This window comes from Magnolia sinica, chromosome 2 (assembly GCF_029962835.1).
Source record: "Magnolia sinica isolate HGM2019 chromosome 2, MsV1, whole genome shotgun sequence".
NCBI lineage: Eukaryota > Viridiplantae > Streptophyta > Magnoliopsida > Magnoliales > Magnoliaceae > Magnolia > Magnolia sinica.
In genome coordinates this window covers 13,591,262-13,663,350 of record NC_080574.1, presented here as the reverse complement: position 1 = coordinate 13,663,350, position 72,089 = coordinate 13,591,262, and the positions used below count along the sequence as shown (strand labels likewise).

The following is a 72,089-nucleotide window of genomic DNA, read 5'->3' as shown; positions in this document are numbered from 1 at the left end:
TTCTCTCAACATGCCTGGGGACTTTAGTCATATGCATTGGTTCGGCACACTTTCAAGGGCCACCATGAAAAATGTGACATTGATTCAAGGAATTTTTCATCAACTAATTGTGGAAGAAGATTCCTCAAAAGACATTCTAACCACGCATTAGTTGATATCAGATGCATCTCCAACCAACATTATAAAAACTACAGCTTTACTATGCAGAGATGTTGCAAACAACCTAATGAGTGAGGTCGTGATTAAAGAAAAAGGAAGTGAACGCCGTTTAGATTGGGTCCAGGACCTGGGAGAGGATTAGTTGTTGCCCGAGAAACCAGTGTTACCCTAACTGCGTGAGGCCCAAATTGATGTATTTGTTGTATATCAACACCGTCCATCTTTTTTTCCATATTATTTTAGGACAAGATACCAAAATTTAAGAAGATTCAAATATCAGGTGAACCATTCCACTGAAAACAGTGATGAATGACCATTAAAAACTATTTGTAGGCCACAGAAGTTTTGGTACAGAAGGAAAACAACCGATCCGACTCGATTTTCCTAACAAAGTCAGACTCGGATTGGTCCAAGGCAGCACGTGTTAGGATCGGATCAAGTCAGATGACCCGGACTCAGTCTCGGATTGGACTGAGTTCGGGAGGCCATGCAGAACTCGGACCAGGTCAAGTTGGACCTAATCCGATTCGACTCAGTCCAATGTCTAGCTCTAGCAGGGAGAGTAAAAGTGAAGAGGATACAATACTCAATTGGTAGTATTAAAAGGAAATGTGGTTAGGAAAATTACTACAGCTAGAAAGCTCCCCAGGTCCACAGTGATGTTTACATGCCATCCAAATAGTTCACAGCTACTTTCTCACTGGGATGAACTGAAAACACAAATTTAAGCATGGTTCCAAACTTACGTGCCCCATGAATATTTCAATTGTGAACCTTCAATCCTCACATTTTCAACCCACTTGAGTATTGGATCCGGCTTATTCTTGGCACCATGTCCTAAAATGAGCTCAAAAAATGGATAAACAGTATGAATTTCTTACAAACATCACAGTGGGCCCGACTTAGGTTCCCAGTGCAGGAACTTCCTGCGCTAAGAAATACGCGTCCGCTGTGCTCACTTCCATCGGCCAAATAAAAAACTGTTGCTGTTCACATTTTGCCATTCGTAAAAATATTTACGAAGGATTAAATGATTGTGTTCACTTCCAGAAGCCATGTAATTCCAACCTTCTATGTTCCACTACGCCTGCTTTACCACTCTATGCGTGCCGTCAATGTCCCATAAAGACACTTGTAGCCTCGTACTGTCCTTCTGCGTATTGTTGGATCGGCTATAAAGATGCAGGTAAAATGGCGCTGTCACATGTCGGCTATTTATAGCTGTCTGATGTGACGGTGGCACCCATATAAGGATATCTCAGCCAGTCGTCTTGGCTCCTTTTTAATTAAAGATGGACGGGCGATGAAGTTCTCTTTTCTACTTTCCATCCGGATTTTGACCGTATTGACATCATTGTATAGTCGGATTTTAGAAAGATATTTTACCTTCCAAATATTCTAATGGTGTCATTCCCACGGGTTTTTATTATTATTATTTTTTTAAAGGCCAAATTATCCTTGTCATTGGTTTACTGGTTGTACATTTTATTTTTTTTTAAGTGAATAAGAAGTAATATATGTAGTATTTAATGCTAAGAAAATGACTTGTAAGGAAGCCTTTTTGGGCATGGGTAAGACCGAACTCATGGAGCTCACATTGATGTATGTCTATGATTCGTGCCTATTCTTTTTGCCGTGTCATTTTAGAAATATGGTCCAAATATCAGCTTGATCCAAAGCTTATGGGGGCCATATAATAGAAAATAATGATAATAATAGATTATACACATACATCAATGTTAGCCCCAAGAGTTAATTGGGCCTTGCCATGCCTAAAAAAGCTTCCATTCACATCACTTTCTCAACGTAACTTTTTGTTCACTCAAAAAATGTATAACTACGGAACTGAGGACAAGGGCACTTGTCAAGACTTGTTAGAAGGTTACCATTGGAATATTTGGAAGTTCAAATTTATTTGGAGAATTTAATCATACAACTAGCCAGTATGGCTCTTAGGAGTTTCAACACCTGGTCAAGGGTTGGAGCACCCATAGGTGCATGCTTAAATTCCACTAAGGCGTGAGTGTGCGGTGGTGTGTGCGTGCGGAGAAAAAGAAAAAAAAAACTACCAGTATGGTCAAAATCCCCAGTCCATCCATAGGAGACGAATTGAAATGTTAGATCGAATTTTCTAGACCTAGAGATTTTAAGAGAATGGTACATCAATTGCCAACCCATGGGTCCCACTTGACAGAACTGAAAATGCGACTATACTGTGCAAAACCTAAGGTAGGGTTCCTTTCGTTCGTCATTTCTCCCTATTGAAAATAAAGCCCTTTGATCTGTTCGCAAGCCACAGATCACGTTCGCATGTATCACGGGACACCCATGTCAGATTAGATTAAATGGACGCTCTGCATGGGGTGGCAGTAAAACGAACCGAAATCCTCTACAGCGCATGTTTTGAAAACCTCCGGTGAAAGAGTAGCCTCCACTGGGAAAAGGACCCAATGTAGAATTTGGTAAACGTAGATACGCTGATTGGCAGCTACGTTTCACCGCCGCTGTTAGATTCGTTGAGAGGAACTAAGGTGGCCACGTTAGGCTTTAAACCTGTATTTATTATTGTTGAAATAGAGCCACCTTCTGTAACTAGTAATGGTACTATAATCGATTACACATTAGATTTTTCGTTTCTTTTGAAAATTCAACTCATGAATCTCTCTCATTTCCTATTTAAATAGCTGCCTTCTTCAAGAAAAAATGAAACAAAGAAAATATTAGCACCCATGGCTTCAAATCAATCAACCAATCCATTCCTTGCAGAAGAAGAGTTCCAACCAGCAAGCCCTTCTTCAGAATACCTCAACAGCTCAATCCTCTCTCTCACCATTCTCGCCATCTTTGAATCGGAAATACCCATTGACGATTCTGCCACCATCACATTACTCAGGGACCAGTTCCTACCGATCAACACGCGCTTCTCTTCTATTCTTGTTAGGGATGACAAGGGTCGCCAGGGATGGAAGAGAGTCCATGTTAGGCTCGAAGATCATGTAAAAGTACCGTGCTTCCCAACAGGATTACCGCCCAATGCCTACGATGGTTACGTACAAGATTACTTATCAAAGATAGCATTGGACCAGCTTCCCAAGAACCGTCCGTTGTGGGAAATCCACATGATCAAGTACCCCACAAGCGATGCACCAGGGACCATAGTGTTCAAGCTGCACCATGCACTTGGAGATGGATTCTCTCTAATGGGTGCTTTGTTTTCTTGCCTTAAGAGAGCCGACAATCCATCTCTTCCTCTCACCTTCCCTTCTTATTCATCTAAGATGGGATCGGAGAGATCACGTGGGATGATCCTCCACATGTGCAACAAAATTTCCAACATTGTTGCCGGTTGTTGGTACACGGCTTCCGATTTCGTTTCAAGCGTTCTGCATAGTACTTTGTTGGAAGACGATCGGACGGTCATCCGCTCTGGAACGCCCCAAGTCGAGTTTGAGCCGATTTCCATCTCAACCGTTACCTTCTCCCTCGATCGTGTGCGCGAAATTAAGTCCAACATTGCAGGAGTAAGTTCTCTAACAAAACCAAACCCATCTTGTTGTGCCTATGTGGCAAGCATTTGTTTCCTTGTGGGACCTCAGAGATGATCTGATGATCAGAACTGTCCATAATCTTAGTGATATTTCAAATAATGATCCTGACCATTTATTTGTGGAGTTAATCAAGCTTCATAACGTGGCCTGTCTAGGGTGGTGCCTAGAACGTGAATGATTTCGATCTCTACACCATCACCAAATGTGGCCCAGTTTATTTTATGTCGGGCCCACCTCAATGGTTGTTCGAATAGAAAACCTCTTACTTCTTTTACTCTTGGCAACAGTGGCAAGTAAGAAGGGTAATAAAATAGAAGACTCTTGATGAAAAGTCCTCATATATCTCAACTCTTTAGTGCAAAACCTTATTTCCTGAAATTCCGACGGGCGCGGATTTCCTGCGAAAGCCTTTAGCCTTTCGCACGAAGTTCCTGCGCAGGAAACCTAGGTGGGGCCAACGTGATGTTTGTGAGAAATCCACCCTCATGTCCATCCGTTTTATGAGCCCATTTTAAGACTCGAGACCAAAAGCGATCAAGATACTGGACTCGAGTGGGCCAAACCAAAGGAAAAGGTGTGTAGGGAAATTCTTACAGCGGAAACCTCCCTGGGTCAACTGTTATGTTTACATGCTATACATACAGTTAATAACGTCACTCTTATTGGGATGAATACAAATATTATCCTGAATATTTAACTGTGTTGGACGTTGAATCAAATGTTTTAGGCCCACTTGAGTATTTGGATACAGCTCATTTTTTGCCCAGTGTTCTAAAATGAGCTCACAAAACAGATGGACAAGATGGATTTCTCGCAAACATCACAGTGGGATCCACCTAGGTTCCAAGAACGAGGACTCCATGAGGCCGACTGTGATCTATGTAATTTATCCACATGTCCATTGGTTTTGCCTGCTCCACTTAGAGCATGACTCAAAATTAGAGCATGTCCATAGCTCAAGTGTACACCACACCATAGGAAAGGGTAGGGATTAAACTCCTACCATTAAAAATTTCTTGGGATTAAATTCCTACTGTTAAAAATTCCTTATGGACCACATAAGTTTTGGATCAAGATGGTATTTATTTTTCTACTTTTACTCGAATCTTTGAGCCTCTCTTTTGTGTTGTTAACTTGAGCTTTGGATACGCTTAAATTTTAGTTTTATACTCTAAAATAAGCTGGAAATATAGGTGGATGGCGTAGATAAAATGCATACATCATGCTGGGCTCCACATATTCCAAACACCATGTAGCTACACGGCATGGGGTTACTACGCGGTTACTACGCAATCCGCATCTATGGCAAAAGCACCCGTACTCGTACGATTACGCGCGTACTACCCCCGCCTGTTCCGATCTCCGGACAGACTGGGCTCTGAGGGGCCACCGTGATGCGTAGATTTCATCCAGGCCTTTCATTCATTTTTCCATACCATTTTAAATTATTATCCCAAAAATAAGAAAAATCTAAAGCTCAAGTGGACCGCACAGCGGGATTAAATTCCTACTTTCAAAAATTTCTTATGGACCACATAAGTTTTGGATCAAGATAGTATTTATTTTTCTACTGTTATACATAGTACCTTTTCCCTATATATATATATATATATATATATATATATATATATATATATATATATATATATATATATGGAAAGGGTACTATGCGCTCGACCTCAAGAGTCCGTCCCATGAGGTCGAGCTGTGTGGGCCCCACTGTGATGCGTTTCGAAAATCTACCCTATCAGTTAGATGCACCATTCCATCGTTGGCCTAGGTCTCAAAAAGCAAGTTAATCCATGAATTTTGTGGGCCACACTACATACAGAAGTGGGGAGGGGCCGAGCACCATTTAAACATTCATAATCATTTTTTGGGCCCACCGAGATGTGGTTTGAAAATCCAGCCCATCCATTATGTGTGTCCCACTTGGATGAGGGTTCAGACCAAGTTTCAGCATTCAAAACTCAGGTGGGCCCCACCAAGTGCTTTTATATGTTTTAACGGTGTCTTCACATGATTTTAGATGGTATGGCCTACCTGAGTTCCATATACGGCTGATTTTTGGGATATCCCATAATTTAGAGAGTACCCATCAAATGCACGGTGTTGATGGTCGACACGCATCATGGTGGGGCCCACACAGCTTGACCTCACGGGAGCTTATAGTGAGGTCTAGCGCATAGTACCTTTTCCCCCATATATATATATATATATATATATATATATATATATATATATATATATATCTATATATATATATCAACATGTTGGATGGAAAATAAACAACACAGTGGGCCCAAGAAGGTTTCAATGGTGAGTGTCCTCAGCATTGCTGTTTCCTATGGTGTGGCCTACTTGAGACTTTGATCAGGCCTATTTTGGGGATAATAATCTAAAATAATATGTAAAAATGGATGGACGATGGGGATAAAATCCATACATAACTGTGACCCTCAGTGGCGCCCCAGCCCCCGCCTGTCCCAGCTTTGAACAGGCGGGGTAGTACCTAATCCGCGCCCGCGAAAGTATGAACGATGGAAAGAGATTAAAATTACATGCCCTACAATGAAGTATTTATTATATTCATACAGCTTATCCATTTGGCAAGATCATTTTAGAGCATGAGCCCAAAAATAAATCATATCCAAAGCTCACACTACGAATTAGCAGGGGATAATAATTTCCTCCGTTAAAGTATTCATAAGCCCCATTATGGTGTTTAAGACAGAAAATCAAATATCAGATTGATCCAATACTCATGTAACCCGTGAAGGTGAAGGTTTCAATAGTAGATGTTTAATCTTCTACTGGTTTCTTAAGCCCAACTTTTACCCTTATCCAAAACTTTGGTGGGCCATGGCAAAAGAGAGACAAGTCAAGAGAGGAATCTGTTTCCTTTTTCAATGGCCTAACAAAGTTTTGGATTACAGTAAAAGTCGAAAGCTAACCTGTGTACCAGTTCTCACCTGAATTTATGAGAACTTTTTCAAAACTCATCATGGACCCAAAATCTGAATTCCCCATGGTTGCAGCACTCCATGAAACCCCGACTTTCATACGTATCATTGGGGACATGGAGTATGTAACACTAATTACCTGAAGACCGTGCAATAAAAAGATGTGTGGACCACCATGACGTCACATCCAATTAAAACGTCCATTCATTGCGCCATCTCTGGTTGGTCGTAGTTGGTGCTCTGCTCAAGAGCATTTCTTTGCATGCGTAACTTAATAAGTAATCTCAAATCAGACCCACAACCAAGTTTACAAGAGCTTCGGCCAGTTTTGCTGGGCGGCGTTTCATGTCGAGTCAGCAAGATTTTGAACTATAGTTTTGCAAAGGACCTGAGCCCAGCCCCAGCATATCCTGAATAAAGCTCGCGCTGGATCAGGGCTGGACCTACTTTCCGTACCTGAGTCAGATACAAATTCCAAATCCGTGCAATTGATTATTGGGTAGAAAACTCAGGCCCAGATCCAACCTATGGGCCTCAAGGCTCACCTCAAACCAACCAAAGCAGGATGGAATTGGTCTGCCTGGGTCAGCCCAGTCCACTTGCCATCCATATACAACGGCTTTCTATGCATGATTGGATCATAAAGATGATGATGGTTGTTATATTAATACATAGATTTAATCTTGATACATGTTTTGAACAGACAGTGAATGATGTAGTGGTTGGGGTAATATTCCACGCAATCCAGTTATACAAGAAGAAGATGGTGGGTGACAGAAGCGATGGAGGAGAACGTATGACAGCATTGGTATTGCTGAACACGAGGATGATCAACGGTTACCAGAGCGTCAATGACATGTTAAGTCAGAAGACGTGGGGCAACCATTTCACCTTTCTGCCCATGCCTATCCCTTGTTGCAAGGATACAGGCAATGAAAATCCCTTGACATTCATCAACAAAGCCAAGAAAACCATCAAGAGAAAGAAAAACTCACTGGCCGTTTATCTCACTGGTAGACTACTAGACACGTTGAGAAGGATTCGAGGCCCCAAGGTTTGTCCACATTCCTGATATTTGTTAATCCAACACGTGGCCTCCCATCGGATGTCAATCATGTGGGTCCCATTGTTATTGTATCAACTGGCCCAAAATCTGGCAAGTCTATTCGTTGGGTGGACCATACTATATATATATATATATATATATATATATATATATATATATATATATATATATATATATATATATATATATATATATATATATGCTGAATAACTACTTAGAGTGGAGGGCTCCATCTGGATGACCGTTGGTGGGACGTGCCCTAGTTCAAAGGCCACCAACTGGGCATGATCATCACCATCATCTTCTGCATTTTCTCCATCAAATGTCAAGCTTTAATTTTTCTGTATGTCCTAACTATATAAGTCATGGGCTTCATTTGCATATATTTATATAGGTTGGAACGCATGCATCGTGATTCTATAATTTTTCTAACTAAAATGCCTATGATTTAGAAAATCATTTCCAATTAATTGTGTTCTTACTTGCACCAACATTATTTTATTTTATTTTTGTTGCTTTAGTTTTAGCAATTATAATTATGGAGATTAACATTCAAGTACTTAAAACTACAAGAATTATCAAAAAGATAATTAATTAGTAGATGTTAGAGATAATTAGTTATAATCTGCAAAACAAGGCCAGCTCCTCAAAAACTTATTTTGTTTTAGCAGTTACAGGTATTGAGAATATTAGTTGCAATTTTAAACGGATGCCATTTGCAAATCCAACTCCAAAGATAAAACCTCCTTCAAGTCATATAGAACCCTCTTTTTTTTCTTTTCTTTTTTTTTTTCTTATATGCCGAATAACTACTATTTTAGTATTGTTAAATAAACGGTTCCTTTTTTGTACATGGTCATAAAACATTCCGAACTTAACTTATACAGTCATAAAATATTTTATGCATATATCTTTCATTAGAGTTGCCAACTTAGGAGGAATATGAAGTACTAAATCTAACTGTTGAGCAGAGAGAAATTCTCATCTTACCTTCATAAATGTACTTCTATTAGATCGTTTGGATCATGTGGCCCTGTTGGAACCCACGTAACCAAGCAATTTAAATCTGGCCAAAATGAAAATCTCTCTCATCTGTACAAAGCCAAAAGCAGAGGTATTATATTGTATAATTAAGTCAAATTCAATGATTAACAATCCTCCTTTGATGATGAACTCTAATAAAAGTTAAGCACAAGGTATTTGACTATCATGAAACTCTGGTCAGAAATATGAAACATCTAACATCTTATTTCCTGAACTATGTGATTCGATTCAAGAGCTATTTAGAATGTGTCATTGTTCTCACGCTGCAGGCCGTTTCTCACTACACCCACTCAACCCTAAAGAACACAAGCATTACGATTTCTCACATGGTGGGCCCCCTGGAGAAACTGGCGATAGGAGGGCATCCGGTGAAGGGCCTCTACTTCACTGTGGTGGGTGTCCCTCAGGTAAATATGACTGTTTCCAGCTGCTTTTAGGCAACCTGCACCTAACTCAGGTTCGAGACCATGAACGTGGCACACATGCCAGCTCATTTGGGGGTCCTCTTTTGTAGCCCAATGGATGAACCATGGCATGAAAATCATGTCAATCTGATTATGTTAAATCATTAAATCTGGACCATAGCAACAATCTATAATGGTCACAAATTGATTGGGTTAAACCATCCAATTAATGTAATTTTTGGGCCAGGCTGGACCCACATTTGGGTCCATGATTTGAAACATGAGCATGCATGCAATGTGCATGGAGGGCTGGAAGGGCCTTGAGTCAGGCTATATATTAGGTGTCCCTTTCCACTTATTGTCCTGCCAACACCAACAATGGTATATGCATGACTTGGTAGGGTGTTATTGGACCGCAGGTTGCTGTTAAGAATGAGTCCGATTGAGGTGTCCTATCAAGCTTTTGAGAGTTCATGTTAATCTTGGGCTGGAATAATGGGCCCGTGTGAGGGTGCAGGGGTAAATTTTAAGCCCGCTTAATAAACCAGCTGGGCTCTGTCTTCATTCAAGAGCCTGAGCTCGCCTGATGGTGCACATCTAATGAACAGCCGAATCTTGCATAGGCATGGATGATGAGGCTCGTGCTCAGGCCATATATAATTATCACTGCCCAGCTCAGGCCTGTTTGTTTTGGGCCTACGATGGTCCCAACAACTCCTTGATCTAGTCGGTGCCAACCATGACTATAAATTATCAAGGAGATAAGGACAGTGCAGATGTGCCGTGATGATATCTAGGTCAGCAGGTTGCGTATCCTTCAGCTGACCACTGTGTTAAATACTTGTAGGAGCTTGCACAGTATCAGAATCGTCTTGCACAGGCAACACCCAAGCAGTACTGTGGATACCACCATGATGTTTGTGTGAAACCTACTCCAGCCATTAACTACACCAGCTCATTTTCATTGTACATAACAAAAATCAGCTTGATCTAAAACTTAGGTGGGCCACATGACGTGTTCACGAAAACATCCGTTAAACCTCTAAATTCACTCAGTATGTCCCACCTGAAGTTTGAATCAGGTAGATTTATTTTTTTCAAATCACATTAGCCTGATAAACGGGTAGGATAGCAGAAAAAACATGGTGGCCCTTGTTGTATGTCCACCTGAATTTTCGATGGGCCTAATATTTGGGCTCAGGTCTTAACATGAGGTGCTGCAGCTGATGGAAGGAGTAGATGCCACACACAAATAGTCATCTTATCAAGCACCATAATTCCAAAGTCAGACCTATCTGATCTACCTGATTCCAATATAAACGCTGGAGGCAGCCCTAATTTCACACATGTGTGCCTTCTTTCCGCATGTGAAGCAAGTTCACTTAATTCTAGTTGATGAAATTACTATGAACTGATTTTATTTGCATTACATGGCAGAGTTTGGTTCTGACGATAGTGAGTTACATGAGGAATTTGAGTGTTATGGTAGCAGCTGAAAAAGGATTTATAAACTCCCAACTGTTCGTGTCTTGCATGCAAGAAGCTTACCACAACATCTACAGGGAAGCTTGTGGCATTGAAATGACTGAATCGAAATGAACATGTATGTGTTGTAATAGAATAAGTAAAAGACAGGCAACTGTTGTACGAAGGTCAATAAAATAATTTATTTTCTGCTAATGCGTCCCAACAACCATGCTTTGAAAATCGAAAATCGTGCAGAATACCATGAAGATCCCCTCGAGTGAAAATTGGAACAATCAATCCACGCCGGTGGGCCACAACAGACATTGAGTGATGAGGTGCATCTTCACACCGGAGTGAGGTGGTTCATGATGTGGGGCGTATGAGGTATAAGGATGACCACATGGTGGGGCCCACTGTGGGACCCATGAGATGTGAGGTAGCCCACAGGAGGACTTGGTCGGGTTGCTTACAAGGGCCAAGACAAACAAATATCCCGATGCTTTCCAAACAGCTTTAGAGTTTTTGGTGCATTAGCCGATACTCTCTACATCAAGTGATATCTAGGAGACCAGTGTTTGAGTTTCTTCGCCGGTGTGGGTGGATGATGCAAATGCATTTCTACACTATCCTTGCATCAGTTTGTCATTTTGGTGAATCATATAGATGTTTTAAGATGGTTATTTTGTTAAATCATATAGATGCATGTTTTAAGATGGTGAGCATACTTAATTCTTTCTCAACTTGATCTAAACCGTCCATTTCTCTCCTACCATAGACCGGACGGTTAGGAATGTCAAATTGTCACAAATCTCACATGGTGGTCTGCCAATAACAGTATAGAATGAGAGGGACAGTCCATTTGTCATTCAGGGCCTATTTGGATACCACCAGATGAATTACTTTTTCTACTTTCAATAGTAGATAAGTAACTTATTACAGATAAATAAGTTTTGTTTATCATTAGTACTTATAAGCTACTTTTTTACTTAAAAGTACTTAATCACTTTAGTTACTTTTTTTAACTTTTTTTACTTTTCATAAGTAACTGAAGAGGGGCGTAGGAGAGACAAAAGATCAGAGGAGAAGCAAGTAGTTGTTTACCAAACATACTTATTTTCTTAATAAATAGAAACTAAGATAAGTTACTTGTGGCGTAACTTATCTTAAGCAACTTAAGATCCAAACGGTCCTTAAAAGCCGTGGGCACAATGCTAAGGTGACCATGGCAGTGAGGGATGCATTTGAATTGAGATTGTACAAATCAATAAAATTACAAATACTTCTAATGTGTTCATTATTGTTGTGTACGGATCTTCAGAGGCTTCTATGCGGCTGACAGATATCTGAAACAGAAATCATATGGAATCACTGTCACAGAATGCTGGATAACCATCATATTGCCTGTCTTTCAAGGCACTTGATAACTTCCTCAGTACACTTGCCAGTTGCAGGCAGACCCACTCCAGTTAGGACTCTTACGTCCTTTGCCAAATCCAGTATATATACCAAACCAAGGAACTTGTGTATTGCCAACCTGGTCGTGGAGACAATGGTCAGGAAAACGTTGCTAACAATACTGTTTTATGACCCTGACTAGACCTTCGTCCCTTTTTGTCGACGGTTTAGTCCTACCAGTCAGACTAGTTGTGGCCCACTCAGGCCATGGTATCATCTAATCTAAAACCTTTAAAATATAAGGAATTAAAGTCTTAGCAGAGTAGCTTGAGTGTTTAGTATATTAGTAGAGTCAGGGGTCACGGGTTTCTAGTGACTTGCCCAGTCTGGCTCAGGTTCTAAAAACCTGTTTTAGCATGGAGGAATTCTACTATGTTTCAAGCACCGATACATCTGCGCCATACACATGGCATAGTGATGAGGATGCTGATTTACTGTGGATGAGTGATGGCCCATCAAGGACATCGGAGTTTGACAGCCATCTGATCAGTGACTGCAAATGGACGAACTGGCCACACTCATTTAACAGGCAAACTGCGCAGAAATATAATACAATGGTCAGAATTGCCAATCACCACGATTTTTGGTTTGTGGCCCATCATACAAGCGGTCCTTATCACGATAAAAGTTTGCCATGTAGGTGGTGAGGACTGCACTTCACAGAATGCGGATGACAGTCTGATCGTACTAAAATTAGAGATGAATGGTCTTATAAAGTTGATATTTAAAATAATAGCCCGATTCAACCATTATTGAAGTCGAATGATTTGATTAGAATATACTAAAGATAAACGGTCAGATTGGACGGATCTGAAAGATTAATGATCTTATTAGTCATGAAATGATTATTAATGGTTCAATTGGACTAATATATATCGACGATGAACAACCTGAGTGTACTGAAAATGAAGATGGATGGCTTGATATTGAAATTCACCGGCCGATTGAATAAATGTCGATATTAAAGACAAACGATCAGATTGGACATGTTGAGATTGAAACATGTATCAACGATAAATAAGCCAATTAATCTAAACTTGCACATTAACTATCTAACTGGATTGTTCTGAATGCTCTGTTTGGGTTATTTTTGTAAAATCAAAGGCCTGATTGGAACAATATTATTGCCTAATTGTCCAATTCAAACGATAGTATTAATGAATGGTCAGATTGGATAGGATTAGAGATGAACAATTCTCGTTGTACAAAATTATATATCAGCAATTCAGCTTGAACAATATTGAAGATGAATGTTCTGATTGTGGTAATATTGGAGATGAATGGTTCAAAATCAGTAACCCGATTGAACGGATATTGAATGTGAATGGTTTAATTCAAATGGTATTAAAGATGAATGATTTGATTAAACCAATCTCAAAGATGAGCCGTCCGAATAGTTCAAAGTTGAAGATCAACAGTTTAGTTGGGCTGATATTGAGGCTCGATGGTATGACTAGATTGATATCAAAGAAGAATAGTTTGATTGGGCCAAAATTGGAGGTAAATAGATTAGCAATGAAGATCAACATGCCATTTGGATCCACATTGAAGATCAATGATTAAATTGGATTGAACTGTTGATCACTAATAACAATATAATCAGACCATCCATCTTTGATATTAGTATAATTTAATCATTCATATTGTGATCTTAGCTTTCAATCAATGCCTAATTAAGTGGACAATCTGGATCGTTTATGTCAGGTCTGATCATAGATCTAGAAGGCATATTGTGTGGGCCAGCTCTATATTATTCTGGTGCCTTGGAGGAATCACTTAGATCTGAATATACTGGATACTTGAATAATGGTCTACAAGACAAAATAGAAAGACCAAATCATTCATGACAAAAGGTGCTTTATGATGGATTTGACCATTCATCTTTTAGCCCCCACCCTTAATTCCATCTGCTGTTTTAGTCAATTAGGGCAGGCTCTCACAAATAAGGAAACTATTATAAGAATGGCCAAAACTAAATATATACACAAACAGACATTCTCTTTATATTAATCATATTGAAAAGAACTTAACTACATGAGAAAGGGACTTTTATATTCCATGTTCTTCTTAATTAGAATATCTACGGTGATACCTGCATCTATCAATGCTTAGTTAAAGGGATGGTCTGGATCTTTTATGATAAGTTCTAATTGTTGGTCTAGATTGCTTCGGTGGATCCTTGACTGTGGGGCCCACCATGATGTATGTGTGTTACATCTATGATGTCCATCCATTTTCACAGCTCATTTTAGGGCATGATCACAAAAATGATGCATATCCAAATCTCAAGTGGATCACATCACAGGAAACTGTGGTGATTGAATACCCACCGTTAACTTATTCTTATTTTTTATTTATAAATAAAATCTTTAAATATTTAATTTAAGTTTTTTATAATGTACCAAAATTTAATATTGTTACATGATGCGCTCAGAGAAGTGCCCCATGTTAAAAGTTGGGATGTGTATAATGCAAGGGCAAAAGACATTTTTGAATTTAAAAAAATAATAATCACTGCACACATTCTTGATTCCCTGTTAAGTTAGACTGCTATCATGGGAAACTTTCGACATAAAAAAGGTGAGCACTCTCCTTCTTTCACATTAACAAGCAGTACTAAATATAGAATAATTTTCAAATTCCAGGGCAAAAATTCACCGTTAACAAACAGGCCCTTGCTCTCTCCCGTGACGTTAGGGGACGCTGATGGCATCCTACCCCGCCAGTCTCCAGCTAGGAACAGGCAGCAGCTTTGAGTGGCGTCCATTTATTTTCCCCGTATCATTTTAGGGTACAGACCCAAATATGAAGCAGATACAAGGTTCAAGTGGACTACATAATAGAGATTAAACTCTTACTCTTGAAAACTTCTTCAGGGGCTGAAGAAGTTTTGGATGGAGCTGATAGTTGTGTTTTTTCTTCATAGAGGTTTATGTAACTTTATGAATAGGTGGGATGGCAAATAAACATCACGGTGGACCCTGGAAAAGTTTCACCGATGAGAATCATTATCACCACTTCTTCCTGTGGTCTGGTCCACTTGAGCATTGTATCTACCTCATTTTGGATTTAGATATTAAAATGATAGGAAAAAATTGATGAACGGTGTGGATAAGACCCATATATCATGGTAGCCACTCAAAGCTGCCACCCGTTTGCAGCTGGAAACGCGCGGGTAGGATGCAATCCGGAACGGCCATCAAGACAAGTGCATTAATGAAAAAAAAAGCGATATTCCATTCCACTTAATGCCAGCTAACCAAACAGGCCCGTAACATTTTGCACCTAGAATAGCTGAACAGAAAGGGCGTGTTTGGCCGGACCAATTACATGGGATTAGGTGGGATGGAATGGATTTTAAGGTAATGATGGTGGTGTCAGTGTTTGTCCCTTGATCCCATGGGTTTGGTATAGCCCATGGGATATACAGCAGCCTGTTTGGACCGTCCCAAATGGATGGATTTGCATCTACACTGCTTTTTGTGGTGTGCCCCACTCATTGTTTTATATTTGCCTTAAAACAGGTTTATGGCTAAACGTAGGCCGGTAAAAATGATGGACAGAGTGAATATCTCATTGATATCTTGGTGGGCCCCACATAGAGGTGAAAATTCACATCCTAGGATTGGCAAGATCCACGTTAGCTATGGGCCGTGTTTACAAGGGCGAGGTACATCCTGCCATCTCAAACAGGGGATGGGATGACCCTCCTAATCCCATCTAATACCATATCTAGCGCCCGGCCAAACACGGCCTTAGCTCACAAAGCGTGAATCCCGAAAGGAAAAACTGACTGATGACATCAGCTGAGAAAAACCAAAAGGCAAAAAATAAAAATATACACGTGTTTATGATACGCACATTTACGTATTTCCGCATTGGTAAACCAATCTTCTCTCCCCGGAATTACTACATGACACATCAACTGGATTTTTTAACATGTAAAACTTCTTGGGAAACATTATAATGTGGGTGTTAGATCCATACCGTCCATCCATTTTGGCCAATCATTTTTTATTTTTATTTTTTACATAAACCACAAAACAAGGATGTATGCAAAGTTCAAGTGGACCGCGATACGGAAGGAAGCGGGGATTGAACGACTACCATTGGAAACTTTCTAATATCCACCTGATGTTTACTTTCCATCTAACATGTTCATAAGATCACACGGACATCCATGAAGGGAAAACACACATGTCAACCCCATCTGAGCTTTGTTTGACACCAAGAAGTTTTCAACAGTAGATGTCTAATTCCCACTACTTCCCATAGTGTAGTTCACTTGAGCTTTGCATCTGCCTCTTTTTTGGAATTAAGCCCTAAAATGATCTAGAAAAATGGATCTACTATATGGATCTAACACATACATCATGGTGCCCCACCGAGGTTCCATGTGCCAAAACACTCCCCTTTTCTTTATGTGAGGAATTGGATTGGATGCTGCCAACTTAATTTTAGAGCATTCGTTTTTTGGGAGCGGATCGAGTGCTATGCCCACACAGCTCGACCTCATGGGGACTCCCCACCATGAGGTTGAGCTGTGTGGGCCCCATGAGGTCGAGCTGTGTGGGCCCCACCATGATGTATGTTAAACATCAATATCGTGCATTTGATGGGTTCCCTTTAAATTATGGGATATCCCAAAAATCAGCTGTATATGGAACTCAGGTGGGCCATACCATCTAAAATCATGTGAAGACATGCCTAAAACATATAAAAGCACTTGGTGGGGCCCACCTGAAATTTGGATGCGTCTAAAACTTGGTCTGACCCCTCATCCAAGTGGGACACACATGATGGATGGGCTGGATTTGTGAAAACACATCTCACTGGGCCCAAAAAATGATTATGAATGTTTTAATGGAGAGTAACCCCTCTCAACTTTTGTATGTGGTGTGGCCCACACAAGTACGGATTGACTTGATTTTTAAGCCCTAGGCCCACTATGGAATGGTGCATCTGACTGATGGGGTAGATGTTCGACATAGATCATGGTGGGGCCCACACAGCTCGAGCTCACAGGGAGTTCCCATGCGCTCGACCGTATAGAACCTTTTCCCAAATATATATATATATATATATATAGAGAGAGAGAGAGAGAGAGAGAGAGAGAGAGAGAGGGGGGGGGGGTGGTTTAGGGGGGATTGAACGCCTGCAATTGAAAACTTCTTAAGGCCACGAAAGGTTTGGATCAAGCTAATATTTGTGTTAAGAAAATTGGTGGCAACTGAACACCCACCTTTAAAAACTTAAACTTCCTATCGCCCCATCCAACTAGGTCACTTAGACCTGAACGAAAGTAAAACACAAATATTAGCTTCATCCAAAACTTTTGTGGCCCCAAAATGTTTTTAATGGTGGGCATTCAATTACCATTTTTTCATGTGGTGTGCTCCACATGAGATTTGGATCCAACTCATTTTTGGGCTCATGCCCTAAAATGATTTCAATAAACGGATAAACAACATGGATGAAATAGATACATTCACTATCCATATTTAGGGTAAGGACTCTATGGGACCCAATGTGGTGTGAGGAATGCAATACCCACTATGGTGTGAGGGATTTGTGGGACCCACCGTGGTATATGTGTTTTATCCATGCCATCCATTTATTTTGTCAACTCATTTTAGGATATGATCCCAAAATTGAAGGATATCCAAAGCTCAAGTGGACCACACCATAAAATGCAGTGGGGATTAAACGCCTATCATTGAAAACTTCTGGAGCTATAGAAGTTTTGGATCAAATTGATTTTTGTATTTTCCCTTCATCTTAGTCTTAGTGACTTATGAACAGGTTGGATGACAAATGAACATCATGGTAGGCCCCTAGCAAGGTTTGAAATGTGGGCATCATTGTCCCCACGGCTTTATGTGAGGTGGTCCACTTTGAGCTTTGGATTTTCTTCATTTTTTGGCTCATGCCCTAAAATGATCTTGCAAATAGACAGATGGTATAACACATATAATGGTGGAGTCCACATTAGTTTGCCATGTAAGCACGTCATTGCCACATTCTATACTACCTAATCCGAGTTTAGGGAGAGAGGTCGATCACTAAATGTGAAAATAAATATGTCTAAAGTCTATGTGTGCATTTTTATTTTTATTTTTATTCATCTAACTTCATCCTACGTCATGATCGATGACCTATACTAATAAGAGGAGGTTCCAAAATTTGTTGTGCCTTCAACACAAACTATCAGCACTCAAAACTTATTTTATATCCCACCTATCTCTAGTGGGTCATGTTGCTACCAATTCAAGCAAACAAGGCCACAAATGTGAACCAAAGCCTTTATTTGGTTCATGTATGGGTATGATGCACGGGCGTGCTAGAGTCTACTCGACTTAATGTTTGACTGAATCACTAGTGTTCACCTGCGTTGGGACTAACAGATTAGAGACAATACACATGATCCAATTATTCTCACAACCACCAATTGCACTCAATGTTAAGCCGATTTGTGAAAGGGTAGGGGTCAACCCTTCCAAATGGATTCTTTTTACCTTATGATAATAGACATGAGTCTATAAACTTAAGGACGTTTTCTTTCACCGGTACTTTTGGCTCAATATTTTACAAAATAACAAGAATGTACAGATAAATAAAATAATGCTAAACAATGCCAATTTTATTAATATTTAAATGTACATCCCATTATAATTAATAAAGTATTAATCAACCAAGAAATAGCCAAAAAAGAAAGATAAATACATGTCTATTGGAATAGACAATCGAGGTAGGTGGTCAGCACGATGTGACCGAATGAATATGATCAGCTAAATCAAAACTTAGTTGATCATAATTATATAACTTAAGGTTGTAAATATTTAAGTCACTCCTACGGCATTGGTAGTGGAAGCCGTTTTGCTCCTTGGGTTTACATGCCAGTCATACCGTTCATAATGACATTCTACGTATATGAACTGAAACACAAATATTAACATGATACAAAACTTCTATGGCCTCATGAATATTTCAACTATGGATGTTTAATCCTCACTTTTTCAGCCCACTTAAGTATTGGATCCGACTCATTCTTGAAATTGTCCTAAAATGAGCTAATAAAACGGATGAACAGTATGAATTTCTTACAAGCATCACAGTGGGCCCCACCTAGGTTCCCAACACAGGAACTTCCTGCGGAAGGCTTTCGTAGTAAATCCACGTCCGTTGTGCACACAAAATTTTACGGCCCTAAAAATGGTTCAATGATTCACATTGAATCCCCACTGTTTCCTCTCATGTGACCCACTTAAGTTTTACATACACATAATTTTTTATCTCATGTCCTAAAATGAGCTCTCGAATAATAGGGTGAATTTCTCACAAACATCTCGGTGGGCCCCACCCAGCATCCTTGCGTAGGAACTTCCTAGGGAAGCTTTTGCAAGAAATCATGCGTCCCTTTCCATAGGCCAAATAAAAAACTGTGGCTGTTCACATTTTGCCACGTGTATAAATATTTACAAAGGATTAAATGATTGTGTGCACTTTCTTCTAACGACATTATGCACTTGCAACTTTTATGTTCCACTACGCATGCTTTTATCACTGATCTATGTTGGGGTTTTGGCCTACAGAATCACATAGATATGGATCTAGGATAACAATCTAAGAGCACCAAGCAATCAAAAGAAACACAGAGATTTAACGTGGAAAACCCTTGAGGGAAAAACCTACAACACAAAGTGACAAAAAATTCCACTATGAAAGCATAGATTACAAAGATGACTTACCCGGCTTGAGCAATCCTCAAACCTCACCTTTTCTCCACCCCTTGAAACCCTAGAGCCTCTTTAGAAACCTTAGAACCCTTTTAGAAATACTTAAACCTCTTAGAATACCTCCTAGTCCTGTATACATGCCTATTTATAAGTTTACAAATAAGTAGAAGCGGAATAGGAAACAAATTTCACAGAATCTGCATTTCCGCAAATGAATCTGCGTAAGCCTTCAATAACATCGAACTAGGTTTGATGTCATTGAAAAATGACATAAACAGTCCAGCGACCTGGGCTGAAAATCGCGGAAAAACTTGATGGCACTGACCGGCTTCGATGTCATCGAACTGACTTTAATGACATCGAAGCTGGTTTGATGTCATCGAACCATGCTGACCGATAGATTTAAGACATCTGTTTACAATAATTTTCACCATGTCTTTAATATTCAGACGTGTAGCTTCTTGTCCTCTTCTCTTATCTCTGCCTCGCATCATAGCTTTATTAACATTTTTTGTGCACACTCAGTCCGCCTTTTACGCCATCGTCAAGCCCAAAGAAGTTGCATAGAACTTGAACTTCTCTGTACGAATAACCTTGGTGACCATGTCTGCTGGATTCACATTGGTGTGAATATTCTCCAGTATTACACCTCCTTCCTCAAGCACCTGTTGGATAAAATGGTAACGAACATCAATGTGTTTAGTACGAAAGTAATAAACAGAATTTTTAGTCAAATTGATAGCGCTCTCGTTATCACAGTTAACCAGCACGGCCTCCTATTGAAGTCTCAACTGATTTATCATGCATCTGAGTCAAACACATTCTTTAAAAGCTTCTGTCACTACCATATATTCTGCTTCGATCATGTAAAGAGTCACCACGGACTGAAGCTTCGACATCCAAGTGATTGATCCACCCACTAGTATAAACGAGTAACCTGAAGTCAACTTTTTGAAATCCAAACTGTTTGCGTAGTCTGAATCCATACACCCTACCAACTTTACCAATGTCTTTTCAAAAGTTAAGACGTAGTCTTTCGTACCTCGAATGTATCGAATTAGCCATTTCACCGCTTCCCAATGTTGTTTGCTAAGGTTTGACATATATTTACTCACAACACTAACTGCCTGTGAAATATCTAGTCTCGTATAGACCATGACATACATTAAACTGTCAATCGTATTCGAATAAGGCACATAAGACATAACCTGCTTTTTCTCATTTGATTTAGGACATTATTTTGAGGAAAGTTTGAAGTAAGCCACGTGGGGAACACTCACTGGCTTTGCCTAGTCCATCTCATACTTGATTAGCACATTTTCAAGGTAGTCTGCCTGTGATAACTAAAACATTCTCCTCTTCCTTTATGTATGAATATTTATGCCAAGAATCCTCTTTACAGCCCCCAGATCTTTCATCTCGAATGTCCTTTTTAACTGAGTCTTTAGTACATTGATTTCAGACATATAATGATTGACAATCAACATATCATCAACATACAATACTAGGATGATGAATTTGTCATCACTTAATGTCTTGTCATAGATAAAGTGATCGTATTCACTCCGAGTAAATTTCTGACTCACCATGAAAGAATCAAATTTTTTATACCACTACATAGGTGACTATTTTAGGCCGTACAACGACCTCATTAACCTGTAAAAATTTTTCTCTGCCCCTATAATTTCGTAGTCTTCTGGTTGTTTCATGTAAATCTACTCTTCCAACTCTCTGTATAGGAATGCAGCCTTGACATGCATCTGTTCCAGCTCGAGATCATATTGGACAACCAACGCCAACACAAATCTGATATACACCTGCTTAATCACTGGTGCGAATATCTCTGTGAAGTTGATTCCTTCTCTCTGAGCATAACCCTTCGCTACTAATCTAGCTTTGTATTTATCCTGTTTTCCTTTGAATAACTACTTGCATCCGATCGCTTTTCGACCCACTTGAAGCTCCACCAGCTCCCATGTGTGATTTTTGTGCAATAAATCTATATCATCCATAGCCGCCTTCTATTGTTCTGCATTAGGCTCACTGAGAGCTTCCTGAATAGTAGACGAGTCCCCCTCATCTATAACGAGGGCATATGCAATATTAGAGTTGTCTCTATATCTTGCCGGTAACTTGCGATCACGCAGTGGGTTCCTTCTTACAAGTGGCTGCTCCACCTGAACTTGTACCTCTATTTGTGCATTTGTCTATGCCTGAGTATCATATATGTTAATCTGGACGTCAATAATCGACCTTTCTGGTTCCTCTTGCTCCTCTTAATCATTCTTGCAGAATAAAGACATTTTATCGAATCTGACGTCACGGCTAGTGATGACCTTGCGTGTAACCTTGTCGAATAACCCTGTAACCTTTCACACCAACACCATAGCTAACAAAAATATACTTTTTAGCTCTATGTTCTAACTTATCTCTCTCAACTGACGTTACATGAGAGTAAGCTTCACAACCAAATATGCGCAAATATGAGTAATCCAGCTTATGGCCACTCCATACTTCCTCTGAGATTTTACATTCAATTTCCATAGACGATGACCGGTTCACCAAATAATAAGTCGTATTAATGACCTCTATCCATAGGTCCTTGCCCAACGTAGTATTATTTAACATACATTTATCCCTCTTCAAGATAGTCCGATTCATCCGTTTAGCCACACCATTTTGTTCGGGCGTGTGGTGCACTGTGTTGTGCCTAATGATCCCTTTATTCTTGTAATATTCATTAAACTCAGTGGAAGTGAATTCTTCACATCATCAGTCCTTAAAACCTTTATTTTTCGCGTTTACTGTTTTTCCACCATTGCTTTTCATTGTTTAAATATGGTGAAAACTTCAGATTTATGTTTCATGAAGTAAACCCAAATTTTCCTCAAGTAGTCGTCAATGAATGAAACAAACCATGACGACCCCCCAATGGAAACTTCTGGTAATAGCCTCCTTACGTTAGAGTATATATAATCAAGCACTCCCTTACATACATGTTTTTCAGTTTTAAAAGATAATCTAGATTGTTTACCATATATATAATGCTCGCATATATCTAAATCAGAATTTTTAAAAGCTGGAATCAAACAATGATTAGATAGTATCTTCATACCCCGCTTGCTCATGTGGCCTAAACGAGCATGCCACATACCTAGAGATTTGGAATCTGCAATAGTTGTTATCGCTCCACCTGCTGAAGTGCTTCCAATCAACCTATAGAGGTTTCTATACCTTTACACTCTCATAACCACGAGTGCCCCTTTTGAAACTTTAAGGACACTATCAATATTAATGAACTTGCACCTTATAGTATCGAGCACACTGAGAGAAATTAGACTTTTCTTCATATTATAAACGTGCCTGACATCAATCAAGGTACGCTCCATCTCATCAAACATCTTGATGCTCATTATAAGGACAACATTACAAGCATTGTCATTGCCCATAAAAACCTATCCACCATCACATTTCATGTAACTAGCAAACCAACTCCGATAAAGAGTCATGTGATATGATGCCCCTGTGTCAAGTATCTACTCATCTTTATAATTGTCGTGTAAGTGACCAATCAGAGAAACAAACAGAACATCACCACCACTTGTTACTTCATCAGATGTGACAACATTGGCCTCTTTGGAAGAAGCAGCTAAATTTTCTTTCTTCGCTTTAGGATTTTTACAATTTTTTTTCATGCGTCCAGATATTCCACAGTTCTAGCACTTTAATTTTCCTTTGCTAGTGCCCTTACCCTTGGATTTGGATCTAGGCATTGAAAATCCTGTACCTTGCTCAAAATCTTTTCCCCTCGTAATCAGTGCATCGGAAGATGTCCACATGTCACCGTTTAGCTTTCTTATGGCCTTCCCTTGAAGGGCTGAGATAACGGTGTCAACACTCAGGTTTTTATTTGCGGTGCACATTATGTCTTTGAATGACTCATACGATGCAGGAAGAGAATTCAATAATATACATGTTTGTTCCTCATCTTTGACTGCTTCCTCCATATTCAGCAATTTACACATCAATTTATTAAAGTTGCTGATGTGAGCCTCCAGATCTCCACCCTCTACCATCTTGAAGATAAAACATTGTAGCTTCAAGTGTAGGCGATTTTCAGAGGATTTCTTAGCATAAATATTCTCTAACTTTGTTCACAAACTAGCCACAATTTTTTTCTCGAAACATTATAGAAAACCTCATCCATGAGACATAAACGAATAGAAGTTAAAGCATTACTATCGAGGTTTTCCCATTCTTAATCTTTCATGGTAGATTTTCACTCCTTAAGAGCCTTAATCTCGCCTTGTTTGGTTAATAGGCTAATCATTTTAACCTTCCATAACTCAAAATTATTTTTGCCCGAGTATTTCTCAATATCAAACTTGTTGTTTCCCATTAATACTAATCCTGCAGATTCAAATCTGTGCCCCAACAATAGCTTTGATACTACTTGTTGAGATTTTGGCTTATGAAATCATACAAATATGGATCTAGGATAGCAATCCAATAGCACTAAGCAATCACAAGAAACACAGAGATTTAACGTGAAAAATCCTTGTAGAAAAAACCATGGCACAAAGTGACAAAAAATTCCACTATGAAAGCACGATTATAAAGATAAAAGACTTACCTAGCTTGAGCAATCCTCAAATCTCACATTTTCTCCACCCCTTGAAACTCTAAAACCTCTTTAGAAACTCTAGAACTCTTTTATAAATATTTAAATCTCTTAGAATACCTCCTAGTCTTGTATACATGCTTATTTATAGGTTTAGACATAAGTAGAAGCATAACAGGAAATAAATTCTGCAAAATCTGTATTTTCGCTAACGAATATGCGTAAGCCTCGAACAATGACATAAATAGTTCAACAATCTGGGCTGAAAATTACATAATAAAAAAAAAAAAACTCGGTGTCATGTACTGGCTTCGATGTCAACGAATGGGCTTTAATGACATCGAAGCTAGTTGGATGTAGTCCAATCATGCTGACTAATAAATTGAAGATATCTGTTTAGAACGATCTATTCATGCCATAAATGTGCCATAAAGGCTCTTAGCCCCATATTCTCCTTTTACCCGTTCATGCCTTGACATCGGCTAGCTACCTATCTGATGTGATGTGACGGTGGCACCAATATTCCTAGTGCGAATCATCCTGGCCATTTTTAGTTGAATACGGACGGTCCATGAAGTTCTCTTTTCAACTGTCCACTCCTAGGAGATGAATTGAAAAGTTAGATATTTATGGACCCGTAGATTTTAAAAGAATGGTATTTCCATTGCCAACCCATGGGTCCTGCTTGACCGCACTGAAAGCGCGACTACACCGTGCAAAACCTATGGTAGGTTCCTTTCGTTCGTCATTTCAAAAGTTCCATTATCCCGATTGAAAATACAGACCTTTGATCTGTTGCAAGCCACAGATAACGTTCTCATGTATCACAGGACACCCATTTTAGATTAGATTAAAGGGTCTCCCTGCACGCGGTAACAGTAAAACGAACCGATATCCTCTCCAACGCATGTTGTAAGCAGCATGGAAAACATTCATTTAAAAAGGTAGCCTCCACATTCAATGTGAGAGGACCCAATGTAGAATTTAGGCAACGTAGATATGTTGATTGGCAGCTACGTTTCACCGACGCTGAATCTTCGAGGACGCGGATTTCCTGCGAAAGCCTTTTGCAGGAAGTTACAGCGCTGGGAACTGAGGTGGGGCATTGCGATGTTTGTAAGAATCCTACCCGTTCATCCGTTTTGTGAGTTCATTTTATGACATGCTGCCAAAAATTAACCGTATCCAAATCCCAAGTGATCCGCCCTAAAGGAAAATGTGGTTACGAAAATCCCTACTGTTGAAACCTTCCTGGGTTCAACAGTAATGTTTAGATGCCATCCATACCGTTAATAACATCATCCCTATTGGGATGAACCAAAAATAAAAATATTAGCATGAATCAAAACTTCTGTAGCCTCACGAATATTTCAATTGTAGACGTTTAATTATCACGTTTTAGGCTCACTTGTGCTTTGGATACAGTTTATTTTTGGCAACATTTCCTAAAATGAACTCACAAAAGGGATGGACGGGGAAGATTTTCACAAACATCACAGTGGGTTCCCAGCGTAGGAACGTCCTGCGAAAGGCTCCGCGTCCATAGATTGATGAGAGGCAGTAAGGCGGCCACGTTAGGTTTTAAACTGGCATTTATTATCGTTGAAATTGAGCCAACTTCTGTAACTAGCATGATCGATGACACATTAGATTTTTCGTTTTTTTTGAAAAATTCAACGCATGAATCTTTCTCAGTTCTTATTTAAATAGCTGCCTTCTTCAAGAAAAAGGAAACAGAGAAAATATTAGCACCCATGGCTTCAAATCAAAAAACCAATGCATTCCTTGCAGAAGAAGAGTTCCAACCAGCAAGCCCTTCTTCAGAATACCTCAATAGCTCAGTCCTCTCTCTCACCATTCTCGCCGTCTTTGAATCGGAAATACCCATCGACGATTCTGCCACCATCACATTACTCAGGGACCAGTTCCTACCAATCAACACGCGCTTCTCTTCAATCCTCGTTAGGGATGAAAAAGGACGCCAGGTATGGAAAAGAGCCCATATTCATATCGAAGATCACGTAAAAGTCCCACACTTCCCAGCAGGATTACCTCCCGATTCCTATGATGGTTACTTACAAGATTACTTATCAAAGATAGCGTTGGAACAGCTTCCCAATAACCGTCCGTTGTGGGAAATCCACATAATCAAGTACCCCACAAGCGATGCACCAGGGACCATAGTGTTCAAGCTGCACCATGCACTTGGAGATGGATTCTCTCTAATGGGTGCTTTGTTTTCTTACCTTAAGAGAGCCGACGATCCATCTCTTCCTCTCACCTTCCCTTCTTCTTATTCATCTAAGACGGGTTCGGAGACATCACGTGGGTCGATCTTCCACATATGCAACAAAGTTTCCAACATTGTTGCTGGTTGTTGGTACACTGCTTCCGATTTCGTTTCGAGCGTACTGCATAGTACTTTGTTGGAAGATGATCGGACGGTCATCCGTTCTGGAACGCCCCAAGTCGAGTTTAAGCCGATTTCTATCTCGACCGTTACCTTCTCCCTCGATCGTGTGCGCGAAATTAAGTCCAGAATCGCAGGAGTAAGTTCTCTAACAAAAGCAAACCTATCTTGTTGTGCCTATGTGGCAACTTGGGACCGCCGGCATTTATTGCCTTGTGGGACCACATCGGAGATGATCTGATGATCGGAACTGTCCAAGATCTTAGTGATATTTCAAATAATGATCCTGACCATTTATTTACGGAGTTAATCCAAATCATCGATTGGGTATAAGCTTCCTAACATGGTCTGTTTAGGGTGGTGCCTAGAACGTGAATGGTTTCGATCTCTACACCATCACCAAATGTGACCCAGTTTATTTTATGTTGGGCCCACCTCAATAGCTCTGCAACAGTGAGAAGTAAAAAAGGGTAATAGAAAAGAAAACAGTGTACGAAAAGCCCTAATCTATCGCTATTACTCTCTCTCTCTCAACTCTTTAATGCGAAAGCCCGCGTCATTTCGATACCACCAAATGAGTTACTTTTTCTACTTACATCAGTAGATAAACAACTTATTAATCTGAGACAAGTTTGGTTTAGGATTAGTTATAAGTAACTTTTTTATTTAAAAGTACTTAATCACTTCAAATTATTTTTTTTTAGCTTTTGTATTTTTCATAAGTTGCCCAAGAGAGATAAGGGAGATGAAAAGGTAGAGAAGGTGATAAGTTATTTACCAAACATACTCATCTTCTTTGGAAGTAGAAATTAAGATAAGTTATTTGTGGCAGAAGTAATTCATCTTAAACAACTTACCATCCAAACGGGCCCTGAAATTCCAGGTACATAATGGCATAGCCCATCAATCGTATTCACACGGTCAGTCAGGTATGGGGTGGCAAAATTCCATGCTCACCAAAATTCCATATGCATCATGGTGACCCATAAGGACACCTATTCGATGGCGACACTCAACCGTTTTTTTTTTTTTTTTTTTTTTTTTTTTTTTTTTTTTTTTTTTTTTTTTAATTTATGGGGAGGGGTACTATTTCATTTCATCAAAAAAAAAAAAACAGAAACAGTACTATTTGTGTTTGGTCCACCTGTCTATCTGTCTTGCCAGCTCATTCAAGAGGATATGTCGAAATTAAAGCATTTCCAAAACGTGCTGTGATTAATGAAATTTGTGGCATCTGTCCACTTTCCTTTATTAAAAAAAAATAATAAATAAAATAAAATAAAATATCCAAAACTAAAGTGTACAAGGTTGTAGTAAATGGTGGGTATTAAATGCCTACAGTCGAAAATTTCATGGGCTACTAATGTTTTGGATCAAGCTGATATTTGTGTTTTGCCTTCATCCAAGTCTTTATAAACTTGTGAGTAAGTTAGATGACAAATAAATATAATTGTAAACCTTAAGAAAGGTCATTATTCCCAGTGTTTCCGGTGGTGTGGTCAACTTATGTTTTGGATATGCTTTGAGTTGGGGTTCGTGCCCTAAAAAGAACTAGAAAAATGGATGTGCCTATTAAATATATCTCTTGTAAAAGAGCATTTCTTTGCATAACTTGATAAGTCTTCCCGAGTCAGACCCACAACCGAGTTTCCAAGATATTCGGCCAGTTTTACTGGGCGGCGTTTCATGTCGAGTCAGCAAGATTTTGAACTATGGTTTTGCTAAGGACCTGAGCCCAGCCCTGGCATAACCTGAATAAAGCTCGCGCTGGATCAGGGCTGGGTCTACTTTCAGGACATTGGCTAGATACAAAGTCCAAGTCCATTCAATTAATTATTGGGCAGAAAAACTTAGGGCCAGGTCCAACCAAAGCAGGTTGGAATTGGTCTGGGTTGGGTCAGCCCAGCCCACTTGCCATTCATATGGAACGGCTTTCTGTGCATGATTGGATCATAAAGATAATGATGGTTGTTATAATACATGGATTTATTCTTGGTACTTGTTTTGAACAGACAGTGAATGATGTAGTGGTTGGGGTAATATTCTACGCAATCCAGTTATACAAGCAGAAGATGGTGGGCCACAGAAGTGATGGAGGAGAACGTATGACAGCATTGGTGTTGCTGAACACAAGGATGATCAACGGTTACCAGAGCGTCAATGATATGTTAAGTCAGAAGACATGGGGCAACCATTTCACCTTTCTGCCCATACCTATCCCTTGTTGCAAGGATACAGACAATGAAAATCCCTTGAAATTCATCAACAAAGCCAAGGAAACCATCAAGAGAAAGAAAAACTCACTGGCCGTTTATCTAACTGGTAGACTACTAGACACGTTGAGAAGCATTCGAGGCCCCAAGGTTTGTCTACATTCCTGATATTTGTTAATCCAACACGTGGCCTCCCATCGGATGTGAATCATGTGGGTCCCATTATTATTGTACCAACTGGCCCAAAATCTGACAAGTCTGCTAGTTGTGTGGGCCATACATTTAAGAAGAAGAAGAAAAAAAGAAGGGCTGAATAATTCCTTAGTGGTCCACGTATAGACCAGCCTGACTTTTGGTTGGTGATCTACTTATTGGGGCGCACGTGAAGCAAAGTGCTCCATCTGGATGACCGTTGGTGATACATGCCCATCAGGCAGTGAATACAAACTACCAATATGGTGGATCCTATCCGTGGATGGACCTGATCAGTTTGAAATCACAGCTGAAGAACGATTTTGTCCATCAGTGAGTCATCGAGCCGGAATATGTAGAATCATCTCTTTGCAGCACACGTGTATAGAGTGGTTATCAATCCAAACTGTCCACTCAGGTGGCTTTTGCATGGCTGGACCCTGGTTCAAAAACCACCAACTGGGCCATGATCATCACCATCATTTTCTGCATTTATCTCCATCAAATGTCCAATGTTAATTTATTTATTTTTTTTGCTTGTCCCAACTATATCAGCCGTGGGCTTCATTTGCGTGGTACTATAAATTTTCTAACTAAAATGCCCATGGTTTAGAAAATCATTTCCAGTTATATATATCACGTGATTACTTTCAGCAACATTATTTTATCGAGTTTCGGCCCATGACACGTACACTGAGTGTACTAATTTCATTCAATTATACAATTATTCATTTACCTACTAGCTCTACCGTAGATTTACATTCCATTCATACTCAACAACATCTCAAAAATAAGAAACGATCATTTATTCCAATAATTAATCATAAACATAACTAAGGATCCTTTCAATTGGGATCTTATGAAATGAAATAAACATGTCCAACAACTTGAAAGAATTAATTTACAATCTAAGAAAATTAAATATAATTAAAGTAAAAATATCATGACTAGTTTAAGGCTGCAACTTCTTATTTTGTCAAGTAGGGCCACGTGTCCCTTAAGTCCTTTCTGGCTTGACCACATATTCCTATTTTTAAGTCACCGGCCCACCCTCATTCACATCTGTACGGTTTTTCCATCAATAAAAAATATAAGCTGGCCAGGCTTAGTGATATAACCCAGCATGGTTCATAATCATATCAATTAAAATAATACAAAAAATACATGTACAATGATATAGATGCAAATGATATATGAATGCATCATATGGGATGATCATCCGTCCATTTAAGTTGGAGGTTGTTAACCTACATCCACTCGTTGTGTAGGCTTCCACCTTTCGGTAGGTTTGAGCATAGCACGCATCTAGTAACACTCTACCAAGATTGACATTTCTTCTATAAAGGGCCCCTAGGATCGACCATGCATTATGCAATGTAATGAATGAGGGATGATATGTAAATGCATATTTTTCATATTTGGCATAGTTGTCTCGATTAAAATATTCACATATAAATTTATCGTACAATTATCATATCAAAATATTCAAACCAGTAAATCAATCAAACAATCACAATGATTTATTTTAATTTTAATGAATTATGAGACAAGTTGGGTTACTCACCTTAATCTGATAGTGTAGAATCTACCGGGTAATTATATTGGTTTGAATTCAGAAATCCTATCAGTTATATCAACAACATTATTATTTATATGTTTTTATTACATGGTGGGGCCCACCTCTAATTAATATCTTAGGTGGCCAGATCCAAAATAATCAAATAATTAAAATTTATATTCTATTTTTTTTCTCATTTTTAAGATTATAAAATTGAATGATAATTACTTGATCGGGATGATCCATCGGATGGTCAGATTATTCAGATTCTTGAGGTATTATCATGTTTTGCTTCTACACATTAGATGGATGGTGTGGATCTAACCACACATACACCGATGGCCCATCTCGACCTTCTACGCCAAGTGATACCAACACTTGCGCAAAAATCTAAGATTCCTTTATTAAACACTTTTAGATCTGACTAATGTGGCCTATCTGATTGTTAGATTGATATAAAAATTATGACCCTTGTATATTTTGGCCTTAAGGATCATATGATCCATACAGATCTATCTTAGCACAATCAGATTCCATCCATTTGATTTATTCCTAAAATATTACTAATTAGACCGAAATCATAAAAATATTATTTTATTAAAATTGATTTTACACACTTATACAATGATGGTGTGGATGATCCACGCCATCCATTGTATAGATCAAGAAGAAATTAACAACATAATAAAAAGTTAAAAAGATTTAACGATACACATCCTTCCTTATCCTGAATTTGAATTTTTTTATGATATTTAGTAAAAAATTTATTATTACTACTTCAAGAATCGATCCCTAAACCTCTCTCTCAATTAAGAATTTGATAAGATAGGATGAGCACATCCTCCCTTATCTTGAATTTGATTTTTTTATGGCATTTGATAAAAAATTTATTATTATTATTCCAAAAATTGATCCCTAAGCCTCTCTCAACTAAAAATGTCTCTACCAACTCAATTATTGAATTATTTTTATTTTTTATTTAAAAATAAAATCTTTAAATATTTAATTTAGTTTTTTTATAATGTACCAAAATTTATGGTTGTTATATTCTACCCACCTTAAAATAAAATCTCTAATTATGAAAATTTACATTCGAATATATATATATATATATATATATATATATATATATATATATATATATATATATATATATATATATATATATATATATATATATATATATGCTCACTGCCGACTAGTTCTCACGTGTTCTGGTGAGAACTTTTTGAGAACTCATGATGTAAGCCCAAAATCTGAACTGTCCAATGGTCCACATGACGCAGCACCCCATGAAATCCTCTGGAACCCAAGTTTTACTTTGATCCAAAATTTTGGTGGGCCATGGAAAAAGAAAATAGTTTCCTTAATTTGTATCTCTCTTTGCTATGGCCCACTAGGTGTGATGAGTTCTCAAAAAGTTTTCATGAGTTCCGTGCAAAGCTGAGCATTCGCCATATATATATATATATATATATATAAAATTTTTAGCAGTTATTGGTTTTGAGAATAGTAATTATGATTTTAAAATGGACTCGTCTCACAAGATCAACCTCAGCTCAAATTGTATAAAAAAGAAATGTTTTGAGATACCGTGTCCTCTCTTTTAACTATATGCCAAATAATTAAATTCCTTTCCAATATTATTAAATATTTTTTATACCGTTATTAATTTTTTTGTGCTTTACTTTCATTAGAGTTGACTTTTAAAGGAAATCATTAAACATTAAATGTAATTATATATTGACCACATAAAATGATGCGCTTTTGCTTTTAACTCTGCAAAAAAGTGAGAAATTCTCTTCTTACGCCCGTGAAATCATGAAAAGATTATCCACGGTGTTTTGACGATTTAAATCTATCATTTAAAAGGTCTAGATCAAATGTCATGGATGGACTACTATTAAATATATTGGATCATGTAGCCATATTTGAACCTATATAACCAAACAATTTGAATCTAGCCTAAAATGAAAATCTCTCTCTATCTCTGCAAAGCAAAGGTAGAAGTATTATTTTATATGGTTTACGAATCGAATTTAATGATTAACAATCTCTCTTTAAAGATCAACTCTAATAAAAATGAAACATAAGATATTTGACAATGAGGTCTCAAGTCCAACTAATTGGACTACAAGCTATGGTCCACCTAGCTAATAACTTCCACCTTTTCATATGCGTGCGATCATCCAATACATCCAATACAGTAGCCTTATCATAAAGATCACCTTGTAGAAAAATAATAACAATAATAATAATAAAATTGTCTACTCATCAAGTGCATTGTACTTCTATTTTGTTATATATTAATGGTTAGAAATTATTTTATATAACGTGGCCCGTTGATAAATAGATAGGGATGATTTTTGCATTTGATGATCCTTATGGTGGGACCAACCTATTGCAAGAGTTACACGGCACATGCACTTAATAGGTTGGATGTTATCCACTGGTTGGACTATAATTTGTGGTACAACAAGTTGGACTTGAGACCTTCTCTTTGATTAAATGGAAAATGTTAAAAGTTATTTGACAATACTAAAAAGAAAGGGGAGTTATTGGCCTATGATAAATAAATAAATAAATAAGAGTGATAAATGTCAAAAAAAAAAAAAACCCAAGAAACTCTGATCAGAAATATCTAACTACAAAAGTGATTCAATTCAAGAGCTACTTAGAATGTGTAATTGTTCTCACGATGCAGGCTGTTTCTCGATACTCCCACTCGACCCTAAAGAACACAAGCATCGCAATTTCACATATGGTGGGCCCCAAGGAGAAGCTGGCGATAGGAGGGCATCCAATAAAGGGCCTCTACTTCACTGTGGTGGGCGCCCCTCAGGTAAATATGACTGTCTAAAGCTGCTCTCAGGCAACTTCCACTTAACTCAGGTTTGAGACTACCCACGTGGCACACATGCAACGCTGATATGGGATCCTCTTTTGTGAGTCCAATGGATGAACCATTGCATGAAAATCATATCAATCTAATGATGTTAAATCATTAAATCTGGACCATAGCAACCATCTACAATGGTTACAAATTGATTTTTTAGATCATGCAATTAATGTAAATTTCGGGCCACGCTGGACCCACATTGGGGTCCATGATTTGAAACATGAGCATGCATGCAATGTGCCTGGAGGGCTGAAAGGGGCCTTGAGTCAGGCTATAAGTTAGGTGTCCCTTTTCACTTATTGTCCAGCCAATACCAACGATGGTATATGCATGACTTGGTGAGGTATCATTGGAACGCAGGCTGCTGTTAGGGATGAACCTGATTGAACGGTCCTGTCGAGCTTTTCAGCCTAGCCCACTTCATCTTTATCTTAAGCTGAAATACTGGGCCTGAATATTTTCCAGGGCTAAAATTTCAGCCCGTTTAATAAACAGGCTGGGCTCTGACTTCATTTAAGAGCCTGACCTTGCCCAGAAGTTTAGGACTTCAAGGGCATTTTTTTCGTATATCATGCATGGTAATGCACACTTAATGACCAGCCAGATCTTCCCACAGACAGATGACCAGGCCTGGGCTGCATACTTATCACAGCCCGGCTCTGGACTGTTTGTTTTGGGCCTACCACGAGGCATTCCCAAATGGCTAAGTAGGGCCATTTCACCCCTGAATAGGTGAGTCGTGACTCAGCTCGAGACCGAATGAATCGATCCAACACCCTGAGTTTCAAAACCATGGTCATGGACCAATTAGTTAAAGAGTTGGGGAGTGGTGATCCCAAACCAAACCTGACCCATTGCTAGGCCTACCCATGTGAGGTGCAGGTAGCCTGGTTTTACCTTTTCCCAACATGATCTTTTAACACTACAACTACTTTAGGATCTGGTTGGTGCCCACCATGACTTTAAATTATCTAAGAGATAAGGATGGGTGAGATGTGCCGTGATGATAGATAGGTCAGCATGTTGCCTCTCCTTCAATTCAGATACCACGGATCCTTGCTCTTGCTCAGGTGGTACTCTCGGGAGTTTCAACACCCGGTCAAGGGTTCGAGTATCCATAGGTGGTGAAAGCCCACTACGGCGTGAGTGTGTGGGGGTATGTGTGCGTGTTAAAATAATAATAATAATATATAAATAAATAAAATCAGATACCACTGTGTGAAGTAGTTGTGGGAGCTAGCACTGGACCTGAATCGTCTGCAGCACCTTGTGAAGACTGTGGATACTACCATGATATTTTTGTGAAACCTACTCCGTCCGTCAACTGCACCAGCTCATTTCACTGTAACAGAAATCAGCTTGATCCAAAACTTAAGTGAGCCACACCACCTGAATAATATGAAATCATGCATTAAACCTCTAAATTTTTGTAATCTCTCTCACCTAATAAACGGGTTGGATGGAAGACAACACGGTGGCCCATGTTGTGTGGCCACCTGAATTTTGGATGGACCTAATATTTGAGCTCAGGTCCTAACATGAGGTGCTGCAGCTGATGGAAGGAGTGTATGCCACACACAGACATCCCAAACACCACACATGAAAAGAAGGTTCACTTAATTCTCCTTAAAGTAGATAACATTACTTATGAACTGATTTTATTTGCACTGCATGCAGAGTTTGGCTCTAACAATACTGAGTTACATGGGGAATTTGAGGGTTATGGTAGCAGCTGAGAAAGGATTTATTAACTCCCAACTGCTCGTATCTTGCCTGAAAGAAGCCTACCACAACATCTACAGAGAGGCTTGTGGTATTGAAATCACTGAAACCAAATGAACATGTATTAAGTGTTGTATTGGAGCTCCAACACAACAATTTATTTTCTGCTAATTTGTCACTTCGGTGGTACTTCAACACCATGAAAATAATGCAGAATACCATGAAGATCCCCTGTGGCGGAAATTGGAACAATCCACTTCAGTGGGCCAGAAGAGACACTCATCCAGACTATCATCTGTCCGTTGATTTTGACAGTGGAGCCTCATTGATGAATGGATCATCCTGGGTTTCACCACAGGTGATCGTTGCAATAAATGTAATATTGGCAGTAAAGAAAGTATTGTGTATTAAAGTTACCAAACAATAATCAAATTTGCACAATCTGATATTTATTTCTTTGCATTCATGCTGCCAACTAGATGAGTAAACACAAACCTCTGTCGAAACTTAAATAATGTATGTATCCCATTCATAGATGGCACAGACAACGTACAAGTCACATGAGTCTCAAATCCAAACCACCCAAATTGTGGGACCAACAGTAGATCACTGACCATATCTGCAAAATCAGATTGATTAGACAATCTGGATGATTTTTTATGTATGTTTCATTTTCACTGTCAATTAGATATCCAAGTGGCAAACTAGGATTATACACTTGAATAAGTTCTATGTTATAATCCATCTACAGTAGGTCCACTGTTTGGACGATTCAGATTAGAGGGCTCACTGTTTGGGAACTAATATTTTGCAAGATTGTCTGAAATTTATAATCATGAACTGCTTTAAGGATAGGATTTGTAAGATAGATTGTATGCATTACTAGCACCCCTTGACCAGAATAGACGTGCAGCTATGTTGGAGATGCTTAGATATAACTTACATAAGGATATTATATATGTCCAACTTCAGGGACACATCATCAGCATTGTGCTGAAGGCTTTTAAATGACATCTAGGACTGTCCAATCATCATCTGGGCTGTCTGTTCATTCTACATCAGTTAGTCATTTTTTTGTAACCATCTGTTTTGTGGAGCCACAGTTTGGACAGTAAGCATCATCTAACCAAAATGATTATGTGGAATCATAAGCATTCCACCATGTGGCTTATCAAATTGATGTTTTGAGATGATGGGTATGCCTAATTTTTTCGTTGCTCGATCTAAATTGCCCATTTATCTCCTGTTATATACTAGATGATTCGGAATGTCGAATTGGTGCAATTCTTGCATGGTGGGCTGCCAATGGCAGTGTGGAATGAATGGACAGTCCATGTGCCATTTAAAAGCTCTGGGCACAATGATAAAGTGGCCATGGAGGAGGAAATGCCCAGCAACAGACCCATTTGAATTGAGATCATACAAATCAATAAAATTATAAATACTTTTATTGTGTTTATTATTGCTATGTACAGACCCCTTTAGAGGCTTCTATGGGGCTAAGAGATACCTGAAATTGAAATCATATGGAATTACTGTTAGATATTGCAGGACAGTGTCCTGCCGCCATATTTCAAGGCACTTGATAGCTTCCTTCCTCAGCTCACTCGGTAATTGTAGGCAGACCCAGTCCAGCAAGGACTCTATATCCTTTGCAAAATCCAGTAGATACCAATCCAACAACTTGGGTATTGCCAACTTCGTTGTGGAAATGCCTACTGCTGCCTGTAAGTAATCCCTCTTCGCCGCTTGCAGCTCCATCTCAACTTGTGATGCCGTGTATACACGTACCTACATTGGACAGTGGTCATATATGAGTAGACGCAAAACATTGAGTGGACCTTGGTCTCTTTTCATAGGCAGTTTGGTCCAATTGATCAGACTCATGGTGGCCCATTCAATCTAAAGCTTTTCAATTATAAGGAATTAGATGCTTACCAGAGTGGCTTGACTGTTTAGTTTATTCCTAGAGTCATGGGTCCCAGATTTCTAGTGACCCACCAGTCCAGTTCAGGTTCTAATGGCCACCCTCATTTAACAAGCAAAGGTTCAACAATACAATGGTCGGAATTGCCAATCAATGTGATTTTTGGGCCATGGCCCATTGCACAAGTGGTCCTCATCACAATAAAAGTTTTCCACGAAGATGGTGAGGGTTGCACATCACAGAATGTAGACAACAGTCTGCTACGAGGCCAGCTCTGATCCTTCACTCTGTATGATCCATTACTTGGCCGTTTCAAAACAATAGACCCACATGGCTGCTTGGACAGATGATCAAAACCATTCATTTGATGGTCTTGTAGATGGGAAAATGTATAGCATATTCTTGTGCAATCCTACATGTCCAATCAATGGCATTCGAAGAGATTGTTAATACAAAAATGGCTATTTGTCCCATGTTCAGTAGGTTAAAAAATATCATGTTGCTAGGATTGTCTCATCAGCACATGGTCTACCAGATGGATTTGTTTGGATTATCTGACCATCCGGCCACTTGGATCCTCTCACTTGTAAGCCAATGGCAAAGAACCTCGGTTAAAAGAAGACGAAATATCCTTGTGTGATATGACATGAATGATCCAATGTACTTGAAACAACTTACAGCGGGGGAGGACCAACTTCCACATGAGAGAGCAAATGTGACCAATGGTTCTGGCCAATCCAATCCGAAGATACGCCGCATTGTCACCTCATCAATTTTCACACATTTTGTATAAGCCTGGTGGGACACTGCATATTAGTACTGGCCACTGATGGCAAATCCATGCCTTGAATTTGAAACACTTACACATTTCGATTGATATGGCAGTCTCAAGATGAAATGCTCGATCGTCATTGCATTCAGCACATATCCGCCTACATTTATCATTGCCTGAGACAGAAGTATAGTTTGATGGATTATGAAGCATTTTACAATACTTGCATTCGGTGCATATCATACATGCAGTGTTCCTGAAGTTTTCAAAATGGGAAGAAAAATCTCAAGTAATGGATAGTAAGGAAGATCATACCTTTTGCATCAGTGCAGCGACTGTTTGAGGACTTCCGGGTATCCCATGCTCTAGAAATGCCTGAAGCAATAGAAAAAAAAAATGATAAATAGGATGTTTCTGTATTGGGTGTGTTTGGACACATTATCCAGTTGAATTGATGTCATCAGCTAATAAGTTTTGCATTCATACCAAGGATCTGACTCCAAAGCATAGTAATGCTACTTTCAAATCTGACTTAAGAGGTCTATTTCAGCAGTTAGAGAGGGCTACTTCCTCATTAGGGCTGTCAATGGGTCCTGATGGACCTAGCCTAATTTTTATGGGTCTAAGTCCAATTTACCCGTTTAGAAATCAAGTTGGGTTAGGGCCCACCATTTGGACTGGGTTAAAACTCAGGTCTAGTCAGATTGGCTCAGGCCCATTGTCTTGGACCCTGTTAAAATCAGGGCTTGGGTCACGTCCAGTTAATTTTCATAGTAATCTTATATATTAAATATATATTAATTACTCTAGCAATGGAATGAGATTTGGTAAGTACACACATGTGAGAGAACTCGTCTAAATGTCATGCATGTGTCCACAGGGCATACGTGAGAACCCATCTACATGTCATGCATGTGTCCACAGGGCACACGTGTGTGTAATCTAATCATGCATTGGGTGGGCCAACCATGTGATGTAAATACCCTTAAATGATCTGGACATAACTTGGACCCAACCCAACTGACTCAAAGCCAAGGTCCAATGACCTAACAGGTACCAGACCTGGACAAATCCAGGTTTGGGTCCACAAAAACTGTGACCTAGACCTGAAAGGACCCAGACCCAGAAAGAAGCTGAACCCAATCAGCCCAGGTACAGGTACTTCAGGAAATAACCCAAACCTGACCTGTTGACAGACCCATTCCTCATTATGAACACTAAGAAGCATAATTATGTTTGTCATTTCCTTTTTCATTAAACCATGAATTTGCAACCCGTTTAACTTGTGTATCCAAATGCAGCCATAATAAGCTAATACAGATGGCAACACATTTCTTTAACATTGAAAAAGAAGAAGATAATGGGCACCTTCGAAATGGATATGGTAACTGTTTTCAAGTTTCAACATCAAAGACGAGGGTGGTACAATTGAACTCCAAAGAAGAGGAAAGCAAGGTATCCAAAAGCAGTTATATAACAGCCATTAATGTAATGATAATGGTGTACAGTTATGCATAACAGGGCCGTAATGGCCCGTTATAGGGCCATTACAGTTTTTTAACGGTCATAACAGCCATGACGGCCTGTATCATAACAGTATCAACAGTGGTTGTTACGGCCACCACTACCATTGTTGAATACCTTGGAGGAAAGAAATGAGATTGCTTACCCCACAGTCACCTTTACATGCATCACACATCCCAACTTGGTGAGTGTGCGGGACATCTTTGCAGTGCATAAGGCAGCTGCCACATGATAATGACCATGCTAAAAATTCCGGACACCATTCATCAGGTGGCAATCCCTATACAACCAAAATATCTTAAAATTCTGGGTGGGCCATCCTGATTTCTGTGTATCTTCATCTGCATAGTGGAGCCATCCAATCTGCCATTTAGATGTTCCACACAATCACAAGGTTGGCAAGTGTGCTGTGTAAAGGTGCATTTGGAGAGGAGTGCATGTGGGGCTATCAGACATCAATAAATGAGAAATTGGTGCAGAAGTTCACACTAAACATCTTACAGTCATCATGCAAGAATTATAGATGTTGATCCAGAATGCAAGCTTCTGCTGATGGGTAAGCCCCCGTAAGTCCACCGAAGAGAGCTTTTCAAGGAGAAGCCTGATTTCAGAATGCAAAAGAGCTACAATCAAGGATAGGAATTCAAACTGCACAGCATAACAAATATTGCACAAATCCAATATGGGGGAACTCACTTCAGTCTCCGGACCAAAAATGAGGTATTCGTAACCCTGTTTGGATCAGTCGAGCTTGCTTGAATCATTATCAAATGCTTATATGGGCCGATATCTCTTCTTCCAAATTCAGAACAGATACCGTAAGGATCTAAAAATTCTGTCTCAACAGAGCATTCACAAGAAGACAACTCTGAAATGGACGTCAGCATATCAAATTCCATTCCTGTAGTTTTCGGCGTGCTCATCCTAAAAAAGATGCTTGATAGACACTTCAATAAAACCTCTGAGACTTTGTTTGGATCATTGGTCTTTCCTTCTGATGCTGTTTCACTAGTAATAGCAGGAGAGCTCTCTTCTGGTCTTTCTTTTTCTACTCTGCATTCTAGCTTGAATATCAGAATAAATGTATTATGTGATGCTCAGCAGAAAGAAAATGCAGTTTTGTGTTCAACCAGCAACAGCGTGTGTGAGGCCCACCTTTAGTTAATCTAAATTGTTGATCTGGTTGGCCTCATAGGAGATGGGTCATGCTCCAATCTAATCCCCATCAAATGATCCTAGAATACTGATGAAATGGACAACTACAAAAAATTGTCTAGATTTAACAGGGATCAAGTTGGACAGTTAGGATCATCCAGCCTGGAAGATTTTTTGGGGAATACCATTACATGGGCTGATCATATGAACATTTAGATCACCAAAAAACTGGGGCACATGTACAATTTCTGGCGCAAAGCAAATAAAGCAAATGCTTTGATTGAACATTGTATATTTCTTCATATAGAAAATCCATGTTCAAATTCACAAAAGTAGAAACATAAAAAATCAACAATCTGTTTACCTGTAATTTCAGAGGATCTGAAGGCTTTTCCACAGATTTGGGTTGGACAAGCGGTCTCTTCACAGAGGTCCTGATTCTTGAGGCTTTCAGTGGTGACAATTGCTTACCGTTCTTTGTAGAATTGGCATGCAACTTATTCTCTTTTCCACGCCCATCTTCAGAAAGAGCAGAGCAGGAATGGAGTTTCCTTGGTGGTTGTTTTCCATTCATAGGCCGAGTAGAGCAATGCCCAATTCGATCAGAAACAACATCCGAAGACAATTGCTTCGAAACTGAATGATTATCAATCGTGGAAGGTAGAGGCCTCGATGTGAGGCTTTCACTGATGTCTTGGTATGAAGGTTTGGGTTGCTCGGGCTTCAAATTTTTACACGAATTCTGATCACAGAAATCGATTGCATTTTCTATGTTCTTCTTCGATGATGAGATGTGAACAGCTTCCTGGTAGAGGCCTTGTCTGAAATTAACGACCAGTTCTTCGAGACGAACGACCTCCTCTTCCAAAACAGCTACTTCTGCGAGGAGTTCTAACGTCTGCAAGAGAAAGACCAAGATGCCAACCAATGGTCATTAGTAGAAACAAAACTCCAGCAAGAGAACACGATTTACACAGAAATTAAATCAGGTCCCTTCCCCAAATCAAGCAGCTTATTGTCTGAAGTGTTGGGTGCACCTGAAATATCATGTACCTTCTTTAAATGTTTTTAATCAGTGGTATACGCCATTCTTTTTTCTTTTCTTTTTTTAATTAGAATTAGCTTTTTTTTCCCTTCTGAATTAATGTTCTATATATTTATTTCTCTAATGCAATTACAGGATCCTGTTAGATTCAAAAAGAAAACGAACAGAAATTGATACTTACATATGAAGGAAGATAAGGAGGAAGACGAGGCAGAGCTCCCAAAGGTCTAGTGAAAGCTCTCTCCAATGCTCGATGAACATTCTCCTCATGTCTAAGTTTCTTCTTCAGCTTATCTACCTACAAATTACGGCAAACCGAGTTAACACAATGAAAATGAAAGGAACTAGAAAATCCGGTCAATCTTTCTATTAGAGAAAACGAAATACATCTTGCTGTAGAGCCATTTTTCTCTCTCTTCTCGAGCAGCATTGATTCTTCCCCTTCTTGGATTCCATTAGTCTATTCCCCTGCATCTCCATCTTCTCCTTCTTCTTCTCCTTCTCCTTCATCAACACCCCCAAAGAAAGAAAAAGAAATCAGTCACTTAAAAAATCAGGAAGGAAAGAGAATTCATCTTAAAAAGAATCCATGTTCCCATTTCAAATCTTGATTAAAGAGGTAATGGTTTCACATTCCCAAGGAGATTTTAGTACCAAAAAACCAGCCATTGTTTCAAGGAAAATAAAATGCAGTTCCAATTGTCAGCCTATGCATTAAAAATTTTAATCTACAATGAGCTTTCAACGAAAAGAAGCCATTTTTTTCATGTGAAATAATAAAAGAAAAGGAAAAAAAAAAAAAAAAAAACCTTCTCAGATTTTCATCAAAGATGCCTACTTCTTCATGCTTCATCAAAGCATTGGGGGAAATAAGCCATTTTCTTCAAGAATCAATTTCAATTTTTCATCAGAAACAATTAAAAGCATCCATTTCTCAATGAAAATGAAAAAACCCACTTCAGATTTCAATCAAAGTCACAATTCTCTTCCTTCTCCGTCCAAGCTTTCACTTAAGAAAGCCATCTCCTCAAGAAAAAACAAAAAGTTAAAATAAAAAAATAATAATAATAATAATAATAATAAAGATTCAAATTCTCATAAAAGCAATGAAAAGAAGCCATAATTTTCAAGTAAAATAAGAACTCCACTTAAGATTTTCATCAAAGGCGCATATTTCATCCGAACTCAAACAATTCCAAAAAAAAAAAAAAAGCCTTCAAATAAATTTCATAATCTCCACTCACTTTTTCAAGTTCCAAAGGAGCTTTCATGGTCTGCAACGTCGTCCGGACTCTGGTATTCATCGCTGGCTCTACTCCTTAAAAAATCAGACAGCTGCAAACCCAACCCAACACAACAGAAATATATTATAAAAATACAAATAAAAAGGACAGACGAATGCTCCAAGAAGATCCATTTGAAAAAAAAAAAACTGAAGGGCACAGACCTGATTACAAAAGTCTCATTCCTTTTCAGTGACGCGGGAAAATTGAATGCAGCTCAAATCCACCACCCATCTCTTCATTTCTTCGATTGGAGCGTCATTCAAGAAGAAAGAAGACAGCAGAAGCAGAGAGAGAGAGAGAGAGAGAGAGAGAGAGAGAGAGAACCTTTCACGCAGACCCTGCCATGAATACGGCTCCTTTCCTTATAAGTGACGACGCACCCGGCGCATCTTAGCGAGGGACGGAACCTTACTCTCGTCCTCATGAGCTCTCTCTCTCTCCCTCTCAGAGAATGAAGCGGCAGTTAGCCGCGCGTGCCAACTTCGTCAACCGTGAGACCACTGAGTATCTGCCACGTCTGCTGGCCACACACGTGTGATCTCGCATACGTGTGCTGCAAAATGATCCGTACAAATATTACTAGATGTAGTCCAGGGCAAATGCTTCTATGGGATTCACGTGAACTTCACATGACGATGTTAGACCGTTGGATGGGCGAGGTCCACTGCAGATGGCACATGACCTTAAGATAATCTCAACCAGACATCACAGACATACTTCTAAGGACCATTTTTTTTTCTTGCGATGCATTTTTTTGCCATTAATGATCATCTTATTATGATAATTTTGGGCCATATTCAATCCATTGTACCCTCCTAACTTAACGGTCCTCAATCATTCGTGACCGCATCGAGGGCCCACAGGTCGAAGTTGCACCGGGACAAGTTTAGGGGAGTTCGCACCGAATTATTTTATCTCTTCAATTTCAGTTCTCATTCTTTTGTAACTTTGGCGGGTGACGAAAAAGCCCCGTGAATGAACTGAAATATCGAAAATGACATTGTGGCTTTTGGGAAGTTATTTGATGCTTTGGCTGAATACTACGCTCGAATACTCGAGACGGACACCAATTTCGTAGGCAGTCTGTGCGACAAAAAGGTCTGCAGTACATCCTGATGGAGGCGTTGAATCCAGTCCGTCCATCATTCGCAGAAGTTCAAGTCAGTTGTTGAAACTAAAAATCAGGCCAATACAAAATCAAAGTGGGCCACACCACATGGAGCAGTGGAAATGGAGACGTCCACCATTGAAACCATCTTGGGGCCCACCGTAATGTTTGTATGCGATCCAACCCGTTCATAAGGTGAATCACATTAGGACGACGGGAGAAACGAAATTTCAGTCGTAGTCCTCCCCATTGCCATTTTCTGGGAGCGGATTAGGTGCTGGCCCGGCCTCACCCAAGATGGTGCGGTCCTTACCATGGGGCCCACGTTGATGTATATATTCTATATCCACACCGTCCATCCATTTTCTTCATATCATTTTATATTATGAGCCCAAAAATGAAATAGATCTAATTATCAAGTGAACCATACCATAGGAAACTGTGGTGATTGGCCATTAATGAGCCACAAAAGTTTTGGATCAAGCTGATATATGTTTCCTTTGCTTCATCCAGGCTCACGTGACATATCAACTGGTTGGATGGCAAATAAACATACGTTGGGCCCTAGGAAGTTTTAATGGTAGGGGCTTTCATTAACCACTGTTTCCTATCTAATGGTCTACTTAAGATTTGGATCTTTTTCATTTTTGAGCTCATACTCTAAAATGATATATAAAAATGGATGGATGGCATAGATATAGAATATTGCCTCACAATAACATCTTTGGTGAAATCGTAACATAATTCCCCTATGCAATATAACACAAACATTTAATGTGGACAACTCTTTCGTAAGAAACGTATGGCACAGCGTGATAGAAAATAAAATTTTGGCTTATTATACTTGAGTAAATGAGAAATCTCTTCCTTTGTACCACCCTTCTGAAAACCTTGGAACCTGGAGCCTTAGAATCTCTTAGAATATCTCTCAATTCCATTTACAGCCATTTTAAAAGAATCCCAAATAAGATTTGAAAGAATAGTAAACCAATTTATAAACAAATTCCACATTTTAGTAGTTTTATGAAAAAATCCAAACAAAACCTAATTAAATTTAAAACATAAATACAACACGAAAATCTTAAATCGCAAATTGGGGTTTGAATTTGAGCTGTTGTTATATACTCCACACCATTGGTATCTGGTACCTCCCATGGATGGACTGAATTTCTCTTCCATTTCTGTCCAAAAGAAGAAGAGAAAAATACACACAAGCCAATTGACAAGGTACTGCTAGGATCTTCCAATCTGAGAAAATTTTAACCTATGCTCCTTGATGGTCCGGATCGCTGAACATGGGCTCCATTGTCAGAAGTGATTGCACGTGTACACAATGTAAAGAATCAGACCACGTATCATTTAATTCCTCTGCGTAAAGATTAAAGAAGTATTATATACTTTTCATTAAAAATGTTCCAGATTGAAATATTACTAAAATAGACGGTCCAGAAAGTAAACACCACCACGGTAAACATTGGTTGGGAGTCTTAATCCAGGTTTACTGAAGCATAGGTCATCCATGGTGAGGTCCATCATATGTATGGTTTAGATCAATGAACCATGACCGTACATGTAAAAAGTACAAGCTGAAAATTGTTACAGTCCTGTACAAGAGATTCGCCTACCGTTATGCAATAACAAACTCGAACAGAGATATGTTTTATTCATGAGAACGACGCGATCGTGCGGAAGGCTACAAAATACTGTGTATTTTTGGGCCGTCTGATTCCCAGTTACGTAGTTCGCTGGACCATCAAAATATATGTTCCAGGTATTGATAAACAAACACAAGCTGTGCCCAGGCTGGGGATGGACAGACCAGGTTAATAAAGGTGCTTAAGATTTGAGGCCTTGCTTGATATTAGGACGAGCCCGGCCCAGCCTGTTGACAACCTTGTAGACCTATTAGCCTGGATCAGATGGAATTGAATTGGAAATACTAGGACTTAGCCCCAAATCTTATTTGGTTGGGTCCATACGCTTGCTCGGGAGGTAGACTCTCAGGAGCTTCAACACCCGGTCAAGGGTTCGAGTACCCATAGGTGGTGAAATTCCACTAGCATGTGTGTGGGGGTGTGTGTGAGAAAAAATAAAAATAATAATAATCTTATTTGGTTTCTTCATTAATTATTAGCTTGGCATATGACATCTAATTAGGTGTTGTAACAAGAAACCTTTCCAAACCACTTGGGATTTGAGGTGTATTGTCTTCATTTATACTTGGGTTTTGCTTTATTCGAATGGATTCTTGGTGTTGATAGGTTTTGTAAGTCCCACCATAATGTATAGGCTATATCCATGCCATTTATCTATTTTTTGAGATTATTTTAGAGAATTGGTTTAAAAATAGACAGATCCAAAGCTCAAGTACACCGCACCACAAAAGGCAATGAGGATTGAGCGCTTACAATTGAGAATTTCTCGTGGGCCACATAAGTTTTGGATCAAGTTGATATTTGTGTTTTCCCTTCATTTGTGTGTGGGTGACCTTTTGAATAGCTTGGGTGTTAAATAGACATCACGGTTAGCACAAGAAGGTTTCAATGAGAAGGTTTCGCTGTACTAATTACTCTATATGGTGTAGTCCATATAAGCTTGAAAATGTCTCATTTTGGATCCATCCCATAAAATGATGCTGTAAAAACAAAAGTATGTTATAGATATAACACATATTATGGTGGGGTTCACATAACTTAGTAACAATAACACGCTCTAGAGATGTCAATGGTGGTGTGGGGCATTTCCAAATCCGCTAAAGGGGGTGGATAAATCTTCACTTCTTCCACAATTTAATACAAACATGTTTCAAAGTAAATTCAGGAATTTACATCTTCACCACTCTTCTTCCAAACGAGAAATAAGATAACCTTTAGCTCATAGGATTTCTGACAAAACCTAACACCATTAAATTATTACACAATGCCAATTCCATCCCACTTAATTCCATTTGATACCATGCATCAAACACCCCTAACTAGGGGTGGTAAAGGCCCAGGATAGGGCCGAGATGTGGACGGACTTAGGCCGGGCATAGCCTAGTCAGTTTGATATGTCTTGGTGGTGGACATGGCCCTATTTTTTTTGCTATCCTTCTGATTTCATCCCATAAGAATTGGACCATTGAAAATTAACATCGATGTAATAAATGCCTATAAATTACACTTGTATGGTGAATATGAACTGTTCAAAATATTTTTCCTTTTTATACGATGGTATCATACTTGATTATTAGAACAAGTTAGACCATTCATTATTGGCCTTAAGTCAGCCCAACCCAGACGCCAGTCAGGGTCGAGCTCTCGAGCCAAGTTAAGGAGCTAACGGGTCAGATGTGGACCATGTGACATTGGTACCTCACCAGATTATGAGATAAGTCTCTCACTCGGATAAAATTTGGAGGGACCCACGCTCTAGACGTGTTGATCCCATCATTCACGGGAAAGGAAGTGCGGGTGCAGGTCTGGTAGTTTTCATCAACGAGAGACTAAAGTGATTTGGTGGTCCCATGGAGTACCGTCCTTTCCGCACAGAAAAAACACAATCTCCGTTGGCTTTGGACGGCAAAAAGCTGCCCATTTCCCGTCCTAGCTTCCAATTTCCAATCATGCTCTTCCCTTGCCATATAGATAGTTCCAAATGCCATTTATTAGAACTTCAGCAGGGTACTTTGGTCATTTCCATACATATGAGAATGTAGGTAAGGGCATTACTGGTAATTCAACTTTTGATCATTAACAACGGGCAAGTAGGCCATACGTCTAGAGAGAAAATAAAGGGTTCGTCCTCCTTTGACCCTTGTATGCGTGCACAGAAAGAGGACAAAGGAGACCCTGGCTCGAGCAGGGGACCCTCCGATGCCAAAGTCAGGCCTGGACTCTGGGTCTAAATGTATTGAAAGGTTTTCTTGAAGGAATTTTTTCGTACCTCTCAAGGTGTCAGGGATCCTTCTTTTATAGCTGCTGGGGCCTTAGTCGCACAAGGATTTTCCTCCTGATATTGAGCGCGGGATCTTCTCCTGGTATCACGGAGATAGGATCGTGCCCATCTTGAGCCTTCATCCGATCCCGTGAGCGATCTGACCTAGCGACGGTCGGTCTTGTAAGGTGGTCCGCCCGACACATGCCCGGAACGCTGATAAGTCGTCCGAACCGACTCAACCGTTGTCTCGGTTTAGCGAACCATGCCTCGGATTTGACACATCCTTCGGTGACCCGAGGTATTAAGTCCGAGTCCCGAGGCATTAAGTCCGAGTCTTCGGACTTGTATTTTTGTCCCCAACAGTAAGCCCCCTACTCCGTGTGCTTCATATGACACTAAGGAGTAGCGAGTTTGGAGTCGGTTCGTAACTCAGTCCGAGATGAGTCGTGGTCATTAAATGCATTCCGTAAGGCCTTTGATGGGGGACGGTTCAGCTCCTGACATCGCATGCGCCGTCAGCCGTCAAATCGCACATCCCGCCAACGAAGATTGGACACGTAGCAAAGGTATTATTGTCGCCAGTCGACGTGCGCCACGTGTCGAGTGAGGGAATCGATGCAGGCGTCGAATCATTTCCCCATTAATTGTCTCCGCCGTATGGAGACCTTATATAACGCCAGGGGCCCCGCACTTCAAACTTTTACTGCTCTTGCCATTCCCGCTCCGCATTTTCTTTGGGGTTTGCATAGCCTTTCATCTCCTTCTTTTCGTTTCTCCTAACCGTCGGTGCCTCTTTCCGCCATTTCCGTTTTCCTTTCTCCCTCCGGTGAGTTTCTCCTTCCTCTTTATTAGATATTAATGGCGGATAGGAGTTCTCAAAGTCCCCAGGGGGGGCTTCCGGAGACGAAGGCGAAGCGCAACGTTTTTGGAACGTTGCGGAATCGCCTTCCTTACTGACGGAGATAGCAGTGGACTCCAACGCTGCTTGTCTACCGGAGAGAGTCACCGAAGCTCCGGCGGAGCGCCCTGCTTCCGTCGTTCCTTCTCGGGGCGGGTCATCTCTATTAACCCGCCCGGGAAGGCCTAACTTGCAAAGGGACATGGAGGAAGATGAGGAGGAAGAAGATGAAATTTTAATCGCCGAAGGAACCCATGATCTTGCTCCCGTTGGTGAATCGGCGCAGGCCGAGTCTGAAGAAGAAGGATCGGGGGAGGATTTAAGCGGTCCGGTTCCCTCAGTCTTGACTGAGACGGACTTGGACAGAATCCGAGTCGGGTACCATATTCCCGAGTCGGTCATCACCTATCTTCCCCGTCCGAATGCGGATCATCCCCCTGCTGGGGCGGTCGCGATTTACCCAGTGTCGATGCAATGCGGCTTGCGTCGGCCCCTTCAGACCATCGTCCGGGGAGTTCTGTCTCGCATAAAGATTGCCCGGGACAGATAGTCCCGAATGGGTGGAGGAACTTGCTCGGATGTGCGGTGTTGTGGTGAGATGGAACGACCACCGCTTACGATCGGCAATTTCTCCACTGTATCAAGTGCGGGTAAATCCGAACTATCCCGGCTTCTACGTCTTCGCGGCTTGGCGAGGCGGAGGCGGTTCCACGATAACCGACCCTCCCACTTCCAACAAACACTGGAGAGAGCGTTGGTTTTGGGCATGTAGTCGCTGGGAGATGATGAATCCGGGTCCTACGAGGCTCGTGTCCCTCGGGCGTTCCAAAGAGCGGTGACTTGGGTCTTCTCTCCCTCTCGCCCCCTTATTTTTTTGTTTTTGTAATATTATGAGTCTGACGAGCTTATGTTTGGCAGACATTCCAAAGAAGCGGCCGAAGCTCGGCACCACTGCCTCGGCTCGGATCAAAGAGTTGAGGTCGTTGGATTCGAAGAATAGGTCTTGGAAGGTGCTTCTACAGCAGGAGCGCCTTCATCTTGCAGTCTGGACTCGGAGGTTACAGGTAATTGAGAATGAATCTTATGGATTTCCCGAATTTCCCTCGACTTACTTCGCCATAACTTATTCTCTGGTGTTTTTTTTTTTTTTTTTTTTTTTACAGATCTGCCAAGCTCGTCCCAACCTTAGGATTGTTCCCGAACCGGAGATGACTGGAGCTCGTCCCGCCCTTAGGCCATTCACGAAGTTGAAGGCTCCTCAGCTCAATTCTTCTTTCGGAACCTCGGCCGAAGAGGCAAAGGGTGCTGCGGAAGGAGAAAGAGCCAGTGAGCTCTTCCGCCCCTTCCGTCGTCGTGATTCCCGACCGGACGAAAGGGCGGAAGAGACGGCGATTGCTGCTTCGGAGCATCAGGCGGCACTGCACGCGTTGAGACGGCTGTGCCGAGTCGGGAAGAAGAGGCCGGGGCCGCGTCCTCCAGAGGGGAGGGAGAGACGAGGACCGCGTCCTCCCGAGGGGAGGAAACGGACCAGGAGGGGCCGTCAATCCTGCAGCAAGTGGTGTCGAGGATGGTTCCTTGGGCCCTTGCCCACGGGTGTGAAAGAGAGTTCGTGAAACTCTACAACGCCCCGTCGTCGCAGACCGTCAGTCACGCTGTCCGGATGCTTTTTGAACTCGCTCCTTACTTAATCAAGGCCAGCAAGGAGCTATCCTCAACTCATCGGCTGCAGGCTCTTCTGTCTGAGGCCGAAGGTCGACGCGAGGAGGTCGAGATCCGGGTCGGCGTCCTGACAGGCGAGGCGTCCCTTGCCCGGAAAGCTGCCGAAGACGCGAGGGCAGAGGCGGCTTCCTCCAGAAGAGCCCTGGACGAAGCGAAGGCAGAGGTCGCTCAGGCACTGGCTCGACTCTCCAAAGCTGAAGAGGAGAATCAGCGAGTTCTAGCAGTCCATGCTTCGTGCGCGGATGACTTAGCTCGGGCTAAGCTTGAGGCGGCGGAGCACATTCAGCAGGCCGTCGAGAAGACTCGGGAGGCCGAGAGGGCTAGGGACCAAGCCGTCCAAGCATTCCTCGAGTCGGCGGAGTTCGAGGATGAAAGGGACCGCTTGTTCCAAAGCGGATATCTGGAATGCGTCAAGGACATAAAGAAATCCTTCCCTGACCTTGACCTTTCAGAAATCGAGGGTGGAGCAGCCTCGGGATCCGAGAACCCGGACGCCACTGCTGAAGATACCGCTGGGGGCGAGGCCGGTGCATGAGGACATTTACCGGGGCCCTTGGACATATATATATATATATATATATTTTTTTTTTTGCTTTGATGTATTCGCTTGCTTTGTACTTACATATGTTTTGATGAATGAAAGAGATCTTCGCTCGCTTTGTACTTACATATGTTTTGATGAATGGAAGAGAAATGCCTATCTTTACTTATTCGACTTGGCTTTATCCTTTCTTAGTTCAGAGTCTTTAATCGTTGAAGACAGAACTAGGGATAGTAGACTTTGAGGTGTTCAGCGTTCCAAGGCGGTTGTCCGTTTAGGTCTTCTAGCTGATACGTTCCCGGTCTAATGGTGCCCGAGACGATGTAGGGTCCTTCCCAGTTGGGTCCCAGTGTACCCGAACCAAATTCCTTGGTGTTAGAAAACACTTTTCGAAGAACCATATCCCCCATTCGAAATCTTCTAATCCTAACTCGGGTGTTGTAGAACCGAGCCACTTGTCGCTGCCGCGCCTCCGTGCGCAGCCGTGCCACTTCTCTTTGTTCGTCCAGAAGGTCAAGTCCGAGTGCAAGGAGTTCTTCGTTTGCTTCTGCATTGAACGTGGTGATCCGAGCCGAAGGTAATCCGATTTCAACGGGAGTGACGGCTTCCGAGCCATAGGCTAGTGAAAATGGGGTCTCCCCTGTGGCTGTTCGAGCGGTGGTTCGGTAGGCCCAAAGAATTTTCGGGAGCTCTTCGGCCCACGCTCCTTTGGCTCGGCCAAGCTTGGTCCGAAGATGTTGCTTGATAATCTTATTAACCGCCTCAACTTGTCCGTTGGTTTGAGGATGATGAGGCGAAGAGTAAACGTTTCTGATTCCGAGGTTGTCGCACATCCCGCGAAAGCTTCTGTTATCAAATTGCATTCCAATGGTACGGGGTACTCCGAATCGGCAGATAATGTTTTTCCATACAAACTCGGTGATCTTCCGCTCGGTTATTTTAGCTAATGGTTCTGCCTCGGCCCACTTCGTGAAATAGTCAACCGCTACCACAGCAAACTTGGTCTGACCTTTTCCCATAGGGAGCGGTCCTATGATGTCGACGCCCCACTGTGCGAAAGGCCAGGGACCGGTCATCGGCGTTAGTGCTTCGGGCGCTTGCCTCGGAATTGCCGCGAACCGTTGGCATCTGTCGCATTTTTGAACGAGCTCGCGAGCGTCGTGTTGGATAGTGGGCCAGTAATATCCCTGTCGTAGGACCTTGTAGGCGAGGGATCGCCCTCCAGAGTGGTTTCCGCAGATTCCTTCATGAATTTCCCGTAACACATAGTTTGCCTCGCTGGGTTTGAGGCACCGCAGCAACGGGGCGTAGTAACCTTTCTTGTAGAGGGTTCCGTTGAATATGGTATAACGGGAGGCTCGAATCTTAATTCGTCGAGCCTCGGCACGATCCTCGGGCAACTTTCCTTCGTTAAGGTATTGGCGGATTGGATCAATCCAGGAAGGTTCCGAGTCGATTGTACTGACAGCCTCGCTAATTGGTTCGTCTATGCTTGGCTTGTCAACGTATTCGACAGGGACGGAGTATATCGTCATCTTCGGCCGAGGCGAGCTTTGCTAACAAATCGGCTTTGCTGTTGTTTTCCGTACGGAGGATCCGAGTGACACGACAGAATTGAAATCCGTTGATAAGTTCCTTTGCTTTCTGCATGTATGCCCTTAGCTGGTCTTTTCGTGTCTGGTATACACCGGTAACTTGGTTAACAACCAACTGAGAGTCGCTGAAAACACTTAGGTGCGTGACCTCCATGCTAGCGAGTCGGAGGCCGAGTAACAACGCTTCATATTCCGCCGTCTTGTTCGACGCTTGGAACCCAAGTCGTAAGGCGTATTGTATATAGGTATGATCGGGGTTTCAAGCCCCAGCCCCACTAGCCTTCGAGTTGGAAGAACCGTCGACATACAGATTCCACGGAATAGGGCAAGGGGGAGCGGTCGAGGTCGGAACTGCACCGTCCTTCGGTGTATCATTTACTGAAAGTTCGGTTGAAGACGTTCCCTCGGCGATAAAATCAGCTACGGCTTGCCCTTTGATTGCTGCCTTTGGTCGGTATTGAATATCAAACTCACTCAGCTCGATAGCCCATTTGGTGAGTCGGCCGGAAGCTTCTGGTTTCTGCAGTACCTGGCGAAGCGGAAGGTCGGTCATTACTATGATGGTGTGGGCATGGAAATACGGCCTAAGTCGCCGAGAGGAAGTTATTAAAGCCAAGGCCACTTTTTCCAAGCTTGGGTATCTCGTTTCTGCTGGCAATAACGCTTTGCTGACGTAGTAAACCGGCAGTTGCTTTCCTTCGGATTCTCGTATCAAAGCCGAGCTCACCGCTGCCTCGGATACCGCTAGGTAGAGGAGCAACGACTCCCCCGGTTCGGGTTTTGATAAGAGAGGTGCAGAACCGAGATATGATTTTAATTGCTGGAATGCTGCTTCACACTCTTCCGTCCAACCCATCGCTTGTCTTCCTTTCAATTGTTTGAAGAAAGGGAGACACTTATCCGTTGCTCTGGACAGGAACCGATTAAGTGCTGCGACTCGTCCGGCCAACCTTTGGACGTCTTTAATGGTTTTGGGGATTCCATATCAATCAAGCCTTTATCTTCTCGGGGTTTGCCTCTATTCCTCGCTGCTGACCAAGAAATCGAGAAATTTCCGGAGCTTACTCCAAAAGCACATTTACTTGGATTTAGCTTCATCCGAACTTCCGTAGGATTAGAAACATTTCTTCCAAATTATTCACATGATCGCCGCGTGTATGCTTTTAACGAGCATGTCGTCGATGTATACTTCCATGGTTCTACTATAAGCCGAGCAAAGATTTTGTTAACTAACCTTTGATAAGTTGCGCGCGGCATTTTAGACCAAATGGCATCACTCGGTAACAATAAAGGCCTTTGTCGGTGACAAAGGTCGTTTTTGATTTATCTGTTTGATGCATTACAATTTGATTATATCCTGAATATGCATCCATGAAACTAAGGAGCTCATGTCCGGCTGTACTGTCTACTAGCTGATCTATCCTCGGAAGCGGAAAGCTATCCTTGGGGCAGGCTTTATTTAAGTCGGTATAGTCAATACAGACTCGCCACTTCCCGTTGGATTTCTTTACAAGCACGACATTCGCGACCCACTCTGGATAGTGTATTTCTTCTATGAAATTAGCCTGGAGGAGTTTGTTGACTTCTTCTTCGATGATAGCGTATCGTTCAGGGCCGAGCGGTCGCCGCTTCTGTCGGATCGGTCGATACGACGGATCGATGTTGAGTCGGTGGGTCACCACAGAGGGGTCGATCCCGGGCATATCTTCATGACCCCAGGCAAAGACGTCGGCGTACCTACGGAGCAGGGCTATCAGCTTTTCTTTCAAAGGGGACTGCAGAGACGAGCCAATTCGTACCGTCTTGGATCCATCTGTCTCGACCAAGGGGACCGAGACAAGATCCTCGACCGGCTGTCCTCGTTCATAATTCTCGCCCTGAGGATCCAACGATTCGATCGTTAATATGTTGGTCGGACTTTTGTCGGCGGCTCCTTTTACGGCTATCATGTAACATCGCCTCGCATCCTGCTGGTCTCCTTTGACAATCCCGACTCCCGACTCGGTCGGGAATTTCATTGAAAGATGGTACGTGGATACCACGGCCTGGAGGAGACTCAATGAAGGACGGCCGAGTATTGCGTTGTATACTGAGGGTTGATCGACGACTAGGAAGTCAACCATCATCGTCGTCTGACATGGGGCGCTGCCAGCAGTGAGTGGTAACGAGACAATCCCTTCAGGCAGTACCTGTCCTCCGGAAAAACCGATCAACAGGGTCCGAACTGGGCGCAGTGTGGATCGTTCGATCCCCATTTTGTCGAAAGCTTGGGTAAATAACACGTCTGCAGATGACCCCGTATCGACGAGTATCCGAAACACTTTTCGGTTAGCGATCGCCAAGGAGACGATCAGCGCATCATCGTGGGGGTGATGGATACCTCGGGCGTCTCCCTCGGTGAACGATATGCAATATCTTTCTCTTTTCCTTTCTTTTGATGGCCGATCTATAATCATGAGCTCGGACTGAGGCTGACTAAGTTTTCGTGCGTGGTTCCTTCGCGCGTTGTTTGAGTCGCCCCCACATTGTGGACCGCCGATGATCGTCCGAATTTCTTCCATAGGCTGACTCTCGCTCGGGCGCGCCTCAGATGCCCCAGCTTTGACCATATGTTCTCTGAGTCGGCCGTCTTTTATGAGTCGTTCGATCTCTTCTTTTAAGTGACGGCAATCACTTGTGTTATGCCCGTGATCGCGGTGATAATGGCAGTACTTATCCTTGTCCCGCCGATTAGGATTACTCCTCAGCTTCTGGGCCACCTAACAAAGCCTTCGTTTTTATTTCCATCGCACCTCTTCCCGAGTCTTATTCGGGAGTATATGTGGAAAATTTTCGATCCGGCCGTTTTCGACCTTCGCTCGTCACGCGCTTGATCCTCTTTGCGTTTCCTTCCTCCGGCATCGGCTTTCTTTTTGGCCGACTCTTTGGCCGAGGTTTTAGTTTCACGCAGATTCGCGCTTCCTCGGCGTTGGCATATTTATCGGATCGTGCCATAAACTCTGCCAGAGTATCGGGCGGAGTCTTGTCTAGAGATGCCAGGAATGGCTTATCCCTAACTCCTTGCATGAGTGCATTGAGGGCCGTTTCTTCCGAATGTTTTCGAACTTGAAGGGATTCGAAATTAAAACGCTTGATGTAATCTTTTAGTAGCTCTCCCTGCTTCTGAACTACGTTATTCAGATGTGCAGGGGGCTTTAATTTCTTCTTTCCGCCGATGAAGTTGGTGAGGAAGGCGTCGCTCAGCTCAACGAATGAACTGATGGACTTTGGTTTCAGCTGTTTGAACCACAGTCGAGCTACATCAGTCAATGTAAGAGAAAAGGCCCGACACATTACTGCATCCGAGGCATCGTGGAGTTCCATATAGGTTCTGAAGCACTCAATATGCTCGGTCGGGTCGGTTTTGCCGGTGAAAGGAGTGATTTGAGGTAATCGAAACCTCTCGGGCAACCAGGCCTTCAGTACCGAGTCTACAAAGGGGGACGCTTTCGCTTCGGACCCGGTTGAGTATATATTCCGGCCGTGCTTTATGTCCGCCATCTCTTTTGCCATCTCTTCCCGCACTTCTTTTTTGAAATTTTGAATGTCGGCTTTCCAAGGTTCGCTGCTTTCTGCCGTGCCTTCCATGGAAGGGCGATTGCGCCTTCTTCGCTCTATTTCGTGCCGAAGATCGGTCGGGGGCAGGGAAGCGTTGGCTGACTGCGCCGGAGATGGTTCTGATCCGCCTTGGGGTTGGCTTGGGCGGACAGACTGCGGCGCGGGAGGTTGAGGATCAACCGCCGCCGTCTGTAAATGCGCTGTCTCCACTTGAGGATGCGGGAGTGGCTGCATTTGCTGCTTATACATTCTTTCCAGCATCTTCTTCATCATATTCATATCGGAGCGGATTTCTTGAACCTCCTTGTCCAACCGCCCATCGTCGCGACCCCGCTGATTGTTTCTTGTTCCGGTCGCCCCTCGTCGGCGGTTGTTAAGTGGGTTCTGGGGGGGAACGGCGATTGGACCGGTGGCCCTGTAATCGCGTTCTCATTCAAATCTTCTTCGGGACCGTCCTTCTAGTCATCACCATTGGACTCGGTATAGAGATACGAGATGGCTTTTGCATCGTCCCACAGACGGCGCCAAACTGCTGATGCAGTTTCTGGTTCGTCCTCCTTTGACCCTTGTATGCCTGCACCGAAAGAGGACAAAGGAGACCACGGCTCGAGCAGGGGACCCTCCGATGCCAAAGTCGCCTGGACTCGGGGTCTCAAAGTATTGAAAGGTTTTTAGAGGGAATTTGTTTCGTACCTCTCAAGGTGACAGGGGTCCTCCTGATATTGAGCGCGGGATCTTCTCCTGGTATCACGGAGATAGGATCGTGCCCATCTTGAGCCGTCATCCGATCCCGTGAGTTTCGGGGTCGGAGATCTTATCCCAAGATATCCGGGATGAGATCTGACCTAGCGACGGTCGGTCTTGTAAGGTGGTCCGCCCGACACATGCCCGGAACGCTGATAAGTCGTCCGAACCGACTCAACCGTTGTCTCGGTTTAGCGAACCATGCCTCGGATTTGACACATCCTTCGGTGACCCGAGGTATTAAGTCCGAGTCCCGAGGCATTAAGTCCGAGTCTTCGGACTTGTATTTTTGTCTCCAACAATTCCCAAAAAGAAATCTCAGAATTGGTCTACATTCAATGTACACGTGTGGCCCTTCGATCAGTGGACCACCTGAATTTCGAGCAGGCCCCACATGATGAAATAACGTAATGTGCGTGTGCCGCGTGTCTACTTCTTCCTTCATACGAAATAGAAAAAATTACGAAGGGCATGCAATTTAATATTCTCGGAAAGTTAGGGTAATATGGGAATATTTCTTTCCTGCCCTTTTGCTATTCCGTCGATGTATGAAGCTTGGTACGCGGTCACTAGGACATTGTACACGTGGCTTACAATAAATGAATTAAACCGAGTAAAATCGTGTAGATCCTTTCTATATATGTTACAGATCCAAAATCATATTTGTGGATAAGCCTAACCTCTGATTCACGAACACTTGTTTGTTGAAATAGGACCATTGAATATTTCTCATTTTCAGCCGTCCAAATAAATTTATCAATCGGATATTTAGATAATTAAGTCAGAGTAATTTTTTGTATGGGCCACATCTAAACTTCAGCCCATATTTTGAACGGTTTAAACTAAATACTTATCTTTAAAGTATGCAATATCTAAGTGAATTTTACGGGCCCACGTATCATACATCACAATCGTTCAGAGTATCGACGATTCTTTTTGGCTTTTCTTTTCCTTTTTCTTAGAAGTGTGAATGGGCCGGGTCGGGCCTAAAAATGAAACTTCACATATCCTAGCCCGGCCGGATACAATTCAATACCGGGCTTAGACCTACCCCAGGCCTGGCCCGCTGACAGCCGTACGTTTTCATTCGGCTTTGAGGGTCACACGTCAAAGGCGGATGAATATCGAGTTGTAGAATTCCGTACATGTGGGCCCACGTTTCGATGATCGAAACCTTAGATCAAATGGATTGCAACGTGGTTATAACCAAAATATAATTCTTCCACATTGGAACATTCATCCAAGCCATTGATCATTGGACCATTTCTAATTGAACGTGGATTGCTGATGTATTTGATCCCTAGCAGTCAATTCATTGGCCATTGATCGAAGGTTTAGGATCTCCGAGTCTGAAAGAATTTCAAATTGTTCCCCATCCCCGGTGGGTTCACAAAATAGATGGTTGAGATCGCTGATAAATGGTCCCACGTGTACATAATCCCACGTTTCTGAAAATGTATCATAGCTTGGGAAAGACAGCCAACTATCATAGCGCGTAAAAGCATGGATGAGACGCCACTTTTCTAATCTTATCGTCATCAGTCATGACACGACACCGAATCCATAACCGTGTTTCAGTGAAAAACACAAATTGAACCGGAGAACGTACACTCTGTAGAACTCGCCTTACATGTGGAAACAGGGGAACACGTATTTGAGATCAGAACCGGTCCTTAGGCATTCCCAATGTATACATTTCTCATCTCAAAGATGTTTTCAATGGTCTAAATACAATGTACACATGCAATCCCCGAATGATTAAGAAATGACATCTAGGGATTTTGGATCATCTGATGAGTGGCTGAGACTTCACGCACAAGTGCAAATTCTCTACCTATGGGAGAGTACACTTATCGTTCCTTTAATAACCTAATCTAAGCTTAAAAGAGAACTAGTTGTCATCATTCGATCATATACTAACTTGCACAAGAAAAGTATAAGAACGAAATTTCAAAACTCTGATAGGGCGTGATGGGTGACACACATGCACTTAGAAATTACTAAAAATCACAAGCATGACATGCAAGTAATTCAAACTTATGGGTCAAAATTATGGGTTCCGGTTTTGATGCATCGCGGTAGAAAATATTATGGCGATGGATATTTATTTCCATAGTTAAAATTGAAAAAGAAATTCAATGGTCATGTTTCAACTAACACCTACCAATGAACTTGTTAAACTAATCTTATTTCAGGAATGTGACTCAGTACAGGTTCCAGAATTTGATCATCAGATTAATGTAAGATATGCATGTCTCGTGTACAATTTCAAGGGCTGCGCCCCCACACGATCCACAATATCTAACAATTTCTATATCATAAATTATACCCACACACACACACACAATTAGTTGGACAATTTAAATTGATCCAATTAGCTGTGTTATTTAACGAGCAGTTAATGTCAATAAATCTTTCCATAAAATTGATGAAAATAAGTTGTTTGTTTGGGTGGGCCCCATTGTAGTATTAATATGAAATCTACCCCATCATTAGGTGAGTCACCTTATATTAGACCCAGTACAAAAAGATCAGCCCCATCCTTGGTTTACCTGAAACACACAATTGGAAAAAGTGTAGATAGAAAGCTCATCCTCCAAACTCTTTCTTTAGGTGTGGCCCACTTGAATTACTTATAAACCTGATTTTTAGGTACGAAGCCTAACATTTGGTGTGGAAGCTAATGGTTGGAGTAGATTTTACATTCTCATTATGGTGGGCCTTGTGAAAATCCAGGTTGTACGTCTCTTCCAACTGTTTTAATTGGTATGACCCACTTAAATAATTTATTAGCTTTATATTTATTTATTTATTTTTGCCTCGAGCCCAAGATGAGGTTACACATCTAATGATCGGAGTGGATCTCTTGAACATTTTGAAAGGTGGACATCCATCAAACTATTGTCCCATAAAATTATTAATCTCTTTACAGCAGTAAGAAGTAGATTAGGTGTTACCCGAGCAACACAGGCAGCTGAGTGTTTCTCTAACCATATGGCCTACAATGATGTTTATTTTTCACCCAACCTTATTCATAAGGTACACAGACCTTAATGAAGGAAAACAAAAATATAAGCTTGATTCAAAAATTCTATGACCCGCAAGAAGTTGTCAATAGTAAGCTCTTAATCCATACTAATTCCTATGTTGTGGTCCACTTGAGCTTTGGGCACGCCTTATTTTTGGGCTTAAACTCTAAATTATCTGGAAAAATGGATGACGGTGTGAATATAACACATACATCATGCCCCGGCCTACAAAATTTTCCCATGTCAACCTAATTTATTCCATTGCACAATTGGAGTTCAGACCAAGAGGGAGTGGATTAGGTGCGGCCGGCCTCACCCACTATGGTGCGTCCGTGACCGAGGGGCCGACCATGATGTATGTATTGTATCCACGCCGTCCATTCATTTTCCCAGATACTTTAGGCCATAAACCCAAAATCAAGCAGATAAAAATTTTAGTGGGCTTACAAGTTTTTCAACGTCTCCTTTGCTTCTAATGGTGTGATCCACTTGAGACTTGCATTTGCCTGATTTTTGAAAAGTTCTCCTGGAGATTAGTACCTAACCCGCGTTCCTAGGCAGCTATGGAGGCATCCGTTCCTAATGGATGCGGATTGCTGCCAATGCCGTCCGCAGGAACTTCCTTCTATGGGAAGCTAGGTGGGGGCACACCATGATGTTTGTGATAAATCTATCCCATAGAGTTTGCTTCTTTCATTACGTGTGAATAGAAAGAGGCTTGCTCTCATACATCTTTATGTATTGCAGTATGATGCACGAGGACTTAATCATTTTAATCCAGGCCATTTTTCTATAATTCAGACCATTTATACTATGAGTTTCGCATCAGGTAATTTTTCTATAATTAAGACCATCTATACTATCAGTCTCACGTGGAAAGTGGATTGAGTCTTGCCTTGTATAGATGGTAATTAGTCTAGGTAGGAGCTTGTAGCGTCTGTTGTGATGTATGGATTTTATCAATGCTGTTCATTTATTTGGAAAGATAATTTTAGGTTATGAACTCAAAATGAAGCAAATCCAAGACTCAAATGGACCACACTATGGGAATCAGCGGTGAAAATGATGCCGACGGTTGAAACCTTTGTAAGGCCCACCAGGACCAAGATAAAGGGAAATAATAAATATTAGCTTGAACCATTCATTGGCTCCTATGAAGTTTTTAATAGTGAGTATTCAATCCCCCACCTTGTGGTCCACTTGAGCCTTATATCTGCCTCATGTTTGGGTTTGTATCTTAAAATAAGCTTTTAAATGGATGGACAATATAGATAAAATCCATGCACGCATTACAACGGCCCTGCAGAGCTATGCTTGGATGGATTATCGTCAAGGCAGGACAGGATGCCCTCACCTTTCATGGTGGAACGTAAACTAATAAAAACTTTTAATTGAATTATTTCAGCCCTCACATGATTTGGCTCCTTGGCTTGAGATATTCAAATAGAGTTTTTTCACGTAGCTCCCATCCAAAGAGATCCTCATCAAATAAATGGTCTGGGTCAGTTAAAAAAATCTTAATCGAATGGGTGTATTCAAGCAAACCGGAGCATGTTCTTCCTTGAATATTATTAATTATATTCTCAGATTTCATTTTGTAATTTTTGCTACCAATGTGATAATTCCATGTCTGGACTAATATTATAGTCCAGCACCTCTTTGGAATAGTGGTGATTCATCCACCATACACGTGGAAATACGTAGAGCAGTGTGGACCATTGAAATTGTGGGTAGGCCATGATACGTAGCACGCCCAGAAAGTTACATTGATTAAACTATATTAATCACCTGCTTCTACTTATTATATTTAGCTGGCTGACCATTTTATTTTTAACTGTCCATTGTCAATCATTGATAGGTGAGAACCGTTAAATCAGTATGACTTCCCGTCTATTCTCTATCTGCATTAGGCCAAGTAACGTGGATGGTCTGGATCCAGGTGCTTGAACACCGTGTGCGTCGTGTATGAGTTACTTCGGTTTTGAAAATAGTGGTGAATCATCAGCGTTGTCTTCTTTTTTTTTCTACTAATAGTCTAATACGTTCCATGGATTCGTTGATAGATCCGGTAACGTAGAGGCAATCAGGCAAATTGATGGTGACTACCATCTATTTCAGTCAAACGTGCCACTTGTGTACTATATATATCCTTACCATTGAAACGGTAGGCCCCACCATAAGAATTGGTTGGAATAAGATACGCTAGTTCCACATCAGATAGGCTGCAATGTTGGCATCATGACATTCGACGGTCTGACTCAACATTCGGGTGTGGCCTACCTAGTGTTGGATCATGTCAATTTTTTCAAGAAGGGTAATATTGATGGTAGGGTATATAGCTTTCATGGGATAGATGTCCTTCACAAGTAGCATGTTAACCAGAAAGAATATGGAATCTAACAAGTTTGTGGTGCACTTGGCTGTAGGTGATCAGATGATCAGGGTCATTAGAATAGGTCATGGGGTCATGATACAGATGAATGAACCATCAGATCCTCACCCGAGGTTTTGAACAATATGTACTCGGGTTTTCAGTTTTGACTAGTGGGGTCCATGTTTAGGTAATCAGGCTCATCACTAGTGTCCTAGTTGTGGATGGATCATCCTTCAAAAATCTCCCACATTTGATTATCCAAGGCACCAATTTCGGATCTCTTTCAGCTGAACGCGGACTGGCACGATGTGTCTCTTTTTAACCGTCTATTTGTAGGCCACAAGTTGAAAGGTTAGTTAAGACTGCCTTATCAATTAGATTTTTGTGGCATAGCCTATCCACTATGAGATGCAACAGACCAATGGTCTGGATCTGCGAACCATGGGGCCCACTGGCTTCAACTCAAAGCCCAAGGGTCCTATTATTCCCGAGTGACATATACACCCTCCGTTCTTGTTACCGACACCCTTTACTGTTGGTACTAGAATAGTAACAACCTACCGTATGTACCAAAAGAGGAGGAGGGTGTAAATATCAACTTGCGTTAAATACTGTGGGGGAATTTTTTGATACTCTGGAGGTGTATGACGATTGATACACAGGTACTTAGAAAACCGTACAAGTGGCAAAAATTAACTCATCTTAAACCGATTAAATTGCAGAGATAACCGTCATTAACTTACATTCTTCAAACCAGATTAGTTGGACAATCCCAATCTCAGATTCGTGGATTCTTGTTTGTTGAAAAAAGACCGTTGGATAACTTGAATTACTTATATGCCATGTATGCAGTATCTAGGAAATTTATTAGAGCCTGCATATCATCCATCATACTCTCCAGAGCATCAAAGTACTTCTCGATATTGTATTATTATTTATGAGAAATGATTGTACGATCCTTCGGGAACATGGCGACATGATTAGCTACGACAGCGTTCTTCGGGAGTTGCTGCTAACGACGCTTGTAGAATCTCTTTTCTATTGTAATCATAACACCGGCACGCACAGCTGCTAAGTCGTTTTCAAATTTTTTTTTAAAGGCTTATTTTTTCTCTAAATAAATAATGTATTAATGATTACCAGGTGGGCCACACATTACAGCCCACACATATCTCTTCCTACGGTCAGGCGTGCTAACTTGTCACGTGTTTGGCACATGTGCCCTGCACCTGGTGCACTTGAACAATGGACGGTTGTGAAAAATCGATCGAAATGGTTTACATTCAATCGCATTGGGGATCACAGCTTAAAACTATGACGCAGGGGCACGTACTCTTTGTACACGTGGTGGAGTGTACCTCATTAGATCCATTATGTCAATCAGGTGCGCCCCTCCTTGCAAAAGATTACGTGTTCCAATGAAAACATGCCATCTGTGTGAGTGACATGGCAGGATTTAAATCCTGCTAATGGAGTCTCTGTTAACCGTCAGACTCGAGCACATACGTAGGCCCCTCTTCATTTCCTTTTTTCCTACGAAAGCATTTGGCCGCAAGAACTTGCACAAGAATTTTGTGTGGGCTAGTGCCATGTTTTTTATAAAGTCACTCCATCCATCCATTTTTCGAGCTCATTGTAGGACATGCGACCAAAAATAAAGTATATCCAAAACTTAAATGGGCCACACGACAGGAAACAGTGGGAATTTAGTGACCACCATTGAAACATTTAAATGGGCCACAAAAGTTTTGTATCAGTTTAACTTCTTAATGTTTTCACTTCATCTAAGTAAAAATGACATTATAAACAGTTTGGATGGAATATAAACATCAAGGTGGAGCCTAGGAATGTTTCGACGGTAAGCACTCATTTCCCCACTGTTTCATCTCATACGGACCACGGGTGCAGGATATGAACTCATTCATCAAGATATGAACGCATACGGACCACTTGAGTTTTGGATACTACTCATTTTTTATTGTAACTCCTAAAATGAGCTCGAAAAACCAGATGGACGGGTTGGATTTCTCATTTGGATATTGATCAGGACGGAAAGCATTTTGGCCATTAAATGTTCTTCAAATGCTATTATCTTCTTGGCCAGTAACCAAAAAATGTCCACTTTAGACAATTTTAACAATTTGTTCTAGCCTTGGATCAATAGCTTGCATTCAACTTGATTCGAGAATTGAGTTCGAGTTATCGATGAGAAAAATGCTGAATAAATTGTTTGCTTCTATGAAAGAGGCCAAAACGATGACCTGAATTTAAGAAATGGACGCAACTAATAAGTAAGTTAATCTGGCTCATTTGTGCAGGATCTTGCACACATGGTCCCATGTTAATGTCAGCACTTGATGAATGAGTTCATATCTTGCACACATGGTCCCATGTTAATGTCCACACTTGATGAATGAGTTCATATCTTGCACACATGGTCCCATGTTGGCACATGTGACAAAAGAACCTCCTTTTTTTACGTGTGCAGGGCCCATTACAAGCGCTCAGTGTTGCGCGTGCTAGCTGCATCACTTTGGTGGTGTTATTCACTTGTTCTCATTCGTATAGTTGTTCACCATTTTTTTTTCAACATAGTCACACAACTATAGAGTGAAACAATCTGAATTTTAGGCCAAATTTCTAACTCATGTAGACCACCTAATTGAAAGCTGAGGATCTCACATGTGGCATGTGGGGGTGTGCTTGCTTGGGGATGAGCACTGATATTGTGCCTGCACTTCATGAATGGGCTCATATCCTACACATGTTGTCACACATTGGTGTATGTGACAAAAAGAGCCCCCTTATTTACATGCGCGCAAGAGCTCATTACGAGGGGTCGGTGTTACAAGTGCTAGTTGCATCAATCTGATGGTGTTATTTCACATCTTATTTTCACAACATGTGTTAAATGGGCCACTCATCAGGGTAGCACACTCAAATCCTTCACTGAGTTATCTTTGTATGGAAACTGATCAAGCTTCTAATACAAGATTAGAATGCAAAACACAATAACCCACGAGTTCAAATAGGATTTGAAAGAGTTCCATATCCCAATGATTCCAATATCATTAATCACATCAACTAACAAGAATAATAAAAAAAAAAGAACAAAACACAACTGGCTTTCATGAAACCAAGCCCACAACACACTCAAAAGAACCATAACATAAACCTACCAAGTGAGTGACAACTAAATTTTCCTTTGTTTTTTTCCCTTTCCTGCATAATATTCTTTACACACAAAAAATAGTCTATACTTCTATTCAAGTAGGCTCTACAAAAATAAAAGGAAACCATGCCTATTATATGGAAGAGAGGTATACAGAAATAACATAAACAAACAAAATAAGACAATAGGTGAGAGGTCTAAGCACTCAGACAGCCTCGACAAAACTGTCACACAAACTATCAACCTAACCAACAATGGGCAAACTTGAACACACCAAAAAAACACAGCCTTTGAACTGAAGTGGAACAGCCTTACAAACCCCAGCACAGAACCAATAGTAAGCTCCACATCTTACAACAAGAAATGATGGAAAAGGGCTATCCTCGCATTCAACAAATCCAACATGCGCAAAAGGTGGGTAGACTTGCATCCAACAAAAAGACCCCATAAATTCACAGCACAAAACAACTATTCTGCCCTCCAAACAGCAATGCAGCAAACATTGACATCGAACCTGCAGCCCCTCCAAACTGCAATATAATTAACAACTCAATATATAATTACTAAAATGTTGAATGAAAACAAAACCATACACATTAGTCAAAATATTTGTAAGCTTATGTGCTAAGAATATTGCATATTAGACCCTGATTAGTACCTGATTTTACATACATGCTAATGCTTAACGTTATATTTTAATCGTGTTTTTGTTGCAAGGTGTAATCAGGAGCTTGGACTGAAAAAGGATACTACAAGCATGGAATTAACGCTCCAAAGTCACCAAAGCAAAGGACGGACTCCAGAGGATTAAGATTGAAGAATTTACATGCCAGGGATCCGAGGAAATCAAGCCGTTCTGGTTAAAGAGGCCCAAAAGTTGTCCAAGATTCAAGATCACATGGTTCCAACCATCCATTCGGCTCGAAACATCATACATGGCCTGGGGACCATAAATTAACTGTACAAATAAAATTTCAGCCATTGGATCCCTCTGGAAGTGGCCCAACGGACGGATCAGCCCATTAATTCCTTAAGTGGGGCCCACATGGTCTTTAGATATGCCTCAAATTTGGTCTCAACCCATTATATGAGGAGATAAAACAGATGGCCGGATTAGATTTCTCAGAAACATTGCAGTGGACCCCACCTAGTGTGGAATGCGTATAGTGCACATGAGCACTCGCCGTGCGCCAAACGAACCAAGTCGGTTAGTAGATACTGATCCGACTTCCTTCCTAAAAGGGAAATTTCTGTTTTTTACTAGCATAACAGGGAGTTGCGGTTGAAGTCAGACTCTGGCCCACCTTCGTTCATCATGTGGTCCATCTAGACCGTCCATTCATCTCAGGACGTCAAACCGATCGTACAAGAGGTGATTTTTCAGACCCATGCATGAGTATGAATGGAAACAACACCAATGCATCTAATGGACGGTTGGGTTACAATTCAATGGGCCACACCTAAATCAATCCAAAACCAACTATATCTGAATTTTGTTTTGTTGTGATTCTAATGGACGGCGTGGATTTCTCATTAGAATCCGGTCATGGACCCCACCAATATCCCAGCGCAAGATTTCGCAGGCTCTGCTTGAGCGTCCGAGAAATTCGGGTGAGTCGGTGTGTTGTGCATCAAAACCGGACATCATGGACATGATCCGAACCGTCCAAACTTTCGTAATGAAGGTTCTGACCCCGTCCAAGAAGTCGGAATGGCTAGACCACGCGGTCCTTAGTCCCAAATTCACTTCAAACGCAACCCATCCTTGTTGTTTTGCTAAACAGAGGTGCGTAGTCTGGCGTTTTTGCGAACCAATTACGTAAAGAAAGTCTTTTCCGCATTCTTCACCGCCAGAGCCAGTCGACCGACCTGCTTACAAATATAAAAGAGAGAGAGAGGAAGAAAGGGGGAGAGGGGAAGCTTGGACGTGGTGCAGAGAGATAGATAGATAGTAGAGTTGTTTTTTCCTTTCTTTTTCTTTTTATTTTATTTTGTTTGAGGGATCCATTTTTTTCTTCTCCTTGTCCTGATTTTATGCTTTGAGAGGTGAGTTAAATCATGGTCATATTAGCTAAACCTCTTAGCTAGGGCTAAGAGGTGAAGCTTGTAGAGTGATGAGAGATTGTATGCGTGTGCCTTTTGTTTAGATTGAAGAGATTTGTGATTTATTTTTATTTTGAGAATATTTGTAGTTTTTAATGGCCTGTTGTGACTGAAATTACAATGGGTTTGCAATGGCTTTGAGTATTTCTTTTTCCTTATTTGGATTATGACGTCAGGAAGCCCTGTTGTTCGTCATCGTCTTCTGAGCATGGTTGGATGGCGGTATCCTTCCTAACCTTCATAATCATCTGATTGGTTGGTAATTAGTTTAATTACGTTGTTGTTTACTTTATCTCCCGGGCATGGTTTAGTGATGGAATCCGTTCTAATTCATATACCTTTCATCTCTTTAAAATTATATCGGAAAGAAAGTTCAGTTGATTTCCATGATTTTTGAAGCAGGCATAAGATCTCCCTGATTTCTACAAGTGGATCCTCTGAATCCCTAGTTTCTTATCTTTGATTTCTCTTAAGTTTTAGAATAATCTCTCACCATTATTCATCACTATATATTGGATTTAGATTTCATCTTAGGCTAGTTCTATTTCTACCTAGTTTCAGGTAACGTACAAGTATCAGTACCTTGGGATTCGACCTCGGTTTCACCGAGTTTATTACTACATCACAACCCTATACTTGGGGAGTGAACAAGTTTTTAGTGCCATGACTGACGATTACGATTCTTTGAAATTAATTAGTTTTAGAATTAGTTTGAGATTAGGATTTTACTAACTTTAGTTTTAGATTTTTATTTCTATTTGATTTTTAGAACTAACTTGTTTCCTATTTTGTAGGCCTTTAAGATAGAAATCTCTATTTTGGTACACTCCTTCCCTACTTTCTATTTTTCAGTTCTCTTTTAGTAATTTACTTTCAAGCTTAGGACTTTCTTAATTTATTTTAAAAATTTCCACTTTCTTTTAGGAATTCCTTTTCTTAGAAATCAGTTTACTGCTATCTTTCTTTTTAAGGATTTTTCTTCTCTTTTTAGAATCTAATTTATTTTATTTTATTTTGCAAGTTTTTAACTTAGGGACTCCAAGTTGGTAACTTCTTTCCAAACCTCTCTTTCTTTTTAAATTTTCTTTTCCCTTCTTAGGATTAGGTTTCGAATTTGATTGAGGGCTGCGAGTGTTTCATACCCAAGTGGGCCCGTGACAACACTCGTCATCTCTTGACTGAAGGAGGATTGGTTGAGGGGTTAACTATCCATCGCAGGACTAAACACCACTCAAAATCCCCTGAGTTAATTGAAGTGATGGCTGAAAACCAACCTCTTCTACCCCAACCTAGGGTGGAGGACATTCAGGATGAGAATGAGGTGTATCAAGCACCCCCGCCACGTACTTTACGAGATTATTTACAACCAGCGGGGGTGAGTACGCCCTCATGCATGATTTTTTCTGAAAATACAGGACATATGGACATCAAGCCAGGGGTTATCCAACTCCTTCCTAAGTTCTATGGGCTTGAATCTGAAGAACCATGAAAGATTTTGATGAGATCAGAGCCACTTTATATTTTCAAAATGTGTCCGAGGACACAATAGTGAGACTCTTTCCTTTTTCCTTAAAAGAGAAGGCTAAGACGTGGTTACATTCACTGCGTCCTAGATCCATTGGCACATGGAATGATATGCAAAGGGAATTTATAAAGAAATTCTTTCCACATCATAAAACGATTACCCTTAGAAAAGCAATCATGAACTTCACCCAAAAGGAGGATGAAACATTTTACCAATGTTGGGAAAGGTTCAAGGATTTGGTCAGTTCATGCCCACAACACGGCTTTGAAACATGGCGCATTACAAATTTTTTCTACGATGGACTGACATCTTCCATGCGCCAAATGGTCGAGACAATGGAGAGTTCATTAATAAAGATGTTGACGAGGTATGGGATTACCTCGATAGTCTTGTTGAAAAAACATAATCATGGGACTATTACCCAAAGTCAAACACTACGTCTAGGCCAACTTAAGTAAAGGAGAAAGGTGGATTATATCTCTTGAAAGAAGAGGATGATCTCAAGTGTAAAGTAACTACGCTCATAAGGAAAGTTGAGGCCATGGAAGGAAAGAAGGATAAGGTCAATGAAAGTGTTTGCGACATCTGTGATTGCAACATTTATACAACTGAAAATTGTCCTACAATACCCGCCTTTCGAGAAGTGTTAAATGAACAATCTAATGCCGTAAATAATTATCAAAGACCTTTCAATGGACCAACCTCTAATACGTATAATCCTGGTTGGAAAAATCATCCAAACTTTAGTTGGAGAAATGGACAAATTGCTACCCCTCAAGGTTTCTTCAATCAAAATCCAAATCAGGGGAAACCTTAAGAAGAACCGGTTCAAAATTCCATATAAGATCTGACCCAGGCAATGCGAGACTTTATGCAAAAGATGGATTCACGTATGACGGTTATAGAAAAGGGGATGCTTCCTGTACACCCGCTCCCCAATCCTAAACCGCAATACGAGATAAGTGATCCCAGCTCTTCAAATCAAATGGAACACGCTAAATCCATCACCACTCTTAGGAGTGGGAAGATCATTGATAAAACCCTTCCGGTTAGGCCCGAAAAGCCTCAAGAACCAGAAGAGGACAACAATAATGGATCTAGTGAGGCCCCACAAAAATTAGAACCGGAACTTCTAGAAAAGCCAGTTGCTCCATTTTTCCAACGGTTGGTCGCACCAAAACCTCTCTCTAACTCTCAGGATATCCTAGAGGTGTTGAAACAAGTGAAAGTCAACATTCCTCTACTTGATGTCGTAAAACAGATACCTTCATATGCCAAATTCCTGAAAGACTTATGCACAACCAAACGACGGCAGAGTATTCAAAAGAAGATCTTCTTGACCGAGAAAGTGAGTGTCATCCTAAAGCAAGACGTGCCACAGAAATTCAAAGATCCCGGTAGCCCAACCATATCATGTGTAATCGGGGACCATCGAATTGATCATGCACTTCTTGACTTAGGAGCGAGCGTCAATCTGATTCCCTACTCGGTATACAAACAGTTAGGTTTGGGTAAATTAAAACCCACCCTAACCACACTACAACTTGCTGATCGCTCTGTTCGTGTACCAAGAGGGATAATTGAGGATGTGTTGGTCCAAGTTGATAGATTTTACTACCCTGTAGATTTTATCATCCTGGACACCGAACCCATCAATAACATGAGCACTCAGATCCCCGTCATTCTTGGTCGCCCATTCCTTGCCACTTCAAACGTAATTATCAATTGCAGGAATGGTGTCATGACTATGTCTTTTGGGAATATGACATTGGAGTCAAACATTTTTTTCAATAACGGCAGAAACTTAGAGGATGATGACGATTTCCACGACATTAACATGATTGACTCTTTAGTGGAAGATACGACACCTCTGACCCTCTAGAGACGTGCCTAGTCCACTCCCATGATTTTGATGGTGACATGATTAGGGAGACGTGTGTCTTGCTTGATATTGCACCGGTACTTGAAGTTAACCGGTGGAGGCCACAATTTGAAGAGTTACCCCAAACTGATGTAGTGCCTCTACCGTCTAACCTTAAGCCACCGAAATCTGACCTAAAACCTTTGCCCTCTGATTTGAAATATGTCTATTTAGGTCAAGATGAAACATACCTGGTGGTGATCTCTTCCCACCTGGAGAAAGAACAGGAGAATATGCTCATATCTACTCTCATTGAGCATAAGGGAGCCCTTAGATGGACGGTAGCGGACCTCAAGGGAAACGACCACTCGATTTGTCCTCATCGCATTTATCTTAAGGATAATACTAAGACCACTTGGCAATCACAACGTTGACTAAATCCAAAGATGAGGGACGTGGTTAAGGCCAAGGTTCTTAAACTATTAGATGTGGGTATCATACACCCCATATCCGATAGTCAATGGGTGAGTCCAACTCAGGTGGTTCCTAAGAAGTCCGGGATCACCATCGTAGCCAATGCCCATAATGAACTCGTGCCAACTAGAGTTACTACTGGTTGAAAAATGTGCATTGACTATAGGAAGCTGAATACCGTCACGAGGAAGGACCACTTTCCTTTGCCCTTTGTTAATCAAATCTTGGAAAAACTAGCTGGTCATTCCTATTACTGTTTCGTTGA

At 41.0% G+C, this 72,089-nt stretch overlaps 3 protein-coding genes and 1 non-coding gene across 7 annotated transcripts; 2 read left to right on the top strand and 2 right to left on the bottom strand.

Moving 5' to 3' along the window:
• The first annotated feature begins 2,798 nt into the window (after window positions 1–2,798).
• On the top strand, window positions 2,799–10,858 carry LOC131235727 (wax ester synthase/diacylglycerol acyltransferase 4-like). Its single transcript, XM_058233060.1, has 4 exons — window positions 2,799–3,680; window positions 7,374–7,724; window positions 9,050–9,187; window positions 10,622–10,858. Exons 1-4 carry the CDS (start codon window positions 2,889–2,891, stop codon window positions 10,781–10,783), a joined length of 1,443 nt encoding a protein of 480 aa, XP_058089043.1. The 5' UTR covers window positions 2,799–2,888; the 3' UTR covers window positions 10,784–10,858.
• Window positions 10,859–26,148: 15,290 nt separating this feature from the next.
• Window positions 26,149–36,830, top strand: LOC131235719 (wax ester synthase/diacylglycerol acyltransferase 4-like). 2 transcript variants are annotated; one of them, XR_009166252.1, is made up of 5 exons: window positions 26,149–27,012; window positions 28,886–29,236; window positions 33,541–33,678; window positions 35,413–35,815; window positions 36,715–36,830. XR_009166252.1 is itself a non-coding variant. In XM_058233043.1 (4 exons), exons 1-4 carry the CDS (start codon window positions 26,218–26,220, stop codon window positions 35,572–35,574), a joined length of 1,446 nt encoding a protein of 481 aa, XP_058089026.1. In that variant the 5' UTR covers window positions 26,149–26,217; the 3' UTR covers window positions 35,575–36,409. The 2 variants fall into 2 exon arrangements, 1 of the variants encoding a protein (XP_058089026.1); XM_058233043.1 differs by lacking the exon at window positions 36,715–36,830 and having other exon boundaries at window positions 35,413–36,409.
• A 38-nt stretch (window positions 36,831–36,868) lies between these two features.
• On the bottom strand, window positions 36,869–43,609 carry LOC131235705 (uncharacterized). Of its 3 annotated transcripts, none has more exons than XM_058233013.1 (11): window positions 43,328–43,609; window positions 43,125–43,215; window positions 42,268–42,384; window positions 42,062–42,178; window positions 41,200–41,733; window positions 40,377–40,744; window positions 40,182–40,281; window positions 38,472–38,531; window positions 38,249–38,332; window positions 38,063–38,179; window positions 36,869–37,248 (listed from the first exon to the last, which is right to left on the bottom strand). In XM_058233013.1, the coding sequence occupies exons 2-11, from the start codon at window positions 43,182–43,184 to the stop codon at window positions 36,949–36,951; spliced, it is 1,857 nt and encodes a 618-aa protein (XP_058088996.1). In that variant the 5' UTR covers window positions 43,185–43,215; window positions 43,328–43,609; the 3' UTR covers window positions 36,869–36,948. The 3 variants fall into 3 exon arrangements, with proteins under 3 accessions (XP_058088996.1, XP_058089005.1, XP_058089015.1); XM_058233022.1 differs by having other exon boundaries at window positions 42,268–42,381; XM_058233032.1 differs by having other exon boundaries at window positions 42,268–42,378.
• A 26,038-nt stretch (window positions 43,610–69,647) lies between these two features.
• On the bottom strand, window positions 69,648–69,754 carry LOC131238227 (small nucleolar RNA R71). Its single transcript, XR_009167635.1, has one exon. It is a non-coding gene; the product is annotated as a small nucleolar RNA R71 (small nucleolar RNA).
• Window positions 69,755–72,089: the final 2,335 nt, after the last annotated feature.

Coding starts and splice junctions, on each gene's coding strand:
- LOC131235727 (XM_058233060.1), top strand. CDS start 2,889: ATGGCTTCAAATCAATCAACCAATCCATTCCTTGCAGAAGAAGAGTTC. Junction 3,681..7,373: donor TTAAGTCCAACATTGCAGGA/GTAAGTTCTCTA, acceptor TGTTTTGAACAG/ACAGTGAATGATGTAGTGGT. Junction 9,188..10,621: donor CTGTGGTGGGTGTCCCTCAG/GTAAATATGACT, acceptor ATTACATGGCAG/AGTTTGGTTCTGACGATAGT.
- LOC131235719 (XM_058233043.1), top strand. CDS start 26,218: ATGGCTTCAAATCAAAAAACCAATGCATTCCTTGCAGAAGAAGAGTTC. Junction 29,237..33,540: donor GAAGCATTCGAGGCCCCAAG/GTTTGTCTACAT, acceptor CTCACGATGCAG/GCTGTTTCTCGATACTCCCA. Junction 33,679..35,412: donor CTGTGGTGGGCGCCCCTCAG/GTAAATATGACT, acceptor CACTGCATGCAG/AGTTTGGCTCTAACAATACT.
- LOC131235705 (XM_058233013.1), bottom strand. CDS start 43,184: ATGAATACCAGAGTCCGGACGACGTTGCAGACCATGAAAGCTCCTTTG. Junction 42,385..43,124: donor CTCCTTTGGAACTTGAAAAA/GTGAGTGGAGAT, acceptor GTGTTGATGAAG/GAGAAGGAGAAGAAGAAGGA. Junction 38,333..38,471: donor TCGCTGCACTGATGCAAAAG/GTATGATCTTCC, acceptor CTTCTGTCTCAG/GCAATGATAAATGTAGGCGG.